This window comes from Lampetra planeri, chromosome 6, assembly GCF_965212315.1.
Source record: "Lampetra planeri chromosome 6, kcLamPlan1.2.h2, whole genome shotgun sequence".
Classification (NCBI taxonomy): Eukaryota; Metazoa; Chordata; class Hyperoartia; order Petromyzontiformes; family Petromyzontidae; genus Lampetra; species Lampetra planeri.
Window position 1 is genome coordinate 17637599 of NC_136112.1, and position 60948 is coordinate 17698546.

Below are 60948 nucleotides of genomic sequence, written 5' to 3' on the forward strand. Positions count from 1 at the left end.
AGCTTGGTTTGGTGCACTGTACTTCTCACGAAAAGTAACTCGGGGAACATTGCGGTGTTGTGCGGTAGATGTCTGATAACGCCGTCGAATGTATTCCCATGCAGCGATGCAGTTTTCACACCGCACGGCACGCACACGTGGATTTGCAATTTGTTTTCTTCAAAACCTTAAACGTTGGAAATCATAAATAAACAAAACCATCACTCGCATTCATACTCGTTGGTTCTTTCGGTAAAGTCACGTAGGTATAAAATAAAATAAATCACGACGTTCCGATCGCAACAACAAGCGGTCGTCCTCACGTGGAAAAAATATAATCCAGCTGTGGAACTGCTGAACTAGCAGTTCATGTTAATAATATTTTCTACTCGCTTTTACAAACGTTTTTTTATTCTTGAGCAAAATATTTACTATTTATTTTTTACCAGGTAAGGCCCACTGAGCTATATTTATAGTTTTCAGAATCAGAATCGGAATATATATTTTTACTGGATGAATCCGATGAGAATATAAAGCTCTTTTTCACAGATGTCCAGAAGCGACCTGGCAAACAAATGATCGCTCAACGAAGTGGCTTATCGTGTGGGAATTTGTTACAGCCAAATATTCTAAACGCGTGATGTTCATTCTAAATGTGGTGAGAAAACCGCAAGACTCGGAGAAAAATCCACCCGAATATGGCGACAACCTAAAAACTCCAAATACAGGCGTCAGGGGCGGGATCGAACCCATGCGATCCTGTATACATACGTAGTAAACTGTGGTAATGAGAGGTGTGGTAAAAGGACACCAAAATAGACACAAATAGCTGTTCTACAGAAATGAGTTTTCACTCTAGATCTAAAGTGCAGTCCCCGTCACGACACGTGCCTGAATAGTCACTGGAACAACAGTGTCCCGGATATAGTTTGAGAACCAATGATTATACTATTTTTTATTGTATTATTTTAAATACTATATATGTTGTTTGTCTCTTAATTGTGATTCTTAAATATCTTATTTTAGTTTTAATGTTATGTTACAAACACTTAGTCTATGTGCTCTCCAGTTGCCAGGGTGAAAAGTGGGCTAAGTTTTTCCCAATCCTGGCCAGCTTGGGAGGATCGGGTGTGGCAGTCGCAGACTCCAGGATTCAGTGTTCTAGTCATCTCAAGAGCCTTTGCACAATACTCGACCAGAAAATGTTGTTAGATCACCACGTGCAAAATATAGTCGGGTCCTGCAATTTATTTTGTATTATCAGGGCCCTTCGACACATTAAACCACTATTGAGTCGTGACATAGCAAACACGGAGGCGTTAAGCATTGTATCGACAAGGTTAAATTGTTGCAACTCACCACCCTACAGGATGTTTGGCAAAACATTAATACGCTGTGGCGTGTAAAAAAATAATTGGCACGTGTCATGATTGGTACTGCAAGATCCGACCATGTCCATTCAGCTGCATTAGCTTCTGTTTGCCGAACAAATACATTATTAGGTCGCACTCATTACCCACAAAGTGCTTGCCACAAATGATGTTCTCGTCAACGAGCATAAACCGCCATCTCCAAATTCCAGTCATCCTCACAGCAGCTTTTGGCTAGCCATTGAACAAAGATCGTCACTCGCGAGCTTTCAGATGCACTTCTGTGGCCGTTTGGAACGCGCCAGGATGCTACTAGAGCTATGCACTTTTAATAATATAGATTGAAAACTAATTTCTTTGGAACAGCTTTTGGTGTTGAGTTTGTTGTCCTTGCCCAACACCTCCGATTAGCACGGTTGATCACGCACAGTGCAGATGAAGTTCAACATACATACATGTGTGTGAGGATGTCTCGAACATCCTCTGCACATGTTATCGATAATTAGCTGAAGATTTGCAATGATTTAATTTCTACAAAATTTGGAAATTCATAGACGATATATGTGATTGGAAATTTGTGTTATATGGCATTCGACTTGTTCATGGTTAAGGGATTGCTGTTGAGTGATGCAAGATAGGCAGCAGGCAGTTGCTTGGTCACGCAACATCATTCGCGTGCATCAACGGTCGCAGGGTATTAACGAGAATGGCATCGCCCCGAGTTGAGATGTGACTTTGGTTTATCACATCGCAGGCCTCTGCTGCATAAATAAATCACCACCACAGTTCAATTCTGGTTCCTGAATTTATCTGTGGGTAACGCGTTGGTCATACGGAGCAGAACACAACGCAGAGTAATACCATCTCAAGCTCCGACGTTTATTTCGTTGACCCTGTATGGTCTCACGAGCACGAGATCACAGCCAGAGACACAGTTGGCCCTGTAATGCAATACAATCGGAATGCAAGTGAATCACCAATCATGTAGATAGATATTAGCCAATGAAAATAAGGGGGCGTTTCACACAATGCCATACTTACCAATATAATTATTAAATCGGTGGAACGCTTGCCAATGAATTGATGGAGTGATTGACCCTTATAACGTGGCTGTCAAATCGACTGTGAGCAACTGATAAAACAGGACCCTGCGGGGTGGGCTGGTAGGAGCGAACAATTGAATGGCTATAATAAAATGAAATTGCAAAAAATGGCCGCCAATAAGTGGATGCCCCGTGGCCCCGCCCTCCACCCGCGTAACCCCGCCCCGGCCACCCGTAGCCCCGCCCCAACTCGGTGTCCCCGCCCCCAGCTCGTTGCCCCGCCCCTTACCGCCGTAACCCTGCCCCAGCCCCGCGTAGCCCCGCCCCCTGCCGCTGTAGCCCCGCCCAATACACCCCAAGCGGGGGAGAGATTCCCAGGCCTGGCTCTCGGCTGACGAGGGGGGGGTAGGGAGTTGTTTTTAATGTAAAAGCTTTAAATGTAAATGTTTCTATTAAAAAACATCAGGGAATGTAACATTGTTAAACATTAACTCCCTTTCACACACGCGGGGGTACGATACGAAGGGAGAGTTTGAGGCCTAGGTCTAGGCTTTAGGCCTAGCTGTAGGCTTTAGGCCGCCGTGAGTTAATTTTTAATTTAACTGTTTTTATTATTTATGTAAAAGCTTTAAATTTAAATGTTTCTATTTAAAAGCATCAGGGAATGTAACATTGTTAAACATTAACTCCCTTGCACACACGCGGGGGAATGATACGAAGGGAGAGTTTGAAGCGTTCGAGGCTTTAGGCCTAGCTGTAGGCTTTAGGCCGCTGTGAGTTACATTTTAATTTACAAGTTTTAATTAAAAGCTATCTCAGGGAATTATAAGGGAATGTTACACTTGTTTAGCCAGGAAAGCCTCATTAATGTAAATGTTTTAATTAAAAGCTATCTGAGGGAATTATAAGGGAATGTTACACTTGTTTAGCCAGGAAAGCGTCACTGAGTCTAAAGGTTTTTGTAGGGTCATGCCAAGTGTTTGCAGTAGGGGGCGATGTTGCTACACGGACGGACGGACAGACAAACGGACAAAAGGAGGGGCGATATAATCTATTGTAGGCTGGTCCACTTCGTTCCTACCAGTAATAGACACCTCGATTCAGGTTCCACAAGACCATATATGGACAGATACATGCCCCGACGGGCAATGCCATGCCTACTTTTCCTTACTCACGCAGGAGGTCATAGGACAGACCCAGGTGCCATGGGTTGACTGACTGAGATGACTGGTTCATGCACTTGTGCCCCCAACTGTGTCAACTTGCTGTGTTTTAGCCATACACCGCTCTGCTCATTGTGAGTGTCGCTCCTCTGCCCTCGTTTGTTGCTGGAGGGCGACTGCTTCCAAATGCCCAGTAGCATCCTTCACGAGCCTCCTCTATACAGGCCGATCTTGACACCGCTGGTACCAGTCATTGGCAGGTCCACTCAGCTACACATCCTATTGTACCACATCATTCCATTTCTTCTCTAGCCCGTGCCACGCCCAGCCAACACAATTTTGTCTGCCGGAGAAGCTCACCGATGGAACTGTGTCCAGATCTTTCGAGGATTTCTGAGCTCCTCACACAATTCAGCCTGGCTAAACCCAGGATAGATCGTAGGCAGGCCAGCCTGAATGTTTCTAACTGGTGAAGATATTCCATTAGGGGAAGAGAAGGCATGACTGGCCGAGAAGACCCGAGATTCGTGTGGCGTGACAGATCAGGTAGCTTGCACACAGGGTTATGTAGACGATGAAAAAAAAATGCCTCTCAACGGATTCAATGAGCTCTGCTGCCAAACTGGAGCTGATCATAAGCACACTACCCAGGTACGCAAACCTATCCACTCTCTCCACAATTCCTCCACCAATGGGGAGTTAAAGGGATGGAGTGTTTGATGACACAAAATACCAAGGCAGGTGCTTATATTTGGAGGGGCTGATGGTAAGGCCCCACCTCCTAGTAAGCATGCTGCGGGTCAAGCAGCAGTGCCTCCAACTCTTTCTCTGAGTGAGCAGCAATCACCAGATCACCAGCACACATATAACATGGTTGACCAAAAGGGAGCCACCCCTCGAATGCATCCAGGTGTCGATCAGCCTCCCATTGTATCTATACTGGATGGAGATTCCTCCAGTCCAGCCATGGAAAGCTTCTCAACCTATGTGGTAAAAAAATATGTAAAGTTATGTAGGTGCCAGAGGACATCCTTATCGCATCCCAAGGTGAGGAGGGAATGGCTCTGACCACCAGCCACATAGCTTTAACCGGGCCTGCCCACCATCATGAAAGTCCTTTACGATTGTGAGCAGAGAGTCAGGGACTGCGAAGAACAACCCAGAGCCCAGGCCTATTGATGGAATCACAGGTATTGACCACGTCAGTAAAGCAGGGATTTAGGTCTTGTTGAAATTTCCTACACTTCTGCTGTAGCAGAAAGACTGAAAATGTGGAGTCTATGCAGGATTGCCTTGGCCTGAAACTACATTGTTGAATAATCCTTGCCAATATTTTTTCAGCACACTGAGGAGGGAGATGTCCCTCTAGTTGTTAGAGTCTGTGCTGTCCCCATTTTTAAAGGGGGGGACCACCTTCCAATCCTACGGAACCCATCCAGTGTCGGTTGAGGTTGACACCCCTAATGAAGCCGGTGGTCCAGAGGTATGTGATGCCGTTATTGGCTTGGATCATGCGGAGTGGGGACACCTCCAGGTTGAGAACGCGTCCCTGTTTAAGTTACGACGCCTTCCAAATGGGGCGAATGGGGGTGGGGATTGATGGCGTGTAGCCTCTGTCATCCTCCGATGTGGGTTGCTTATGCATTGGGATGGAGGGTTGCGCCATTACAACTTTGTCGTGCCCTCTGCCCTGCGTGGTAAAATCATCTGGGCAGTGCACGAGCAACTGCTGCACCTGGGTGTGCATAATACGCGAGCCACACTTTAGCTCGACTTTTTCTGCCCGGTATGGCAGAAATGTCGCTAATGTATTGAAGGGGTGTGTGCAGTGCGCTTGGAGGAAACCGTTGAAATCCATTCGAGTTTCCCACATAAATGAGCTGGTCACTCTTGATGTCCTCGGTCCATTTCCTACCACCCCTCGTGGGAATAAGTATTTACTGGTGGGCGTTGAATATTTTTCACGGTGGCCGATGGCCTGGCTTCTTCCCAACCAGTCGCCAGCGGCCATCACCGAGGCATTCATTTACGGCTATGTGATGGACAGGGGGGCCCATAAGCGCCTTCTGACGGAGCAGGGTAACATTTTTTCTTCTTTCATGCTGTGGGAAGTGTGTGATTTGTTGGGAACAAACAAAGTACGTACGTCGCCCTACCACCCTCAGATGGATGGAATGGTGGAGCGGTTGCATGGGACTCTGACTTCCATGTTGAGCCATCAGGTCAGCGAGTTCCAGCTTGACTGGGACTTGCATGTTCCCAGGGTGCTGGCTGCCTATAAAATGGCCCCTCATGTGTCCACCGGCTACTTGCCATTTTTTTAATGTACAAAAGAGAACACGACCCCCATATTGATATCCATTTACAAGCTGAGCCAAGCAAGGCTAAATCTAAAATTTCGGAGCCCATGCGGCTTACCCTTCGGAGGCTTTCGGAAGTGCGCGAGGCTTCCAGGGAAAATTCTAATTCATGCCAATTGGCAAATGACCGGCTGAGGGGTTTCCGTCCCTCTGGACATAAGTGGGCTCCAGGGGACAGAGCCTGGCTGCACTGTCCCCAGGTACCGGTGGGTACATGACCCAAATTGTTTAAACCTTGATTGGTGCTCGGGGGAGCTTAACAAGCCTCACAAAATTTATGATACTTCCACGACTGCTCCCCTGCCTTTAAAACCCACATATAAAACCACGGTGGTTAAGTACGACCTTCTATGACCCACATATGTGCCCCTACAATGAGCACGGTTGGCTGAGTACAGTGCAAAATAAGTTAAACGTACATACATATTGACAAAAGCAGGAGCATTAACAATAGGCGCAACAATTTACAATGCCTTAATCCCAGCCTACCTCCAGGGCCGTCCATAGGTGGTTGTGTGGCCCAGGGAAAATCCCACTGTGCCTGCCCCCCCCCCCCACCTCGAATTCTTAAAACTAAACCCGAAATATAAAATCTGACAGCAGAGGGGCCGGGGCGATCGCCCGGATTCGCTGTACCATAGTAATGGCTCTGACTACCTCCAACGTGTGTGAACAAGTGTTTGATCCATCACGGAGTGTAGATACAGGAGCTCAACTATGGGCTGGGTGTATATGGCAGCGTCGTGCAACACATAGAGGTTCAGTCGGCCACAAGGGGGTCCCAAATTAACGGATAAACCAGTTACAAAAATAGTAAGAGAAATAATTCAAGGAAACAAATATTAATTTAAAAAAATACTTGCGGTCTACCATGGACCAAGCCCGATTAACGCATCTGGCTATCGTATCAATATAGCAGCATGTTGCACGATCCACCCCCTTTGAGGAACTCCTTGACCGGTGGGCCAGCATGAAATGAAGACGCATGATAACTTAATTGTGAGTATTGTACCCTTAAATCTATGTATTAATACTCTCACTGTGAGACTGTCTTCCTCTAAACCCAATACACGGTGCAACTAAAGTAATTTATATATAGTTATAGCCTACATATTTTTGTATACGGGTTAAAAAAACATCCATAGATATTTCAGTAACAGTAAGTTGGGAGATAGGAGTGGGGCCACAGTCGGATTTTGCATAGCCACCCCGTTGAAATAGTTCTGTGTCCCTGTGTAGACTTGGAAGTGTAGACAGTTACCAGGACATAATTTCCCTACGGCTCTGTGCGGGGCAGTGGTACATGAGTTCCAAAGAAAGGGCGCACATTACACATGAACCGTGGGTGCCTCCACAAACTCTCCAACGAAATGTCTCGAACTGTCAAGGCAAGGTGCCCTCTCCTACTCCCCCCTCCCGCTACTGGCTTGGCTCCATAACCATCGTGCCAATGACTCACCAACTGTCGCTGTTGTCCTTGAACGGTGTTTAGTGTTTTTATTGTCATCATCATCACCACACGTCGTCTTGTCTCGAGAAACATCGCCTTAAAACACTGCAGGTGAGAAGAGACTCGAGTTCGATTCCTGCTCACGGCCACCAACACCGCCAACATCAGTGACGATAATATGAGCAGGTTGCGGGTTCCCCTAGGTCGACTCAGACTAAAATGAGTACGTCGTGTGGTGTATATAATCACCACTGGGGAGACAAAGGCGGCTGGTTGTGGTGTTTGCCACCTACCCCATAAGTGTTCGCTAACACCACTTGCCCCAGCAGTCTGTTACAGGCTCTATGAAGTATTTTTATGTGAGTGAGTGGACGTGTGAATGGTTGTAATTGCGGAATGCATTCAAATCTGCCGTCGAGTCGTTACGATCCTTATTCATTCAGTCAGCGTCAGCAAGACTGCTCAGAGCACTGGTTGCTGCGGGGTGACAAGGCTCCCCTCTGGTGGTTGGTTAAAAAAACAAACTATCGTACAGGTATCACTCTGATAATAGGATTTCCCAATTTTTTCTGGCAACAAAACAGGTGTTAAGATATTCTTGGTTCTTTCGGTAAAGTCACGCAGAAGGGAGATAATAAAATAATAAAAATAAAACGTAATAAAATAATACAATTCTCACGACGTTTCGGCCACAACGCAAGCAGCCGTCCTCAGGTGAAGAACAGGTCTGTCGGAAAGACAGCGTCTGAATGAACACCACCAAGCTTGGCAGCGTATATTTAAGCTGGGTTATTATTCCCCATAAACTTTGCTTTTGTGACCAGGACAGTGATATTTTGAAATTTACCAATTTTCAATGAGAAAACTGGCGAATTTGTTTCTTTTCGTTCACATAAAGTCAGAAAAAAAAACATATGAATCAAAATTAACATGTATTTATACTAAAGCAATACAAAAATGACTACAAAAAATTTAGACACCAAGGCGCACTACCACAGGCGGGACTGGCCACAGCGGACAGAGTTCTCTGTGGGGAGGAACAACGTCAAGTGGGAGCCACTGGTGGACCCCCGTAAGGTGCTGATGTCACCACTCCACATTAAATTGGGCCTTATGAAACAATTTGTCAGAACTGTAGATAAGGAGTCGATAGCCTTTAAGTACCTTCAATACTTCTTCCCTAAGCTGTCTGAGGCAAAGGTCAAAGCCATCGTCTTCGTCGGACCACAGATAAAGAAGATCCTGGAGTGCAATTAATTCACCAATAAGCTCACTAGTAAGTATAAAGCGGCTTGAAACAGCTTTGTCGCAGTGGTTCGTGGCTTCCTGTGCAATTACAAGGTCGAAAACTACGTGGAGCTGGTTGAGACTCTGGTGAAAAATAACTGCACAATGGGCTGTAGGATGTCTCTCAAAGTCCATATCCTTGATGCTCATCTTGATACATTCAAAGAGAACATGACAGCGTGCTCGGAGGAGCAAGACGAGTGCTTCTCCCAGGATATACTGGACTTTGAACGCCGCTACCAAGGACAATAGAACGAGAACATGATGGAAGACTACATTTGGGGACTTATTCGTGAAAGTGATTTACAGAATAATCGTAAATCTCGACAAGCTACTCACTTCTAAATCGTTTGTAGTTAGTTTTGTATTACTTTAGTATAATATCCTGATAGTGGCGTTGTATTTATGCTGTTCGCCTTTTGGCGTCCTCTGGTCTAACACTGTTTGAGACTAGGCTCTAAAGAAATCTGTCACTGGTGTGAACCAATCAGGTTCAAAGACAATGCATATACTGTCAGAGCATGTTTTTTGTTCGTATTTTCACCACAAGTATATGTGGTTAATGCAGACATTATTCCTTGCAAAAGGTTTCAGTTTGATGTTTTAACATCTTAACACCTTATTATTTGGTTCTTTCGGTTAAGTCACGTCTAAAGATAAAATAATAAATTAAATAATAGCATATTACGACGTTTCGATTGCAACACAAGCAATCATCATCAGGTATAATGAAATAGCGACATAAAATCTAACCAGAAAACTATAGACAGACATATAAGCAGACAGGTATCACCAAGATACATAGAGAGAGCAACACACGTACAGAGAGGGGCTGATCGTCTCTGTGGGGTGGCCTTAAATAGACAGAGGGGGGCGGAGGCAGAGAGAGGGAGGGGGTTAAAGAAAAAATTAGCATATCAATGAGTGGACAACAAACGTGATGCTGCAAGTGCGATGACACGGCAAGCAAGCCTGAAAATCGAAACAACGTGTGGCAAATTGTTTTTTATCTAAGTGTTGGGAGTAAGCCGTACTTGGAGTTAAATTTCATAGTGATTGTAGTGTGTGAAGCTATGTGTCCTGACTTTTGGGCCACCCTGTAAAATTGTAAACATGTGTGTCCTGACTTTAGAGCCACCCTATTAAATAATAATCCTATGTGTCCTAACTTTTGAGCCACCCTGTTTGATAATAACCCTGTATCCTTATTTTCGAGCCAGCCTGTAAATAATTGCCCTATGTGTCCTAACTTTTGGGCCACCCTGTACAATAATAACCATGTGACCTGACTTTTGGGCCACCCCGAATAACAATAAGCCGATGTGTCTTGACTTTTTGGCCACCCTATAAAACAATAACCCTATGCGTCCGAAATGTTGGGTCACACTCTACATATTTCTCTCAAGCAATCTTCGCTATGCACAGCAGATGGCAGCACAATCCCTCCTGATTGACTACTCGATCATCTTGGCATGGATAATCCCAAACCGGTTTTTTTCTTTAGACATTCTTAGAGCTGGAATTTAGCCAAAGTACATACATAGCTAATGTTTAACTATGTTATTTCTCGTACATTCGTTGAGTGACCGGGCTGAGATGTTATCTCCCTTGCCTGTTACATATTTGGAGTCCGCGTGTTCTCTTTCTCTCTCCCCGTGTTGGTCGCATTGATTTGTCTCCGGGTCTTCCGGTTTCTGCATTTCACATTTTGAATAAACATGTGTTTAAATTATTTGTCTGCTATGAAAATGCCCTTGTGATAAGCCACTTCTTTGAGCTATCATTCGTGGCCAGGTCGCCTCTGAAAAAAGAGCTGTATAGCTCAGTGGGACTTACCTGGTTAAGTAAATAAGTTATATTTTTTTCTATTAAGATAGTTACAGTATATGTGTCTCTTAAGCCAGCTGGTCGCAGCTTTGAGGATACATACATTTAAGTGCGAAAGACACTCTTTCCAATGCATTATGAATGGGCAACTAAAAACATTGATACATCGGAACGTTGATGTTCTGATGGACACATTGACGTTTTGACATAGATGTTGTTGGTTCATCTGGTGACATCGGAACAAGGACGTTCTGACTGGACACATATGTTGACATCGCTTTATATTATTACACGCTTTTATTTAACTCACTCTGTTGTTTTCGTAGTCGTATCCTCAAATATTGTAACTCAATTTTAACCCACTCCCAATGTGGTATCGACTGCAAACTTGGTATCGACTGCAAACTTGGTATACTTATGTCACACTGATGACAATACTATATTCTATATAAAAAAGCATTTTTAAACATTAATTTTTATGTGTTATGTTTCGGCTTGGGTCTAATTGTCCATGCTCAACGAACGTTGGCTGTAAATCACCAAGGCCCCTTACGTTATGGCAAGCCTCGGGGCCACTTCCTGGAGTCGTGGAGTTCTGGATTACTCGTACGGTACATTTCATTAAAGCGTGTTTAAAAAAAATGTTTTCTAATTCTTACTTATTGTGTTTTTAATTGCGTGGTGGAGACACAGGGCCCGCGGAGCGTGTAAAGTGGCTCGTGCGGAGCCAAGCGTGGCCCGCCGAGGGGCGGGGTTTGTGGACGGAGGGGAGGGGCGATGGGGAAAAGGAGCACGGGGGGGATGGGCAGCTCGGAGTTGGCCGGGGGGAGGTGCGGGGAGACGCGGGGATTCATGGGATGACAGCTCGGCAGTGCTGGGTGTTGTGCTGGGTGGTGCTGTGTTGGGTGCTATACTGGGTGGTGCTGTGCTGGGTGCAGTGCTGGGTGGCGCTGAGTCACTCCTGAAAAGTGCTATTACCTATTGTATCTAACCCCTAATAAAATGATGTATCTGATGACCAATATTGAATGATGACGAGGATAGTGCTTCTGTTTTTTTTAGTTTTGACGACAGTCGTGGTGGTGTTGATGGTGGTCATGCCGTGCAGGCCTTCATAGGTGCTACTCGCTAACAGCACTTGCTCCTACAGTCTGTTAAGGCAATACGGGAGATCTCTGTCTTTGATGGTGATGATGGCGGTGGTGGTGTTGTTGGTTAGCGCGCTGTGCTTCGAACCCGGCGACCCGAGTTCGATTCCTGTTCACGGCCAACACCAATGACGATTATCTGAAGCGGTCCTGGGCTTCCCCTAGGTCGACTCAACTTCAAATGAGTACCTGGTGCTGTGTGTAAACATCGCCACTGGGGAGACAAAGGTCGTGGTGCTGGCTTACCCACACCCTCGTGTGCATTGTCAGCTTTCATAGATGCTCGCTCACCGCACTTATTCCATGAAAAAAGCCGTGCAACACTGCTGCCCTTGAAGAAATGGGACAAATGATAAAGTACGACCCCGATCAAGAGAACAATTAGCCTTCATCAAAATGCTTTAATACTTTTAAACGTTTTAACTTTTATCCATAATTCATTAAATATAATTTGGTAACAATATTTGACGCCACTGAAAAGTACTAAATAAAAGATATTTTAAAAAGTTTTTTTTTAAACACGCTTTTATGAAATGTAATAAAAGTTTTAAATAAATGTTTTCTGTTCAAGTACTTTGCATTATATATGTTTCATGTACTCTTGTTGTAACTGACTAAATAAAAGCGTGGGGCGCGCATACTATTTTAGAGCAAATATGGCAGTTATAACAAGAGTATATGAGACATATATAATGCAAAGTACTTGAACAGAAAAAAAAATATTTTAAACTTTTTTGTACATTTCATAAAAGCGTGTTTAAAAAAAAAAAATTAAACATCTTAAATTGTTTGGGTTCCTTTGATGGCATCGGTACATTGATCTTCTGATTGAACACCTCAGCATTCGATGGTGTTGATTCCTCTGATGGGACCTCCGATGAGCACCTTCGATTATCACGGTTGGCTACGTACGGTGCGAAATAAGTTCAACATACATACATCAGAACATCGATGTTTTTTGTCAAAGTTTTGTTCTGTATGGCATTTTTTACGCCAAAAAGCTGAAATGTGTGACATATCCTACCAACTGATGGCGTGGAGGAGGCCGTGATGGCGGGGAGGAGGCCGTGATGGCGTGGAGGAGGCCGTGATGGCGTGGAGGAGGCCGTGATGGCGTGGAGGAGGCCGTTATGGCGGGGAGGAGGCCGTGATGGCGTTGAGGATGCCGTGATGGGGTGGAGGAGGCCGTGATGGCGGGGAGGAGGCCGTGATGGCGTGGAGGAGGCCGTGATGGCGTGGAGGAGGCCGTGATGGCGTGAAGGAGGCCGTTATGGTTATGTATAGCGTCTATTGTTAAATTTGAATTTCCTATGATTACTGTTGTTACATTGTTTTAATAGCTTTATTTTGGTGATTTCAAAAACATATGGTTAAGCCATGTTTTTTGCGGAAGTGCGGAGTTGATCTGATAACTTGAATCGAAATTGTCTAATGGTTATTGTTTGACTTGCATCACACTGGGATTTTTGCACACAGCGTTGTAATACGGTGGGTTTTTTTGTTTTTCTGAAAGATTTGCTGGTTTATCCAGGATGTATCTGTTGTGCGTCATCGCTTTAAGATGTTCTCTGTTCATATTTTGTGTGTTGCGGTTACACCCGACTCAGGAGCCGCATGGCTCGCAGGGCTGTACCTAATAAATTAAACTTGAACTATTGGCCACCTTTAGATAATTAATTTTATTTTTGAAAATGTCGCTCTGCAAACGTTGGTGACAGGTGCATGTACTGTGGATGGATGTAAAGTTAATATTCTGGAAAGAAGATGTATGCTTTTTGTTGGTTCAGTTGTGACCATGCAGTGACAGCTTTAAAAACATATTCATGCGATTCTTTATGTGTATGTATCATTACTTATTCTTGCTTTGTTATTCAACATTTATTTAAAATACATAGCTCGCTCTTTCTTGCTTTGTGTTTAAAAAAAAACATAACATAAAACGCTTTGAACATTGAACAACAACAAAAACAATAATTAAACTTTTATTTTCAATCTCCTAGTTGAGATCGATGTATTCGTTCAATAATATGCAATATAATCTTATATAGATGTATATGTAGTGGATTCAACTGAGTCGCAGACGTACTTCTTGGAGGCAACACATTTATTTATACCAACACATAACAAAAAGGGGTTACTGCCCCTTTACCAGATAACCTAGGGCGTTGGACCACCAGGCTAACTACACTGGTTACTGGGAGTAGCTACAACGGACAGGACCCTAGCTGGGGTCCTCGTCCACGTGTTGGTGACTTCTTCTTGGACATAAAACGTAGATCATAGATCTTCAGATGACGGCAGCAATGCTGAACCCCGGTCCCCTGTGCGGAACCCTGCTGGGTCGTGCCTGGCCCCGCCCTTGGCCACGACTACCTTCGAGAACCCTCTTGCAGGTTTCTCAACCCTTGCCGTAGGATCTCACCCTGACACGTGACCACTTCCAAGCCCCCACCTGGGGTCCTTGTGTAGATCTTACTGGTCACGTGCCTTCCAGGGTCAACCAGAGTGCCATGGCCGAGGGTAACCTCATCCCATGGCTGACACTCTCACACTCCCTCCTATAGGAGTCAGCACTGCACGCCACTGCGCTATGCCAGTGCTCACCGAGCCCCACCTAGGACTGGTACTACAACCACCTATGGGGTGTCTGCAATGACAATGCATCACACGCCGTGTCTCGCTAGAGCCGGCATTACACAGTGACATACACGATGTCACTACATACAGTGAGGGAAAAAAGTTTTTGATCCCCTGCTGATTTTGTACGTTTGCCCACGGACAAATAAATTATCAGTCTATAATTTTAATGGTAGCTTTATTTGAACAGTGAGAGACAGAATAACAACAACAAAATCCAGAAAAACGCATGTCAAAAATGTTACCACGACATAAAAATGACCACCAAATTAGTGGTCTGCAATGTTATTGTGATTCATACACACCTGTATGGTGCAGAGAGGTAGCTTGTCATAAGTTGCCTCTGTGGTAGCAGTTACATTGGAGAAACCAAACGACATGTCTCGGACCGCATCTGTGAACATAAAGCAGACCTGAAACACGGTAGGATGAACACCTCAGCCGTGGCAGATCACTGTTATAATTCAGTGGGCTCACATGACATTGACTTCTCCAAGACAGAGGTTCTCTGCAAGCCATCTGGCTACCATGAGAGATTCGTTCATGAGGCGATCCACATATACAAACACAGAGACAATTTCAACCGAGAAGATGGATTCTGGCTCAGCAATCATTGGAAGGACGTGATAAACCATTTCGGGTCTTAAATGATTGTGTTCACGTTTACGGTGACTTTCAGACCGCAATCCACTCGCTGGCATTGACTATATATCTTTTGTATTCTCCTCAGGGAATGGAGTCATTGCTCTGCTGCAAGTCTTCTATCACCACTCTCCCATTGACATATTTCGTTGCTTCCTCTTAGTACCTTTCACGCGACGGTCAATGGTATAGTGTATAGCAGATTGTATAATAATAAATAGTATAAAAGTGTAATGTTTAATATAATGTATAAGGTAATATATAGTATTGTAATTGTATAGTGAATATACAGCAGTGTGGTATACAGTAGGGTGTGTAGAATAATACATAGTGTAATATTACAATGTATAGTCTAAGGTATAGGGTGGTTCATCTTCTTGGTTCTTTCGGTAAAGTCACGTAGAAGGGAAGTAATAAAATAATAAAAAATAAAATAATTCTCACGACGTTTCGGCCACAATGCAAGCAGCCGTCCTCAGGTGAAAACCAGGTCTGTCGAGGCGACAGCGTCTGAATGAAACAGCACACGTGCTTGGAGCATATATATAAGCTGGGTTGGAAGGGGGGAAAGGGCGCCTTGACAAAAGAATTTGCATATCAAGAGGAATTTAGCATATTTATGGGAAATGCAGGTATGTGATTAGTACTACTTTTGCCCGTGCATTATGCACCACCGAAGCAGGTATGTGATTAGTACTACACATTCCACAAGTAGTGACTAATCCCATATCTGCATTTTCCATAAATATGCTAAATTTCTCTGTTGATATGTAAATTCCTTTGTCAAGGCGCTCTCCTCCTCTAACCCAGCTTAAATATACGCTGCCAAGCTTGGTGGTGTTCATTCGGACACTGTCTTTCCGACAGCCCTGTTATTCACCTGAGGACGGCTGCTTGCGTTGTGGCCGAAACGTCGTGAAAATTTTATTTTATTATGTTTTTTTTTTATTATTTCCCTTCTACGTGACTTTACCGAAAGAACCAAGAAGATGAATCCCTGCAGTCACGAAAGCTTTAAATCGAAAAGGAACGAACAGTTAAACTTCTCCACAAATCTGGCTGTCGCCCGATTAAGTTAGTTATAATTACTGGCGAAACGTCGTACTCAGATTGTAAATGTTGTGGATTGGCTCTCCAACACACTGGTGTGCTGTACTAGTGACGAATTTGCATCTTCTGTTTACGTGACAACCCTTACTAGTTGGCTGTGTCGGGTGGTGGCGGGTTTTCACGACACTTTTATATATTTACGCGATGTAACCCAAAACACCTATATTATGGGAAGTGATAAGGGTTGGGATTGGCTTGGGCGTAGCTGGGGGTTAGCAGTATCAGGATGATAATGGGCTAGTGGAGGAGATATGTTAATGGCGGAACGGAAGCTGCAGGTTGTTGTTGCTGTTAGAGTGAGGAAGATTGTCGCTCTGTGTGCTGCAGTGGAGGAGTTGGTTGCAGTGACGTGGAGTGAGAAGGAAGCATAAGAGAGCGAGACTGTGCAGAGCATGGTGGCGAGGGTGGCACGGAGAGGGATGTTAGGGATACATATTCCCTACGCACCACCTCGTATGGGTCGCGCTAAGAGAATATATATTTAACTAAGCTATACAGCGTGCTTCAAAAACATATTAACACTTACATGGGACTATCGTTTTTAATGAAAAAAAGAACGGATAATACACTGTAACATAACAAATATGTATCTGGTTTAAGTTTGGTGTGTAAACATTTAACACCTGTTTTGTTGCCATAAAAAAGAGGAAAATCCTATTATAACAAATAAATGGTAATAGCTTCAAAACATCTCCACTTGTTCGCCATCATTGTCAACACATGCCTGAAATCTTCTCCAGGTGGTCTCCAGAGCCTGCAGGCACATTTCTTGTGGTATTGTTGCAAATTCTCAGAAGTGTTCACATTTTTTCGAAGCACCCTGTATAACTCTATTTGATAAGCGACCTGGCCACAAATGATAGTTCAACGATGTGGTTAATCTTGTGGAAATATGTAGTAGCAGCCAAATAATCACAGCACATGTTGATTGCAGTTTGGTTGTTGTTTTATAGTGCGAAAGAAATTCAACATATATTTATACAAATGTGGAGGTAAAAAATTAACCCGTAAAAACAAAGTTTTTCACTATAAATCCTTTATATGTGTGGCGGCTAGAGTCCTCTCGTCCTCTGGCTTGAGATGGCTGCCACCTATGGGTCAGATGATTGCATGCCACCATTAAGCAATTGGTAAATAAATATAATATTTTTGTCCTTAATAGTGTAAAATTTTGGGAAATTTTTTTTACGAAAATTAATTGTCACGCACAACGAGTCTGTGTGGAAAATGTCAGCTCGATTGGATCACGGGAAGTGGGTTAAAAAATGACCGAAAGATTTGCACGGTCGTAAGCAAGCAAGAAAGCGCGCAAGTGAACTTAATATAAAGGATTTAAAAAAGAACGGATAATACACTGTAACATAACAAATATGTATCTGGTTTCAGTTTGGTGTTTAAACATCTTAACACCTGTTTTGTTGCCATAAAAAAGAGGAAAATCCTATTATAACAAATAAATGGTAATAGCTTCAAAACATCTCCACTTGTTCGCCATCATTGTCAACACATGCCTGAAATCTTCTCCAGGTGGTCTCCAGAGCCTGCAGGCACATTTCTTGTGGTATTGTTGCAAATTCTCAGAAGTGTTCACATTTTTTCGAAGCACCCCGTATAATTCTATTTGATAAGCGACCTGGCCACAAATGATAGTTCAACGATGTGGTTAATCTTGTGGAAATATGTAGTAGCAGCCAAATAATCACAGCACATGTTGATTGCAGTTTGGTTGTTGTTTTATAGTGCGAAAGAAATTCAACATATATTTATACAAATGTGGAGGTAAAAAATTAACCCGTAAAAACAAAGTTTTTCACTATAAATCCTTTATATGCGTGGCGGCTAGAGTCCTCTCGTCCTCTGGCTTGAGATGGCTCCCACCTATGGGTCAGATGATTGCATGCCAGCATTAAGCAATTGGTAATTAAATATAATATTTTTGTCCTAAAAGGTGCAAAATTTTGGGAAAACATTTTCACGAAAACAAATTGTCACGCACAACGAGTCTGTGTGCAAAATGTCAGCTCGATTGGATCACGGGAAGTGGGTTAAAAAACGACCGAAAGATTTGCACGGTCGTAAGCAAGCAAGCAAGCGCGCAAGTGAACTTAATATAAAGGATTTAAAAAAGAACGGATAATACACTGTAACACAACAAATATGTATCTGGTTTCAGTTTGGTGTTTTAACATCTTAACACCTGTGAAGTATTCGGAATGACGGCGGGAAACCACTTGACGGGTAGCACACTTTATTTTCACTTGTCTTCCACAATAACACGTGTCGTCACTATTTCTCACACTACACACTCCACCTGACACTGGTGGTTACTACAGCTCACGCTACACACTCCACCTGACACTGGTGGTTACTACAGCTCACGCTACACACTCCACCTGACACTGGTGGTTACTACAGCTCACGCTACACACTCCACCTGACACTGGTGGTTACTACAGCTCACGCTACACGCTCACTTGACACGCGTGGTTACTACAGCTCACGGTACACACTCCCGGGCACTCCAGCCCCGTAGCGTCCGTGGCGCTACAGACCCACCCCAGCTTGGGCGTGGGTCTCGACCTCTGGGTCCCGCGGGCCGGCCCTGACACGGACGTTCGGCCCCGGGTCCCAAGGTCCCGCCTCTGGGCCACACAGGGCCCCGGTCCTCACAAGGACAGCGGGACTAGGTGCCTCAGGGCCCTATCTCTTCCTCCTCCGTCCTCTGTCTTCACTGGTCACCAACTCCCCGTGCGCCTGCGCGCACCGCCTTATATAGCCTCTCCTCCCGGGAGACGGAGCGTATGCGGACCGTGACGTGAGCACCCCCTTAGTTGACCAATCCCCACGCGCTTCCACACGATCCCTTCGCTGTCAGCGTGCGTCACCGATACCCAGCCAATCACTGCCTCACAACCCATGACCCCGCGCTGACCCATGATCCTTCACCGTTAGCGCGCGTCACCAACACACACAGCCAATCACTACGCGCTGGCACACGATCCTTACCCCAGCTTGTATCACCACTACACCTGTTTTGTTGCCATAAAAAAAGAGGAAAATCCTATTATAACAAATAAATGGTAATAGCTTCAAAACATCTCCACTTGTTCGCCATCATTGTCAACACATGCCTGAAATCTTCTCCAGGTGGTCTCCAGAGCCTGCAGGCACATTTCTTGTGGTATTGTTGCAAATTCTCAGAAGTGTTCACATTTTTTCGAAGCACCCCGTATAACTCTATATGATAAGCGACCTGGCCACAAATGATAGTTCAACGATGTGGTTAATCTTGTGGAAATATGTAGTAGCAGCCAAATAATCACAGCACATGTTGATTGCAGTTTGGTTGTTGTTTTATAGTGCGAAAGAAATTCAACATATATTTATACAAATGTGGAGGTAAAAAATTAACCCGTAAAAACTATAAATCCTTTATATGCGTGGCGGCTAGAGTCCTCTCGTCCTCTGGCTTGAGATGGCTGCCACCTATGGGTCAGATGATTGCATGCCAGCATTAAGCAATTGGTAATTAAATATAATATTTTTGTCCTAAAAAGTGTAAAATTTTGGAAAGAAAATTTCACGAAAATAAATTGTTACGCACAACGAGTCTGTGTGCAAAATGTCAGCTCGATTGGATCACGGGAAGTGGGTTAAAAAACGACCGAAAGATTTGCACGATCGTAAGCAAGCAAGCAAGCAGGCAAGCACACAAGCAAGCAAGCAAGTGAACTTAATATAAAGGATTAAAAAAATCCACCCGATCACCAGGGAGAGAGAGATAGAATATGCAAACTCAAAATATGCAGCAGACGCAAGGGTCCAGGATCGAACCAACAACATCCTCCATACCAGGCAAGGGAGGTAACATCTCACCACTGCTGCGGCGCCCCAGGAGGAACGCACAGCGTTAGCTGTGACGTGAGCAGAGGAACACCATGCGTGGAAGGAATCAATTTATCCAGAAGCAACCACTGCAGAAGAACATCAAAAGCAGAGGAGGAATTTGAAGAGAATGAGGGGGGGGGTCCATCAGCGGGAGCTCCTGACCGTCAACAACAGCAACAACAAGACCAACATAGGCTGCAAACATGTTCTTAGCTTTAGGCTTTACTCTTTCCAACAAGAATAATACAGAAGATCTTGAAACACCAAATAGACACCGATTATATGACAAAGGCATGATTAAGTCTGGATTAACCACACATCATGCTTGTGGCAAAACATGCAAACAAATGTTCTTTCAAAGTAATGTATGCATTGCGACAAGGCCGTGAAGGAGGCTGTAGCTCTGGTGCAGGCCACTCAGTTTCAATGACAATGCATACATGTTTAGTAAAGCACGTATGTTTGCATTGTTCTTGTACTGTTCGCCTTTTGGCATTGTTTTCCAGTCAAACACTGGTGCAGAGACAATGCCATTAAGGAGGCTATAGCTCTGTCTTGATTTGAAGCTTTCGTGACTGCAGGAATCCACACTCTTTGGTTCTTTCGGTAAAGTCACGTAGGTATAAAATAAAATAAATCACGACGTTTCAGGCGCAACACGAGCATCCGTCATCAGGTGGGAAAGCATGGTCTGCTGCTGAGGCAGACCGTTTTAAAATGTTTGAAATAGGTGTAGCCCAAGTGTCATAAAGAAATGGCCGGGGCTAGTGATGTCAATGTGAGAAATTAGCATGTAAGATAGGAGAGTGGCCTCCTCGACGAGGGCACGGAAGTGGCTATGTTAATGTGAGGGATTAGCATGATGTTAATGTGATAAATTAGCATGTAAAAGTAAGCTAGGAGAGCTGCCTCCTCGACGAGGGCACGGAAGTGGCTATGTTAATGTGAGAGATTAGCATGATGTTAATGTGAGAAATTAGCATGTAACTGGAGAAAAGAAGGAGAAGAGCGGTCTCTTCGACGAGGGGGGCCTGTGAGTATGAGAGTGCAATCCAAAAGACATATGAGCATGAGAGTGCACTCCAAAGGCATGCGAGTGCAATGCAACGGACAGGTGAGCATGAGAGATCTAAGAGAGTGGCATAGAGAGAGAGGCACAGAGAGTCGAAATAACAGCTGACATAGGCAGGTTGGATGGAAACATCACAGTCAGTTAAGACTTTACCTGGTTAATAACGTCCTTCCAATGATTGCTCAGTTTGTACCTATCCTCTCGGTTGAAGGTGTGTCTGTGTTTATATATCTGGATGGCTTCATGAACAAATCTCTGAAGGTAGCCGGTCGGTTTTCAGGGTACCTCCGTCTTGGAAAAATCTATTTCGTGTGAGCCCACAGCGTTAAAACAATGTAACTGCTGCCACAGCAGTTACATTGGGAAACGAAACGACATGTCTCGGACCGCGTCCGTGAGCACAAGGCAGATCTGAAACACGGTAGGACCAATATCTCTGCCGTTGCCGATAACTGTTTTAGCTCTGGTACAGGCTCATCAGTTTCAAGGACAATGCGTATATTATTATCAAACCATGTTTGTTTGCATGTATTACCACGACATATTATGTTTGGTTAATGCAGACTTGATGAGGACAACAGGTGTCTAGTTGGTGTTTGAGCACCTTAACACCTGCAATATATTGTTCTTTTTTTCATCATCTTGGCATTTAAAAAATGTTCCGTAGACGTTATTAGTTTCATTCCAGAGCCACAGGCAAAGACTGCTTTGTTAAGAAAAACTCCTCTAAAACAGGGCTAACTCGTTTGCAAGCAATTTCCCTGTTGCTTTCACGTCCAGGGGTCAACGTCACTGCACGGCTCGTACCACAAAAGACAAATATCCCACGTGTAGCCTAACAGGCTTTTTGAGCAAGTGCTGTTATTAACGAGTAGCAGCAGCAGCGCCCGCCCTAGGAAGATCAAATCCAGGGATGCACTTCTTTGGATATTTCACAAGGTGTTTGTTTGTGAGTAATTTTAACTCGATTCAGCTCTCCAAGCTTCATCAGCGTTGAATTCGCATTGTTTAAGATTAAACGAATGGGTCTAAACGGGCTTGTTGTGAACTCGGGTCGCCGGGTTCGTAGTACAGCACACAAGTTGGCACGGAGGGTAGTGGCAGTCAGAGCTGGGACATCGGTGGTGGCAGGCTCGGTGGGGGGAACTGAGGTTTGTATACTGGTCGATATGGAAGCATCAGCGACTATTATATCCCTGCACGTTTTTGATAGCTTCCCCACATGGCCCAGTGGGTTGCGCCCTATGTAGTGGCAAATGGGGGAAACATGGGGATTTTGGGACAGTTAGAGACCCAAATTCGGATGGGAGAACTGGTCATATCAGGCCCCGTGCTCGTCTCCAGGACGTTGACGGTTCCCTGTTTGCTGAGGACAGACTATTTGAATTAACTCCCTATCATAATTGTAAGGGACCAGGGGTGCATTGAAATGCTGTCAGGGGAACGTCTATATTTTTCGCCCGGACAACAGTAACCGGACATCAGCTCAGGTTCAGGCAGTCGTGAAAGAGACACTCACAGTACTCACAGCAGCACAAATCTTAATTCCCCCTCCATATCGCACACCGCTGTTGATGGCTTGACCAGACACACCTGTATTGGTATCACCGGCAATGGCGATCATGGATCGACACGCCTTAGCAGGAGCAGACACCATCCTGTGTAGCCACAAAAAATTGTACATTCAAGTTTGAAACACGGCAAACACACCTGTCACAATACATAGGGGAACGGTTTTGGCACATGTGCAGCCCATGCCAGCATGGACTGAACATGTGCCAGAAATAATGATGAATGAAACTGATCTTGCAAGCAAGGAGGCTTGCCCTGGCTGGAAGCAATGACAGCCCAGAATGCTAACTTGTCTGAGCCGCAGCGTCAGGCCCTTCAGACATTGTTACAGGATTTTGAGGACATATTTAGTAAGGGACTGTATGATTTAGGGCATACTAATTTAATGCCACACCACATAGAGAGGAAAAACGCGCCGCCCATCCGCCAAAATTCATATCGCATGGGGCCGATCGAGAAAGCTCACGTACAAAACGCGATCGGCGAGATGTTAACGGCCGATATTATCTTGCCATTTATGAGCCCATGGGGGGCCCCTATTGTCCTGGTGAAAAAGACAAACAGTTCATTGCGGTTTTGCGTCGACTTCCATCGCTGATTAAGGTTACAATAGTGGACGCTTGTCCGCTTCCACGGATTAACGATTCCTTGGATGTCTAAGTGTGAGCCAAATACTTTTCTACATTGGACCTACAACAGGGATTTTGGCAGCTACCACTCGATGAGGATTTAAAGCACAAAACCGCCTTTAGAACACTGCAGGTGCTATTTATTTTTTTACTATATTCTTAGGTTTTTTCGGTAAAGTCACGTAGGTAAAAACTTTAAAAAGTAAAATAAAATAAAAATAAAAATCACGACGTTTCGGAGGCAACACAAGCTTCCGTCTTCAGGTGGTACCGTCACAGCCACGATACAGCTGTCGTGGCTGTGACGGTACCACCTGAAGACGGAAGCTTGTGTTGCCTCCGAAACGTCGTGATTTTTATTTTTATTTTATTTTACTTTTTAATGTTTTTACCTACGTGACTTTACCGAAAAAACCTAAGAATATGAATCATTGCAGTCACGAAAGCTTCAAATCTAGAATTATTTTTTTACTGTCTCCCCATGAGATTAAAAATGGCCCATAGAACTGGTACTGACGGGTCTCCAATGGTACGTTTGCCTGATATATTTGAACGACATAATTGTGTTTGGGCGATCCTTCCAGGAACACACCAGTTGAGGCTTGTTTTTTCACATATCAGGGAAGCGCATTTAAAACTCAAGCCTTCTAAATGCCACCTTGCACAGCCCTCGGTCAGATATTTAGGGTACATAGCGCAACAGGGGTAGTTACTGAGTCTGAAAATATGTGTGTTAGGGAATGGCTCACCTCCGTATCCATACCGGATGTTAGAAGATTTATAGGCTTTGTTTCCTATTGCTGCAGATTCGTACAGGATTTCGCAGACATTGTGAACCCCTAAACGTACTTACAGCGAAGGGGCAGAAATTCCAATGGAGTATGGAAGAGGACAGGGCTTTTAAAAATCTGCGTACACTACTTACAGAGGCGCCACCGTTGGCCTACCCAGATTTTTCATTGCCCTTCACGGTGGATATGGATGCGAGCGATGTAGGGATTGGGGCCATCCTATTTCAGGTGGTGATAGCATATGGCCATTGTGCATTTGTACAGCAATTTCACCCATACCTATAGTGACGAAAATTATCAGTGCAGACTGAGCACGCAGCCCTGCAATACTCGTTACGTATCGACCAACCATCTGGTCAAATGGCCAGGTGGATAGATAGGCTGCAAGAATTATCCTATGAGGTGGTCCATAGGAAGGGGTTGCGCCACACCAATGTGGATGCTTCATCGCATCTGCCCGAGGTAGGTACCTGTTCCTGTGCTAAGGGCTCGCCCAGGTGTAAACCACTCTCATCTGATACGACGTGCCTCATAGCCCCTATGCACATGTGGGAATGCAAACAAGAGCCTCCTCTGGACGATCGTGACTTAGGACTAGGTCAAGAGGAATGTTGTCGATTACAAGGGCAAAATGAGATGCTTGACCCCATTCGTGTCAAAGGACCAGCCTCCAACAGCTTCGAATTCGTAGATTACGAAGGGCAGTTGATACGTTGGGAAATCGACACACAGTCCTACTGTGCCATCGTGCCGACCTCCATACGCAAAAAAGTTGGTAGCGGAGGTGAATTGCTGCCGCCTGCTGCGTTTGGGTGAGCTAAAAACACTTTCCACCATTAAAAAACATTATTTATGGCCGGGCATGATGGCAGATATTCGGGCATGGATGGGCTTATGTGTAGAATATGCATGGCAGAAACCGCCAGCACACCCTGTCAAAGTTCCCCTCCAGTCAATCGAGGTTTCTCGGCTCAATGAGTTGGTGGCCCTGGACATATTGGGACCCCTATCTCGTGCCGACAGATGTCACGAATATCTGCTAGTAGGGGTCGAGTATTTCATGCAATGGCTGGTAGCGTGGCCCCTGAATGAGCAAACCACTCAGTCAGTCGCAAAAGCTTTTGTTCAAGGACTTCTATCGGACCAGGGTAGATTTTTTTTTCTTCGAAATTGAAACAGGAAGTGTGCGACATCAAAGGCAAGAAGAAAGTGCGCACTTCTCCATACCACCCACAAATAACTAAATCGCACCATCATTTCCATGCTATGACAGGTGGTCAATGAGATTCAAACAGACTGGGATTTACACATAGGCGAGGTCCTGGCGGCATACCGGTTAGCCCCGCATGTGTCGACGGGATACTCTCCGTTTTTTATGTATGGTAGCGAGCCAGACCCTCCCATCGAGCGCCAGCTTAGTGATCTCCCATCTGGGGCTGCGAAATGGCGAATAACGGTACGACGGTTAATGCAGCAGTGGGAGACGGTGAGGGAGGCAGCACAAGCTGCAGCGGCTTCCACTCGTTCCGCGAATGAATGAGCTAGGCAAAAGAGAGTGACGCCCCTCCCTTTCAAAGTGGGAAATAGTGCATCCCCACAGGTGCCCTTAAGGACCTCGCCCAAACTGTACCATCCATGGCAGGGCGCTGTAAAGATGGTGTAAATTATCAGGCCCCAATGTGTATGGGTCCAATTGGGATGCCGGCAATGGTACATACACCCCGCTCGCCTAAAGCTGGAATGGTGGATGCCTACCATGGACGCGCCACTACACATGGCAGAGCACCCACTACACTCACTAAAAACCGGGTTACAGCGAACATCTACACCTTTACCCCTTCACTCACCTTCATCATCACTGCCGAGGTCAGGAAAGTCACTTGCGACGAACTGACCTCTAGAAGGTTGCCTTCCTTCCCCAGGACTGCCCATAACCAAGGAGGTGCAGCAGCATCCGACCGAGCCGCAGCTACATGTCCCAGTTAGGGGCCATCAATTTAGTACGTACGCATGGAGGGGGAGGGTTAACCCAAATGCGTACGCTTGTGTATGGGGGGTCTACTGGCAATGTACGTACGCATAGGAAACGGGAGGGGGAGGGGTGAAGACTCGATAATAACACTGTGTAACAAAAAAAATTGAGACCAGGACACAAAAGCAAAGTAAAAAATCCACTCCATTAATAACACTGTGTAACATTTTTTTTGTTACTGGGTAGTGTTATTTTCTAATTGCTTATGCCTCAAAAGTACAGAAAATGGCCATTATCTATTATTCCCCACAAACTTTCTTTTTCTGACCAGGACAATGATATTTACCTATTTTCAATGAACAAAACGTGTGCATTTGTGCCATTACTTCACGTAAAGTCCTGGTCACAAAAGCAAAGTTTGTGGGAAATAATAGCCATTTTCTATACTTTTTAGGCATAAGCAATAAAAAAAACTTACCACCCAGGGACAAAAATCGTGTTACATAGTGTAATTTGTCAACATTGGACTTCAAATGAGCCACAGTTCAGTTTCTTCAGCTGTCAGACAAGTACTACCGGGAGAGGTGGGACTGAGGGGGAGGTGTCACTTGTATGCCACCGTACCCCTGACTGCAGCCATCACGCAGCTCAGCAAAATAAGTGGCCAAGGTACGCAACTTAATTATAATGCAGCCGGTGGTGTTTGCTTAAACAAGTTAATATTATGAATCTTTGATCGATTCTGCCTGGATTAAATATCGGCCGTTATATAGGATTCGTGGGGGGGGGGGAGCATACAGGTGGAGGGGGGTGTAAAAAGTACGCGTGCGAACAGGGAGGGGGAGGGATCCGTTTTGATAGATTTTTGCGTACCTACTAAATGGATTTGCATTGAATTGCCCATATAGGACTCACCACTGTGATCTCTACATTGGGTCAAACTTAACATCTCTTAATGTTCGACGGCTTGTGCACCAGATCTTATTTATTCACAAAAAAATCCGCAGACTATGTGTCTGCACGCACGCACGTGTGTGTGCGTGTGAAAGTGATTTTTCCAAGACGGAGGTACTCTGCAAACCTACCGGCTGCCTTCAGAGATTTGTTCATGAAGCCATCCAGATATATAAACACAGACACAACTTCAACCGAGAGGGGGGGTAAAAACTGAGCAATCATTGGAAGGACGTTATTAACCAGGTAAAGTCTTAACTGACTGTGATGTTTCCATCCAACCTGCCTGTCAGCTGTAACTTCGACTCTCTGTGTGTCTCTCTCTCTGCCTCTTTCTTAGATCTATCATGCTCACATGTCCGTTGCATTGCACTCTCACGCCTTTGGATTGCACTCTCATGCTCACATGTCTTTTGGATTGCACTCTCATACTCACAGGCACTTTGGATTACACCCGTTTGGGTTGCACTCCCTCGTCGAGGAGGCCGCTCTTCTTCTTCTTCCTATCTACAGTTACGTGATAATTTCTCACATTAACATCATGCTAATCTCTCACATTAACATAGCCACTTCCGTACCCTCATCGAGGAGGCCACTCTCCTATCTTACAGTTACATGCTAATTTCTCACATTAACATCACTAACCCGGGCCACTTCTTTATCACCCTTGAGCTACACCCATTTCAAACCTTTTAAAACAGTCTGCCTCAGCAGCAGACCATGCTTTCCCACCTGATGATGGATGCTTGTGTTGCGCCCGAAACGTCGTGATTTATTTTATTTTATACCTACGTGATTTTACTGAAAGAACCAAAGAGTATGGATTCCTGCAGTCACGAAAGGTTCAAATCAAGATTGAGTGTGTGAAAGCTTGAGTGTGTGGGGAACGGTCGCGTAGTGGTTAGCACGCTGTGCTACCAAAACGGCGACCCGAGTTCGATATCCCGCTCACGGCCAACACCAGTGACGATTATCTGAACCGGTTCTGGGCCTCCCCTAAGTAGACTCAGCCTCAAATGAGTACCTGGTGCTATGTGTAAACATCACTGGGGAGACAAAGCTCGCCGGGCATGGTGTTGGCCACTTACCCCATCTTGTGCCGTGTCGGCCTTCATCGGCACTGTTCGCAAATGGCACTTGCCTCAACAGCCTCTTAAGGCCATACGAGTGATATTTGACCCTTGTGGTGGTACCCCGGGGTATCAAACAATACAAAATAGCCGAGGCGATTAAATGTTTTATTTTTGGGACACTATTTTTCCAGAGGTGTACGTAACTCCGCGACTGGGGTACCAATTAATCCGAAATCAGTGCCACACTCCCCGATGTCGAAACGCAGAGAGGACGATTGCGCCGAAACCCTGAACCCTCGCACGCACCGTAGTGGTGATGCATCGTGTACAGCTCGTCGAGATGAGTCGATAGTCGGTCGCATCGCCGACCATCAACACAGACTAAAAATTACTGCATCACGGACATTATCCGAGAACCGGGGCACGATGGTCTCCCGGGGTACCGCCATAAGGTTAACTTGTCATTGGTGTCTGTGCGTGTGTGCGTGCGTCCGTGTGTGTCTGCGTGTGTGCGCGTGCGTGTGTGCAATTGTGGTAAGTCATTGTCCCTATGCCAACAAGCAAGCCAGCATCAGTACTCAAGTGAAAAAAAAATTCTATTCATGTAACTTTATTTTGTTTTATTTCCTATACAGTATTTTTTTTAGTGGTACTTACGCATGCACAATATTTATTTCTACTCATGAAATTAACGTTTTCCTATTGCATCGTTAACACATTCAATAACACTGATTGTATGAGCATTTAAATACGGTATATTATTGTGTTCCCACTGACGAACTGTTGGACTTACAAACGGGTCCCAGGAACGAATTATGTTCGAAGCCGAGGACTGCCAGTATATTATTCAGAATTAGAAGTCTATTTGCCACTGAATAAAGCCCACTGAGCTAAACTATTTTCAAAAGGGTGAGTCGGCTGGCTGACATCAAAGCATTCCACAATTACAGATATAAAAAAAACAATTACGTTGTAAAATCACATTCACGCTTCAACCTCATATAATTCCTTGGATGAAATAATACGTGAAATTATTTTGATTTCCAAACAGTAACATTAATCGTGATGCGGGTAATTAGTTCATGAATTTTGCTGCAAATTGCACAGCAGCCTATCCTTAGTTATTTGTGTGTGCGTAGTACATCGTATCTCACCAAAATTTGTCGTTACATTGTTTATGGGGAAATAATTTTGGCCCAACACGTAATTTTTCAGGGAGACATCTACTCCTCCTGCGTTAAGCTGGGACTCACTGTACTTAAATTAATTTCACTCATCGATTACAACGAGGCCGTACATTCTTTGCAAATCGCGTTCCACTTGTTCCTTGGTAATATATTTCCATCCTCTCGGTATGTCTGCCGGCTGGGCGACTGCACGCTCAGCAAACTGTTCATTGAACTTGCAGAACACGAATCTCCAGAAGAGTGGGGCCTCCAGTGTGGAACTTTCCGGAATATTCCAAGAGCCGTAGTATTTATTCACAGTGCGGTAGTCTGCATAACGAACGATTTTCCTGTTTGTGTCACCGTTGGAAAACTTATGTACTTTGAAAAAGAACAAGAATCTCTTTGCAACAGAGGTGGTGCACACTTCGACGGACAGCTTGTTGCACGAGTCCCATTTTTGGCCGCAGAGTCCTTGAGGGTAGTGCAACGTTGCCCGATGCTCCCTGTGCTCTCCACCACTCTGGTCGCATGGCGCCTTGCACAGGGGACAGGCGTTCCCACATCCGGCCAACAGCTTAAAGAGCTCTCCATGCGGCCGCACGGTCAGTCTGTCCAATTTTCCCTCAATGTCGTAGGACTTCTCAAAGTCGATGGCGACCTCGCGGCTAACTCGATCGACGCCTCCGTCTAGCGACTCACAAAACCGTTTGGCGCTGTTGGAGTCTTGGAGCATGAACGGGCCGATGATGTCGAGGGCGTACGTTGCCATGACAATGTCGCCCGCTAGGGATAGCTTTAGCTTTTGCAAAAGGTCGGAAACCTTCACCGGAGTGGATTCCCTCAGGAGAGACGACACGACTCTCTTTGCTCGTTCCGATTTTTCGAACAAGATACTTTTTGTCAGATAGAAAATGTCTTCTCTGTTTTGTTCGCAGTACTTCACAACATGCTCCCTTATCCACGTTGTCGTAAACTTTTTGTAATCGTTTAAGAATCTGTGATATAAGTCAAAATTATCTCTCTCCAGTAAATCGGATAAGAGAGAATGTTGGAGGTTTTTACGATTGGATAACGTGATACATTTTATTTTGATATATTCCACAATCTTTGGACCTAGTTCTTGGTCTATGACTTCCTTCAAAGCAGGTTTGAGGCATTGATCGCAAAAGACCATTGCAATGTTTCGCATTTCATCGCCAGTATTATACATTTCCGCAAATACACTGTGGTATTTCTCCTTCATTGATGGAAGTTGATTCCATGGGTTGTTTTGCTCAACAAACTCTTCATGTTGATCTATGAATGGACCAATGGCAATTGCACAAATATGAATCTTGATGTCCACGACAAAGTGTTTGCCAAAAGGAATGTTCTGTTCAGATCCTCTCTGCAGTTGATAATCTACGATTGTGAAAAGCTCATCCCAATAAGTAGGGAGGTAATCGTTGTTGGACTTTTTCTTGGTTTCTATCAAATCTTTGCATTCCTTAATTATGTTATAGGACAAATCATACAGCTCTGATGGTATGTGGCTAATTTGCAGAGAAGACCCCATTTTCATAATCCAGCCTGCTATGTGCTCATTTTTCACCTGGAAATTATGCTTCTCCATGCACAAGATGGACGGATCGCGTAGCTTTTCATTCACCAATGCTTTATGGCGCTGTGTATTATGACAGAGTTGTTGCTCCATGTCTTTCTGTACGTTGCGCCTCCTTATCGATTCTTTGGGAAGCTTTGAAACCGTTCTTGACCACACATCTTCGAATTCCTTCTCAATTTCTTCGTCGGTCAAATTAGCTTTGCCGAATTTGCATTTCTCCAGAAGATCGTTCACACTTTGCGAGATGGTATTCCTGTACTGGCCTTGCAAAGTTTCCAAAGCGAGGAGACATTTCCTCTTACAGACGGTCTCCTCGCACTTGTCAAGAGCTTCGGTCAGTATTTGCTTGGCCAGATGCTTGGTGCTGATGTTGAAATCCTCTTTGTATTTCACAATGAGGTGAGCATCTTCAGAAGGTTTTGAAAAGAAATTCTCTATGTGCTGTAAAAGCAGTGTTTTGTGATTGTCGACTTCTTCCCTTCCTTTCTGTTGTAACCTCTCATGCACATCGTGGAGCTTGTCCGGTACCGCGTTCATTATGGTGTTCTGTGCAAGTTGTGTCCAGGAAAGGAGCTTGCTACGAAATTTCCACTCCCAATCTGCATATGTCGTACACAGATTGCTATATGCCTCAATGACCAAGATGTTTCTGAAGCTAAAGATGAACGTTTCCTTTTTCACTGAGTCCCATACCGTCGACACCCACTGTCCGAACTCGGTTAAGCTACAGGGTTTCTTCAACTTTAGTTTCTCTTCGAAGATGTGTGCCTTAAGTTGAAACACTTGTTCAGTATATCCATAACTAACAGGAGACATGGCAGAACAGCCAAACCAAAGTCCAGGAATGAACCAGTTGTCTTTGTTCAAATCGTGTGCTATGACGTCGGTAAATTTGTTGTAGTACATATCTTTGTGCTCCATTTTCGCTGCTGCATTCGTCATCCTGTCCAGTTGATCCAGCAGATGTTTCTGATCATTGAGAGTCTTGCCCATTGCAGATACGCTATTAAAATTCTGATGAACGAATAGGCAGTGTGGCTTTTTGCCGGCCTCTCTCATCCGTAAAAATGAATGGACGACAACCTGCAGTACGTCTTTCATCTCTTCTGCATTTTCCGTGGCCAAGTTAACGATGGCGACGTCACTCAGGGCAATTACCACTGTGGCCAGCTCGTTATCGCGCTCACAGCTGTCATCGAGATTTGCGAGCTGCGGCGCCTTCAGCCCTTCTGTGTCGATCACCAGCAGGAAGTCGAAGCAGAGCTCTCGCTGGAAATTGTCGTCAACGTGGAGCAGCTGCATGAAAGCGCCGCGAGTGCATCGACCGCTGCCCACGGCGAACTGCAGGCCGAACATGACGTTGAGGAGCGTTGACTTCCCCGAGCTCTGCAACCCCAGCACAGACACGATGAAGACTCGGGGGTCACGGCCCAGCTGGGTGCGCACTTCGGCAAGTACGTCCGTCACCCAGTCGATGGGAATGCAGCCAGCATCTCCGTCGAGGAGCTCCATGGGGAAGCCATTTATGAGCAACTGCGCCATGACCGACGGAAGCCTCAGGAATTGAGGATTGCTTCTGCTCGCTTTGGAAGCCTCGTATATCTGCCCAAGCTCGCGCATGAAGTGCTCTAGACCCACCGGGGAGTTAGCAATCTTTGCATTGGTTTGTTTAAGCGCTTCTTTGTGATGGTTCGGGTCAATGCAGAGCTCCTTGAATTTTTCTTCCAAAGGAACGATAATGTTGCTTGACAATACATCGAGCTTCATTTTCATTCGCTGCAGGAACAACACTTTTTTGTCCACAGAAAATTCGAAGCATGCTGAGATGAATGAGTCCACCACGTCGGGAAGTTCCACTTTCGCCTGCTCGTTGCGGATTTGAATTTTATGTTCACTTAGTTGTGCAATGTACTCATTGATGTCCACATCTCCTCTATGTCTCAAGCGATTTATCTCCTTGTCCTTTCTTGACCATTCCTGCCAGAAAAACCCCTGAGCAGTGAGCAACGTCGCTTTAACAGATTCCTTATCCTTCATTTCAATCTCACTGACAATCCAGTCGGCGACAGTCGCGGACGCCTGGCAGTCGCTGCAAACTTCGTCGGTCATGATGCATAACTTTGGGTCAGTTTGAGACATGTTTTCCAAATTTTTCGATACCTTGTTGTATCTCAGCACGCCGTCGATGCTGCCGTTTATATTTTTCAAAAACACGGTCTGATTTTGATTGCCCCAGATGTGCACATTTTGGTTTTTCAATTTCAGTTCAGTCAAAATCCTCCTGACACTCCCCTCGGTTTGGCTTCGGTGCTCCACATCAGGATTAATCACGAGAAAAACGTTTGAATTTGGATCGAAGCTCGAGGTTAAAAAGTCACAATCTCTTTCGCCAATGTTGTCCACAACAATGAACACCGCGGCCGAGTTCAATTTCAGAAACTGGAACTGAGCCGGGCTGTTGCGCACGTCGCCGCGGAGATTCGCCACCGTGAATATCTCCGGGAAGACGTCGATGGTCGATTTCCCACATGGCAGGTGAAAGCAAACTTCGACAAGGCCATTGGAAATCCTTCGTGGAAATTTTCCGCATTCCATGTCCCGGTGCACGAAGAAATTGTGCGGCTCCTTGCATACAATGGAGTTGATGATCGATGACTTAGAGACCCCGCACTCTCCAATTCGCACAAAAGAGATCATTGGCATCGCTGTAGTGACCATCGCATGCTCAATGTAGCCTTTACTCTCCTCTTTAGAATGCGGTCTCCATTTGTGAATCACTGCCCTCATGGCCCAGAGCAGGAAGGTGATGCTGCCCTGACTCACGTCGGGCAGCAATAGAGGCAACGCGAACTGACACAAAGACATCTTGACCATGAGTGTCTGCTGCAAGAGGCTGTCTGAGCAGAGGAATACTGCGGTTATCAAGTCCAGGATGGTGACGGAGTACACTTCTGGATCAATAACGCTACCCAGAGAGAACTCTTCTTCATCGTTTGCATAAGAACGATATATAGGCGTGGTTCCTTCACTTAAACTGTATTCAGTGTTTCTAGATTTCACGTTTGCCCTCATTACATTGTACAGGAAATGCATGGGGATTTCGTTCAAAGACGTGGGTTTTTTTCTGAAAATAGAAGCTCTGGTTATCTTTAAAACAGAGCTGAGTGTCAATTTTTGAGGGTAGAACTCCGTCAAACCCAAATCACTTAACATGGCATCGAAATCATTTTTTATTTTAACGTCAACTTCTTTTGGTGCTTGCGAATCGGCGTTAGCACGGCGGTGACAGGATGAGCCATCTCCTCCTTCGTCTTCACAGCTGTAACAAACAATGAACACAAAAGTCAGGACATATTGGGTGATTGCAGGTGGCCCAAAGATCTGGACAAATTGGGTTAGTGTCATACAGTGTGGCCCAAAAGTCAGGCCACAGGGTTATTATTTTACAGGGTGGCCAAAAAGTCAGGACAAATAGGGTAGTTATTATACAGGGTGGCAAAAAAGTCAGGACACAAAGGGTTATTGTTATACAGGGTGGCCCACAAGTCCAGACACATAGGGTGTTAGAATACAGGGTGGCCCAAATGCCAGGACACATAGGGTTATTATACAGGGTAGCCCAAAAGTCACGACACATACGGTTGTTATTATACAGGGTGACCCAAAAGTCAGGACAAATAGGGTTATTATACAGGGTAGCCTAAAAGTCAGTACACAGATGGTTATTCTTATACAGGGTAGCCCAAATGTCAGAACACATAGGGTTATTGTTATACAGGGTGGCCCAAAAGTGAGGAAACACTTATTATATAGGGTAGCACAAAAGTCAGCACACAGGTTTATTATACAGGTAGGCTCAAAAGGGAGGGCATATAAGGTGGTTATTTTACAGGGTGGCCCATAAGTCAGGACACATAGGTTTATCATACAAAAACACATCGGGTGGGAATTATACAGGCTGACCAAAAAGTCAGGATACAGAGTTAGTATTATACAGGTCAGGACACGTAGTTTTATTGTTGTGTAGTGACATCAGGGATGTCACTGTATGGTGCCGGCCCAGAAGGGCTACACTGTTCGATGTTCCTACATCGTGGACAGCACCGTGTGGGTGGCTGTGTATAATACCAGCCCTAGTGGGGCTTGGTGAGCAATGGGATAGTGCGGGCACCATGCACAGCGTGTGATGGGGGCTCCCACGAGGGGGAGTGGTGAGTGTCAGCCCAGGGGCAGGGTTTCCCCTGGCCATGGCACTCTGGTTGACCCTGTAGACACGTGATCCGGAGAATCCACACAGGGGGCCCCAGGTGGGGGGGCTAGTGGGTGATCACGTGTCCGGGGAGAGCTCTTGAGAGGGATTGAGAGGGAACGAGTATGCTCGAGAAGGCGGGCGGGGCCGAGGGCGGAGCGGCCCTGACCATAGGGGGATATATGGCGGGTCCCTAGGAGGGACCGAGGGTTTCTTCGTTCTACAAGCTGGAAGCTCGGCGTCTCAAGCTGGAAGCTCTTCACCCTACGAGGAACCACGTAATCAGAGACCCGAGTTAAGGTCCAACCCTTCGTAGCAGTTACTCCTCTGTATAGTGTAGTTAGCTGGGTGGTCACCACCCTAGGTTGTATCTGGTAAAGGGGCAGTTACCCCTTTGTGTTACGGTGTTACAAATGAAGTACCGTTGATGACTCTTGGACACCGTTGGTGAGGCACACGTATTTATTCCGTACAAGTAGTCACAACTGTGGACATACAATACTAGAGGGGGTATCGGCCCCCTCACCCGGCTAGCTGGGAATACACTGCTAGCTATCTCTGACCTACCTCCTAGTCCTCCACTAACAGGCTAGGGGAGGCTGTCTGGCCCGACACTGGTAAGTCGGGCTACGGTACCCGGAGTCCCAGAGCACTAGCTTTGGTTCTCGGGACCACGCCGCTGGCTCGGTCCTGCGCGGCCCTGACAAGGGCGGCGTCCCAGGGGAGTCCAGGGCTCTAGCTAGACGATCTTCGGTCTTCACTGGTTTAGCTTTAACATTCTGCCCCGAGCCCTCTGACACATCCCCCTTTATACTCCACCCCCGCTGAGGGGTGGGGCCCCGGGCTGCCTGGTGCGGACGTCGTTGAGAGCACCCCCCCCCGTGCACTCACGTAGCCCTGCCCACTGTGTTTGTTTCCCATAAGCTGCCATGCATAACGGCTCTCTCTCTAACACCCCTACATCACCCCCCGCCCCCCCCCCCCCGCATAGCTTGCAGCCGTCCCGGCTGCCAACATACAAAAAAAAACGACAATAAAAGCGCATTTACCCCCTGACCACGCGTGTGCCTCACTATTTTTCAACATAACGCGAAGAGAACAACAAGAACCAGAAAACCCCGAAGGGAAAACAACCCGACGCACCCCCCCCCCCCCCGAATAAATACGAATTCCGTAAAAGCAACGTATATACAAATCGCAAGGAACCCCCAACACACACACGACACAACACAATGTGCCAGGAGCACACCACCGACGCAGCGCACAGTAACCATACACGTGAAAATAAAAAAATACAAAAAATTTCTTCTTTTTGTGCATCACAAGAGTCTGCGCATTCTTGCGCGCGTCCTTGCCGCAGGCCCGTCACACGGGGCAACCCCGGATGGCGGACCATCCGGTGGCAGCTGTCCATTTCGAAGTGAGTCTGCGCTTGATGTCGCGAGACCCTCGGCATCCCCCGTAGGGGTTGTTGGGCGGGAACCCGTCATTCCTGGTGCACCTGGGGGCGGGACAGCCGGCAACACGTCAGGCGAGAGCAGCAGAGACGGACCCTTTTAGTCGGCCGACCCCCCACATGTTTGGCCACGCGTGTGTGGATTGGGGCCTCGCACCGCAACGAAGGGTTTCAGCCTAGAGGGGTGCACAAACCACCGGCGCTTCCCCCATTTCATGCGAACGCACTGAGGCCGCAAAACCTCGACCACCTCGACGGGGCCCCGCCACGGCCGCACCAGTTTTGAGGAGGTCGCGAGTGGTACCTGGGGACAGTGCAGCCATGCCCTGTCCCCCGGCTTCCACTGTAGCACGTGCGCGCGACCCAGTCTGAGGAGCTCATTCACTTTCTGACGCCTGTCTGAATTTAGCATGGCAGCATCCCGTGCCTCAGTCAATTTCACAAGGTTAAATTTAACATGGTCGGCCAATTTAGTTTTTCCCAGGGGCGCGGGGATCTGCAGCTGTGCCCGAACAGGTGGGTCAGGTTCACGGCCATACATGAGGAAGAAGGGTGAAAATCCCGTCGCAGCATGGGGGGCCAATCTGTATGCTGCCAGGACCCCTTGAATTTGCAAGTCCCAATCGGTCTGTGAGTCCGAAACCTGCTGCGACAACATAGACGTGATGGTTCCATGCAGACGCTCGACCATCCCGTCAGTTTGTGGGTGATAGGGAGAGGTACGAATTTTTTTCGTTCCCAGGAGCTCACAGACCTGTTGGAGGAGTTTGCCGGAAAAAAATTTTCCCTGGTCGGTCAGCAGCCGCTCCGGAGCACCTTTGTCCATGACGTAACCTTGGACAAAGGCCTCCACGATGGCTGCTGCCGACTGGTTGGCCAGGGGCCAGGCCATAGGCCAGCGCGTAAAGTATTCCACCCCGGTCAACAAATATCTATTGCCCCTAGGGGTGGCGGGAAATGGCCCCAGAATATCCAGCGCGACAAGTTCGTTCACTCTGGAGACTCTGATAGACTGCAAAGGCGGGTTTGACTCCCGTGCTGGTGGTTTTCGCTGCGCACACCGAGGGCATGATGCCAACAGATCTGCGACATCCCTCGTCATGCCTGGCCAAAAAAAATCATGCTGGAGCAAGGCGAGGGTCTTTTGGGTACCCAGGTGGAGGAGGCGCTCATGAGCAGCCCACACCACCCTACCCCGTAACCCAGAAGGGACCACCAGCCGGTGTCGATGGGATTTCCCGTCCCAATGCATAAGCAACCCCGCGTGCATTTCCCATGCGTCGGCATCACCCGTCCCCCGCCCCGCCTCCCCGGCGCGACGACGCGACGCGAGGAGGGAGGTATCCTCCATCTGGAGGCGCCCCCATTCATTAACAGGCAAACCCAGCAGGGAATCTTTTCCCTGTTGTGCGATAGAATTTGGAAGCAATGTTTCGTCGTCGGCGGCGGCCGCCAGGACCGGAACCGGCATGTCCCCTGCTGACTTGCAACGTCCCGACCCCAGGAGGCATGCACATTCGGAGGTGGTTGGCATGCGCGACAGAGCGTCCGCGTTGGTGTGGCGAACGCCCTTACGGTAGGTGGTTTCGAAATCAAAATCCTGGAGGATCTCCAACCATCGGGACAATTGTCCCGATGGCTGTTGAACTCGCAGGGCGTACTGCAGTGCCGCATGATCTGTGCGGACGGTGAAATGCCGACCGTACAGATATGGGCGATACTGTTGGATGAAATAGACAATTGCCAACAGTTCCCTATGGGTGACACAATATCTTTGCTCCGCTGGAGACAACACCCGACTGCCGTACGCAACCACCCGTTCCACGCCGTCAACCACCTGGGAAAGCACGCCCCCAATACCCGTGTTGCTCGCATCGGTGTCGAGCAAAAATGGTTCCGAAAAATCGGGGTAAATCAAGGGAGGAGCTTTTACCAGAGCGTCCCGAAGGGAGCAGAAAGCAGCCTCCTCCTCCTGACCCCAGTGGAACCGAACCCCTTTTGATGTTAAAGCGTGTAGGGGTTTGGCAATCGTCGCAAAATCAGCGACGAACCGTCGGTAATACGACGCGAAGCCAATGAAACTCCTGACCTCTCCCACCGAGGTTGGAGTCGGCCAGGAGCTGACACACTGCGTTTTGGCGGGATCGGTAGCAATACCTGAGCGCCCCACAATGTGCCCCAAATAACGCACCGAATCGCGTAACAAATGACATTTTTGGGGTTTGAATTTCAAATTAGCAGCCCGCATCTTTAGGAAAACCGCCCGCAACCTCTGGAGATGTTCGTCAAAAGTTTTACTAAAGACGATAACGTCATCCAAATAAATCAGGCACGACTCCCATTGCAATCCAGCCAAAACCAATTCCATCAAACGCTGGAAAGTTGCCGGCGCTGAGTGTAAGCCCATCGGCAACCGGTTGAATTGGAACAGGCTGTGCGGTGTACGGAAAGCAGTTTTAGGCTTTGAATCATCGTCCAGAGGAAGCTGCCAGAATCCCGAAAGTAAATCCAGTGTGGAGAAGAATCGCGCTCCCGCCAAGGCGTCCAGCGATTCGTCCATCCGTGGGAGCGGGTATGCGTCGGCAACCGAAATTTTGTTAAGGCGCCGAAAATCAACGCAAAACCGCAACGAGCCATCCTGCTTTTTAACCAGGACGATCGGCGCTCCCCAAGGGCTGGTGGAAGGAGAAATTTTGTCGGCGGCTAACATGTCATCAATAGCCGATTTGACATGGTCCTTTTCGGCGGGACTTAACCTGGCGTATTGGCGCGCTGTCACCCGTGTCAATATGGTGACGCAGCAGATGAGTGCAACCCAAATCGTATTTGTCCCGACTGAAAACGTCGGAAAATTCCCGCAGTAGCATTCTAAGCTGTTGGCGCTCTGAATTTGACAGGTCCGTCGATCCCGCACAAAGCGCATCGAGCCACCCTCCATCGCTGTCCAAATGTGGGTGCGGCCGGGGAGCAGTGCCAACGTGATTCGCAACAGGTTCCTCGCAGGGCACTGGCGTCGCGTGAGCAAGCACCGTCCCTTGAGGAACTACCACTGTCTGCGACCCCACATTGAGGACCGCGATGAAAGGGTCCCCGTCCCCTCTTACGACGGTCTGGGCCGGAATCAAATGAGGTCCACTAACCCCGGCCCTAGATGGTCCCAGCAGAATTCCCTGGTCCCCAATGCCCTCAGCGAAGGGCCGACGAAGTTTTAGAGGCACCAACATTTGAGCTCCCGGCGGCACACGAACTGTTTTAACGACGAACGCTGGTACTGTTACGAACGCCGTCCGAGCCGCAGTAGGGGAAGGCAGGAACGCCATGCGTCGTCCCGACGAGAGCTCAATGCATCCCTGGTCTATTAAAATACGAATCGGCATTTTGCTCAAGAAGTCCGTCCCCAGCAGGCACGGACCGCCAGCGAGGAGGAAACAAAAATCGGGCCCGACAATTTGATATCCCCGATACAAATTTGCGCTCGAATCTGTCCAATGATGCCAAGAGAGCCCCCGTTAGCAGCATAGAATGGGACGTTAACCGGCAGTAAAGGACGGCTCTGGACAGGTAGAATATTGTAAATGAGTTCGGAAATGATGGTCGCCGATGCCCCCGTATCGACCAGGATGCGTACCTCCACCCCGTCAATGTGTCCCACCACGGCCGACGACCCCGACGACGCGGCCACAACGCGATGGGCCAACATGGACCACTGCCTGGGTTCGATTTGAGTCCCCATAGTGGTGCGTGTTGGCCCGTCGCAGCGCAATGTCGGCCCCCCGTTCGTTGCGGTGTGCGAGTGTGTGACGAGTGTGTGCTTGGGCCAAACATGAGGGGTGCCGCGACTCGCCGGATTATGTTGATGGAGCTTGGGAGGAGGAGGGCCTGCGTCCTGTCGAGGCATCGTCCCACGCTGCCGAGGAGAGCGGCACCCCGAGGCGACATGGCCCCGAACGCCGCAGTTGAAGCAACACGGGAGCGCCGGCGGCGATGACGGACGGTCGAGGCGGCTCGACCCATCCCGGCCCGACCGTGCTCCCTTCCCCTGCTGCCGTCGACGGTCGACGGCGTAAACCTCCTCCGCCGGGAGGGTGGCTGCAGCCACCGCACGCCCGGCCGCTGCCCTGCTGGCTTTCCGACGCTGTGACAGCAGGTTGGCGTGGAGGAGCCGCGCAGCCTGGAGGGAACTCATCTCCGTGTCCTCCTGTGCAACGACGGCGATGTCCAGGTCGTCTGCCAGCAGGAGGATTTTTTCTGTGACCATGGCGTCCACGCCGTCGTCGTCCATTCGAGGGAAGGCCATCTTCGCCAGTGCCAGGAGACTCGTCCTGTACGCCAGGAGCGACTCCTTTGCACCCCGCTGGCGATCGTAAAACTGCTGCCTGCATTCCGCTGAAGGTCCGTAGACCCCGGCCAGCAACTGCAGCGCCATCTGTAGCGTGGAGCGCTTCTCCCTCGGCGCCGATGTAAGGGCGGCGAGTGCGTCGCTGTCGAGGAGCGCCGGCAGCGCGCAGAGAGCCTCAGCATCCGACCACCGTGCCATTTCTTGGTGGGCGAGGAAGCGTCGCTGGAAGCCACCCCAGTCGCCCTCCGTGCCAACAAACTCTTTGAGCGGAGGCAGCCGTTGGTGCAGCGCAGCGGTCGCCATGGAAGCTCGCAGGCTGCTGTCCCCGTAACTCGGCTGCGCTTCGGCGCGAACGGCAGATGGTATCGCCTGTCGCAGCCGTGATGACGCTCCCTCTGCTGGCGGTGACGCGGCAGCCCCAGCGAGAGCGATGTTGGACCCGAGGTCCAGGCCGGCCATGCCCTCAGCAGCTGCTGCGGCGATGGCGGGAGATTCAAAGTTTGAATCCGTTGAGATGGCGGGAAGGCGCATCGGACGTCGGTTCTCCTCGCCCCGTGGTGGTCCACCAGCCCCCAGCCGCGTGATGTGTTCGAGTATGGCAGCAGCGGCGTAAAGCAGCTCCGCCAGCCTCGCGTGAGCCAGCCTCAGCCCTTCTGATGGCGGCTCCTCTTCATCCTGATGCCCCGGTAAGAATGCGTCCGGCCCCGGCTGCACAATGTCTTGTTGAGCCGTCTCGGGCTCGACAATTTCAGCAGTGTCCTCCACCTGCGGTACTCCGGCTCGAGCTGTCCGGCGCGTGTCCATGTTCGTAGTTGTTCTGACACCAGATGAAGTACCGTTGATGACTCTTGGACACCGTTGGTGAGGCACACGTATTCATTCCGTACAAGTAGTCACAACTGTGGACATACAATACTAGAGGGGGCATCGGCCCCCTCACCCGGCTAGCTGGGAATACACTGCTAGCTATCTCTGACCTACCTCCTAGTCCTCCACTAACGGGCTAGGGGAGGCTGTGTGGCCCGACACTGGTAAGTCGGGCTACGGTACCCGGAGTCCCAGAGCACTAGCTCTGGTTCTCGGGACCACGCCGCTGGCTCGGTCCTGCGCGGCCCTGACAAGGGCGGCGTCCCAGGGGAGTCCAGGGCTCTAGCTGGACGATCTTCGGTCTTCACTGGTTTAGCTTTAACATTCTGGCCTGAGCCCTCTGACACATCCCCCTTTATTCTCCACCCCCGCTGAGGGGTGGGGCCCCGGGCTGCCTGGTGCGGACGTCGTTGAGAGCACCCCCCCCCCCGTGCACTCACGTAGCCCCGCCCACTGTGTTTGTTTCCCATAAGCTGCCATGCATAACGGCTCTCTCTCTAACACCCCTACACAAATAAAGATGTTGCCTCTAAAAGGAACAACGTCCGCGACTCAGTTGGACTCACTACAGTTGTACAATGTAGCCCAAAAAGTCAGCACACATAGGGTTATTATTATACAGGGTGGCCCAAAAGGAAGGATAGATAGGGTTATTATACAGGGTGGCCTAAAAGTTAGGGAACAGGCTTATTACATAGGGTGGCCTAAAATTAAGGACACATAGGATAATTGTTATACAGGGTGGCCCAAAAGTGAGGAAACAGACTTATTATATTGCGTGGCCCAAATGTCAGGGTGACCAAAAAGCCAGGACAACAGAGTTATTATTATACATGGTGGCCCAAAAGTGGGGACACATGGTTATTATTATAAAGGGTGGCCCAAAAGTCAGGATAAATATGGTTATTGTTGGACAGGGAACCCCAAAAATCAGGACAGGGTTATTATTATACAGGATGGCTCAAATGTCTGGACATATATTATTGTCATACAGGATGGCTAAAAAGTTAAGACACATATAGTGGCTATTATATAGGGTGGCCAAAAAGTAAGGACAGATAGGGTTATTATTATGCAGGGTTACCTAAAATGCAGGACACAGAGGGTTATTGTTATACAAGGTGGCCCAAAAGTGAGGAAACAGACTTATTATACAGGGTGGCCCAAAAGTCAGGAGACATAGGGTGGGAATTATACAGGGTGACCAAAGAGTAAGGACACAGACTTATTATTATACAGGGTGACCAAAAGTTAGGTCACATAGGATTATTGTTATACAGGTTGGCCCAAAAGTGAGGAAACAGACTTATTATACCGGGTGGCCCGACTGTCAGGACACATAGGGTGGGAAATATACAGGGTGACCAAAAAGCCAGGACACAAAGTTATTATTATACATGGTGGCCCAAAAGTAACTATACATAGTTATTATTATACAAGGTGGCCCAAAGGGTGGCCCAAACCTCAGGGTACATAAGTGTAGTGACATCGCGGGATGTCAATGTGCAGTGCCGGCCCTAGAGAAGCACGGCGTGTGGTGTAACGACATCGCGAATACCACAATGGTGTTGGTGTAGTACCGGCCCTAGAGGCGCCCGGTGAGTGCTGATTGATAGCGCTAGATGGCACCACGCTTTGCGTGCAGTTCCAAACCTACAAGACAGGGTGTGTGAGTGCCGGCCGAAGGATGAGGTTACTCGAGGCCATGGCACTTTGGTTGACCAGGCCGAATAACAGAACTGTGTCACACGCCGGGAACTTTTTTCTATAGTTTTTTTTGTACAACAGTATCTCCCCTATCTTTATGGCAGACGCTTTGAGGTGCGCTCTGACCATGCAGCACTACAGTACGCGCTGCATATTGAACAGCCGTCTGGCCAACTTTCATGTTGGTTGGAAGTCCTGCAGGATTATTCCTTTACTGTTTCCTACCGCAAAGGTACCCGACACACAAACGTGGATGCCATGTCGCGATTACCAATGAGCGATGGGTGCACATGTTTCTTGGGCTCGGGGCGCTGTAAGGCGCCTGCCAAGGACTCGCCCCCTCCCTTTGCGGCATCGGCACCTCTGACACCTCTGATGAAGCCGACGGTACTATGGCACGTGACGCCGTTATTGGCTTGGACCATGCGGAGTGGGGGCGCCTCCAGGTTGAGGACACTTTCCTGTTTAAGTTACGACGCCGTATCATGGAGGTGGACGGGGGTGGGGATCGACAGGGTGTAGCCTCTGTCATCCTCTGCTCATGCATTGGGATGGAGGGTTTTGTCGTTACAACATTGCGAGGTAAAATCATCTGGGCGGTACACGAGCGACTGTTGCACCTGGGTGTGCATAAGACACTAGACACACTCAAGCTCGACTTCTTCTGGCCCGGCATGGTGGAAGATGTCGCTAATATATTGAAGGGGTATGTGCAATGCGCGCGGCGGAAACACCCGTCTAAACCCTGTTGTCCACCGTTGCAATCCATCCCACTTTCCCGCATAAATGAGCTGGTCGCTATTGATATCCTTGGTCCATTTCCAACCACCCCTCGCGGAAATAAGTATTTACTGGTGGGCATCAAATATTTTTCGTTGTGGCCGATGGCCTGGCCGCTTCCCAACCAGTCGGCGGCCGCCATCACCGAGGCATTCCTCGATGGCTATGTGATGGACAAGGGTGCCCCTGAGGGCCTTCTGACTGATCAGGGTAAATAATTTTCTTCGAAATTGCTGTGGGAGGTGTGTGATTTGTTGGGAGCAAAGAAAGTACGTTTGTCACCCTACTACCCCCAGGCAGATGAAATGGTGGAGCAGTTGCACAGGACTCTGACTTACATGTTGGGCCATCAGGTCAGCGAGTCCCAGCTTGACTGGGACTTGCATGTTCCCGGGGGCCTGGCTGCCTATAAAACGGCCCCTCACGCGTCCACTGGCTACTCGCCATTGTTTTATGTTGGGAGAGATCACGACCACCACCATTGATGTCCAATTACGAGCCGTGCCAAGCAAGGCTAAATCTAAAATTTCGGAGTCCATGCGCCTCGCCCTTCAGAGGCTTTCGGAAGCGCGCGAGGCTTCCAGGGAAAATTCCAATTCGTGCCAATTGGCACGAATTGGACAGAGCCTGGCTGCACTATCCACTGGTACCACTGGGTACATCATCCAAATTGATTAAACCCTAGAGGGGGCCGGTTGATGTGATTTGGGTCGTTCGGCCCCAGTGTGTTCAAATTCGCTGGGGTCGACGAAGTTGGTTTGTACATCCCTCTCACCACAGGCCTTTCATCGTGCCGCATTAATTCATCTCATCTCCACTACACAGGGGCCGAGTGTCAGGTGTGTCAAGCGAACTGAAGTGTGTACCCACTGAGGTTGGTCCTCAGGGGAGTTATGTGATCCCGTCCTCAGGTTCCGCGCGTTTAACTTCCCCCAAGCCGCAACCTGCGACGTCTCCACACGCTTCGAGAGCGGAGGGTCCATCTGCCCGGCCGACTGCTCTTTGTGAGGAGCTGGGTTCGATGGGAAATTTTCAAATTCCCCCCGGGACACCCAGGAAGAGTACATTCACCTAACCTGGGGCCCGGCCACAAGGACTCGATCAAAAACTCTTCGGTTTTTGTGATCATTATACACACACACTCCCACACAGTCAGTTGGTTGTCGCACTCGGTATGTTGTATCGGTCATTGGCTGAACCTGGCCTTTATTGTGCTTGTGGATGTTGTTACACGGTGAGGGTGGGAGATGATGGTGCTGGAGGGGGTCCCGAGTTTTTGCGTGTTACTGCGTGTTGTTTATTTCTCTCTCTCTCTACTAATGTCCCCTTCCCCCATTTGTCTCTGTATATATTGAATATATGGGATGGGGTATTTATTTGTTGAGGCACACTAAAGGGTTTTATTTGTTGTGTTGAGGGGGAGTTGACAGGCGGGATGGCTGAGTTCTACGAAAGGGGGAGTGATGTAGTGACATCGCGGGATGTCAATGTGCAGTGCCAGCCCGAGAAAGGCACGGCGTGTGGTGTAACGACATCGCGGATACCACAATGGTGTGGGTGTAGTACCGGGCCTAGAGGGGCATGGTAAGCGCTGATTGATAGTGCTAGATGGCACCACGCTTTGTGTGCAGTGCCAGCCCTACAGGACAGGGTGTGTGAGTGCCGGCCGAAGGATGAGGTTACTCGAGGCCATGGCGGGGGCCGCTTCTCCCCAGAGCGGCCCGACGGAAGGATGGCAGGAGCTGGTGGCGGAGGTGGATCGGCTCCGCTCGACAGTCGCTCATTTGGTGGCGTCGGTGGGCGCGGCGACATCGAGGACGGAGGTGGCCGTGGACGAGTTGCTTACTCGAGCGGGGAGGACAGAGCAGCCGCCTGCAGTGGGGGTTCCCGTGCTGGAGACCACGTGGTCGGTGGCCGCCATTTTGCGGGATGCAGCGCGACCGACGGCCGCCATTTTGGAACCGGTGTGGGAGGCTGCGGAGATAGTGCCAACTCCCGCGGTGAGGCAGGGTGCCGCCGATCGACCACGAAGGCTACCCCCTGTGAAGTTCACAGCAGCAGGGGGAGATTGGAGTGCCTTCACCCACTGGTTTGAGGCGGCGTACCGATCTGTCGACTGGACGGAGGAGGCATTGCGGGCCTTGCCTATGGCTCTGGATGATGATGGCCTGGCAGCACTTTGGACCATCCCTGCAGAGAAAAGAGCTACGCTACAGGAGGCGTACAGAGAAATGGCCGCTGTATACGACCCACCATTGGCCACGCGAGGAAAGTTTCTCCAGCGGTGTCGAGGGGACGCCGAGACACCCCTCGCCTACTGCGGCGTGCTGATGGCATTGGGGCTGTCGGCCTACCCGCGGTGGGATCAAGCGGTGCTCAACTCCCTCGTTATAGAGAAGATGTTGGAGTTGGCTTCAGAGATGAGTGTCGTGCTGCCGGTGATAGACTTAGAGGCTCAGACATCCTTGTGGGCCGCCCTTGTGTCTGCAAGCGTATGAAACGCTGCAGAAGCAGACCAGAGTGGCCGCGTGGACGGGGAAGCTGTTGCCGAGAGACGGGTCGCTCGGCCGACCATCACAGGGCATGGAGGAGCCGACGGAGGATGGCGCTGCATCTACGGTGGAAGTGTCAGCGGCGGTTCGGGAATGGGAATGGCCGCGAGGAGACATGCCGCGACGGGACCGAGAGTGGTGATCCAGGTCGGGGCGACGCCATCATCGTGAGCGGCCAGGGCCGCCAGTTTCCATTGTGGCCACCTTGGCCACTTCGCGCGAGGAAGCCAAAACGCCTGTCGGACATTGACGGGGTCCCGCAAGTCCACCACCTCGTCAACCACTGCATCCCAGCCCCCCCCAGGCAAGTCATGACGCACTGAACACTCGGCCGCTAGAAACATATCACGCATCAGAAAACCGGGTTCTTTAGAAGACCAAATCTACCCCCCTCCCTCTAATCGGGGGCGATAGTCGGCTGGTACCGGTGGTGGGCTCGTCGGTGATCATCAGGCGGGTACAAGGAGTGGAGGTCCATGTTTTGGTTGACACGGGTGCCTCGGCTATTATCATGTCAGAGGTAATTTGCCGGTGCCACCTGTTGCAAACCTCTGTGCGGTATTTGGGCCACATCGTGAGCGATTCTGGGATAGCGACGGACCCCAACAAAACGGCATATTTGCGCGACTGGCCGACTCCTCAGTCGGTGGGGGAGGTGCGGAGTTTTGTCGGTTTCGCGTCCTATTACCGAAGGTTCGTTCCGCAGTTCGCGACGATCGCTAAGCCTCTCCATGCTTTGACGGCTAAAGACCAGAAATTTAGGTGGGAAGAGGGGGAGGAGGCCGCTTTTGTCACACTGCATGAGATCCTTGCCAATGCGCCTCCGCTTGTGTATCCGGATTTTTCCTTACCGTTCATCTTGGATATTGATGCCAGTGACACGGGCATAGGGGCTGTCCTGTCACAGGTTAAGAATGGCGTCGAAAGGGTGGTCGTGTACGGGAGCCGCGTCCTGTCATCCGCAGAACAGCATTACTGTGTAACGAGAAGGGAACTCTTGGCCATGGTGCACTTTGTGCAACAATACAGACCCTACCTGTATGGGACGGACCACGCGGCCCTCCATATAGATAGAGTGTGGCTGCACTGCCCACAGGTGCCGTTGCACACGTCCCCCAAATTGCACCGACCATGGCAAGGACCAGTGGAAATCGTTGAGGCTAGATGGCCACAATGTGTTCGTGTACAGGTAGGGCGCCGGCGCTGGTTTGTTCACCCATCGCGCTTAAAGCCGTATGTGTGTCCCCGATTTGAGAATTTATTCCCAGAGTCTATGTGGTCAGGGTCTGGTGTGTCGGATGGGCCGGGGCGGTTTGCCAAAATAATCGGACGCCGGGGAAATGGTGTTGTTCTGTCCGCAGTTTTCAAGCCCCTGACGTTGGGGAAATCTCGAGGGCCCTCCACACGCAAGGGACCACCGGGCAGAGGACCTGCCAAAGTCTTCAGTGGCCAGCCACTGAAGACTTTGACCCCTCCGTTCTGATGGCTGAGCCATTGTTGGCCGATGGCAGCCATATTCCCACCTGTGGTGACGGGCCGGCATCGAGGACTCGGTCAAGGGGGTTGACATTCAGTTAATGGGTCGCCCTAATTTGTGTGTTACGTTGTGTGCTGTGGGCGTCCATATGTTCAAAATGTCAGTGGCTGGGGGTGATCGCGGGGGTTGTGTGCGTGTGTTGTTCAGGGTTGGCGATATTGTTGTGTTACGGATTTTGTTGCGGCGGTTCGCATCGGGTTTCTGAAGTGTAGGTCGTTCCTTCAACCCCTAAACAATTATTACGTGTTGTGTTACATGGTTGATTCGGCCTAAAAATAAATTGTTGAAATTGTGTTAGCTGAGAACGGCTATTTTTTTAAGAGAGGGGGGGTGATGTAATGACAGTGTGGAGCGATAGTAGGACAGTATGGTTCCCCGGGACCATGGTTATTAATGGATGGGCTAATGATGATTAATGAAACAAGCATTGACAGGGTCACGTGAGGGGGAGCATGGGATCCAATGGCGGTGATCGGCAGGGTGGTGATCGGCAGGGCCAGGTGTGGTGAGGAGAATTCGGGAATAAGGGTGTGGCCGGACCGGGCGAGGATAAGTAGCAGCGTGAGCGGAAGCTTGGGGCTGCTTGGTGTGGGGAACTGCCGCCGTCGTCGCCTTGGATCCATCGTCAGCGAGTTGTCTTGAGACTGGAAGCTATGTTGTCTCAGAATATAGTTGTGTCAATACCCAAGTGTACGGAGCCACTCTCGTGTTGAGTTGTCATTGGACTTTACTCTTAATAAATATACAGAAGACAAGACGGCGTCTCTGAGAGCTGCATTACACATGCAACATAGCAGTATTAACCGCTGTACCACCACTCCCAGCTCACACAGACACAGTGCGCTAACCACTGCATCACCGCTCCACACGTACAAATTGCGCTAATCGTTGCACCACCGCTCACACAGTGCGTTCACTCACTGTTGCACCACCGCTCCCCACACACGGCACCAATCACTTTGCGCTATCGCTCCCCACTCCCACACACACAGTGCACTAACCGCTGTACCACCATTCCCTACACACACACACATCGTGGCGTAACCACTGCGCCACCGCTCCCCACAGACACACACACAAAGTGCGCTAACCGCTACGCCATTACTCGCTGCCTTTTTTGTCGGCAGAAGCAATGATTTGGCAACAGAAGCAACTTCAGCAACAGTGTTACCTCTGCGATGGCAATGGACCAAGGCTCCTGGCTGAGTGTCCGCCACCTCCAGGTATCGGACGGTCGGGCGTTGGCTCATCCGCGTCGTCGTCTTCTGTGATGAAGAAACGTCGTTCATGTGACGAACCGTTCAAGTACAAAAAAACGTTTATGTGAATAACCGTTCATCTTCTTGGTTCTTTCGGTAAAGTCACGTAGAAGGGAAATAATAAAATAATAAAAATAAAACATAGTAAAATTATTCTCACGACGTTTCGGCCACAACGCAAACAGTCGTCCTCAGGTGAAGACCAGGTCTGTCGGGGAGACTGCGTCTGAATGAAACACCACCACGCTTGGAGCGTATATTTAAGCTGGGTTGGAGGGGAAGACTGCCTTGACAAAAGAATTTGCATATCAATAGGAATTTAGCATATTTATGGGAAATGCAGATATGTGATTAGTACTACTTGTGAAATGTGTAGGAGGTGGGCGGGAGGTTTCAAAGTCATTATGCCCGTGCATTATGCAGGATTAGCAGCATCAAAGGGAGGGGATAGGGGTAGCATTAATAAAGGGAAGGAATGTTGATAGTATGTACCTGCAGTAACTAAACAACCACGTAAAAAACTAAAGTATAAACTACATAGTATCATCAGTATACTAAATATACTCTCCAATAAGCTGAGCTACTAACAGTAAGTAATACATTACAATTCTATATCGCAAAAAGATGGATTCTGGCTCAGCAATCATTGGAAGGACGTAATAAACCATTTCTGATCTTAACTGATTGTGTTTACGTTTACGGTGACTTTCGGACCGCAGTCCACTCACTGGCATTGACTATATATCTTGTATTCTCCGCAGGGAATGGATTCTTTGCTCCGCTGCAAGTCTCCTACTACCACTCTCCCATCGACATATTTTGTTGCTTCCTCTTAGTATCTTTCATGCGACGGTCAATGGTATAGTGTATAGCAGATTGTATAATAATACATAGTATAAAATTGTAATGTTTAATACAATGTATATAGTATCGTAATTGTATAGTGAATATACAGCAGTGTGATATACAGTAGGGTGGATATAATAATACATAGTGTAATATTACACTATGTATTATTCTAAGGTATAGGGTGGTGAATAGTAATACAGTATATAATTTAATGTTGAGTTTGTCTATGGCAGTATATAGTACAGGGTAGACCCGTGTGATGTAAGGGAAAAAAGTTTAGCTGGAAGCATATTATATTTTTTGCGACATAGAATTGTAATGTATTACTTACTGTTAGTAGCTCAGCTTATTGGAGAGTATATTTAGTATACTGATGATACTATGTAGTTGTTTAGTTACTGCAGCTACATACTATCAACATTCCTTTACCTTTATTAATGCTACTCCTATCCCCTCCCTTTGATGCTGCTAATCCTGCATAATGCACGGGCATAATATGACTTTGAAACCCCCCGCCCACCTCCTACGCATTTCACAAGTAGTACTAATCACATATCTGTATTTCCCATAAATATGCTAAATTCCTCTTGATATGCAAATTCTTTTGTCAAGGCGCTCTTCCCCGCCAATCCAGCTTAAATATACGCTCCAAGCGTGGTGGTGTTTCATTCAGATGCTGTCTCCCCGACAGACCTGGTCTTCACCTGAGGACGGCTGCTTGCGTTGTGGCCGAAACGTCGTGAGAATAATTTTATTATGTTTTATTATTATTATTTTTTATTTCCCTTCTACGTGACTTTACCGCAAGAACCAAGAAGATGAATCCCTGCAGTCACGAAAGCTTTACATCGAAATTGAATAACCGTTGTTTGCGGGAAGAGCGGTTCGAGTTAAAAAAAACGTTCAAGGTAAGAACCATTTTTGTGAAGATCCGTTCACGCAGTAAAAACACCGAAGAAATCAATCCACGGGTTGCAATGCTAATGCTGGTGTGTGAAGAACGCTACTGGGCAGTGCCAGGATAGGTGCACCTTGATGCCAATGGGCAGTTGGAGGCAGTCACCTTCCAGCAACAGCGGAGGGCAGAGGAGGGACACTCACAACAAGCGAAGCACCGGGCAGAAAAAGTCCAGAGTTGGGACAATGGGCAGCACAAGTGGTACACATCTGCCCGTCATCTCTGTCAACCTATTGCACCTCACTCTGTCCCGGGACCTCCTGCTGCACCTAGCCTGGCACAGCAGTCAACCCATGGCACCTGCTGGGTCTGTCCCGTGACTTCCTCCTCCTACACCTAGCCTGGCACAGCAGTCAACCCATGGCACCTGCTGGGTCTGTCCCATCACTTCCTCCTCCTGCACCTAGCCTGGCACAGCAGTCAACCCATGGCAGCTGGGTCTGTCCCGTGACTTCCTCCTCCTACACCATGCCTGGCATAGCAGTCAACCCATGGTACCTGGGTCTGTCCCGTGACTTCGTCCTCCTACACTGTCTTGCCTCACGGCAGATGTGGAGCGTACGGTCACAGGAAGTTCCTGTTTTTTTATGCTAATTTTGGTCACGTGACCAGGAAGTTACGATTTTAGATTTCCACTGTACCACGCGGGCGTCGGCCATTACACAGATAAGTCAAGATGGCGGCACGCATCGCATCTCAGTGAGACCACAGCCGCACTTGTCCATTGTGGGAGCTTAAGAAGCATTGTCTGTAAGTTGTTTATATTCCTATAATATTGGCAATGCTGTTGTAATGTTGGAATGACCGTTATAGTGATGTAAATGCCTTTATGGTGCCGTTAAGTTGCTGTAGTAAATACGAGGCCTAGTTAGTAACGAAGCCTGCGTCTTTCCTTATTGTGGATGTTACTTGTGATTTAGTAGGTCGAGTCAGACTTGTGCCTATGTTGCGATCCTGAGAGTAAAGATGACGAAGTATCTCATCCACAGTTTAGTGTTATGTGTAATGCTGTACATTTGGGGTGCAGTGGGATGAATACACGATGTGCTTGTATGCAACGCACCGGCTTGTGCTTTTGTCTAGTTGTTCAGTGGTAATGTAGGGGCCTGGTCCATCCAGGATCTATTGTTATCTAAGACAATGTTCTGATGCTGTGGTGTTCATTGTGTTGGTGTTTCCGGATTATAACAGATGCTGTATCTGTGTTTTCTCACCAGTTTTACCTTGTTACAATCAATAAATGACGATTGGAGTCAGACGTTCATCCTGGCTCCGAGGGTTTATTGAACGCAAGGTTATCTACTCGACTAGCGGTGCAACGCAGCGCACAGCGAGGCCGAGATAGTAAAAAGACACTCTTCTTGGAGCTCTCAAGCAGTCAGCCTGCATCAAGCAACCAGCTCTCAAGCAGTCAGCCTGCAGCAAGCAACCAGCTATCAAGCAGTCAGCCTGCAGCAAGCAAAGGAGCTCTCAAGCAGTCAGCCTGCAGCAAGCAACCAGCTCTCAAGCAGTCAGCCTGCAGCAAGAAAAGAGCTCTCAAGCAGTCAGCCTGCAGAAAGCAAGGAACTCTGCAACGAGTCTACATTAAAATCGTGCTGCAAGCATCGCAGCGTGGAAAGCCACAGTTCAGCAGGGAGAGATACTGAAGAAGGTTATTTAAGCAATCCAGGACCTCCCATCCTGCCTCAAGAGGACCAAGGGAGTTCAAGGCCCCAAAGAGAGGTCAGGTTGACACAATGGGCCTTGGAAAGCGATGAGGCTGAGAAATAGGACCTTGATGCCAGGATACAACGGGCATGGAACCGGGTTGAAGCAGATTTATCTGAAGCTTCAAATGCCTCAGACACAGTGGCCTCAATTCAGTGGGTCATCCAGCAAGTGAATGTGAGCAGCTCAAGCTACAAGCTCCTGGCAAATAGATACATCTCCCTCCTGATGAAGGTGAAAACAGATGAGGGCATTGAGGGAGTGCGCAGACAAGAGCACTTCCTCGAACTTCTCGATGATAATGTGCAGGCAGTGATACAAGATGCAATGGACCGTGTGGAGGGCTTAAGAGAGACACAATCTCAGCACTCTGTCTCATCCAGGTCCACCACAAGATCTAAAGCCTCAGCACACTCAAAGACATCATCTACTAGTATGGCAGCAGCTCAGGCACGCGCAGCAGCAGAAGCAGCAAACGCCCGTATTGCCTACATGGCCGAAGAGGAAGCCATGCTAATTGAAAGGGCTCGTATACAAGAAGAAGCAAGCATAGCAACTGCTGCCGCACGGAGGAAAGCAGAGCTCGCAGAGCAAGAAAGTATATTAGCAACTGCTGCCGCACGAGAGCAAGAGAGTATATTAGAGGGAACTGCCACACGGAAGAAAATTGAGCTGGATGCTAAGTTAAGCACCCTACAACTCAAAAGGGAAGCAGCTGCTGCAATGGCCCAGGCAGAGGTGCTCGAGGCAGCAGCCAACCTGGATAAGGAAGAGAATTGGAGTGAGTTTGGCACTCAGATACCTGTCAAGGACCGTGATCAACTCACCAGAAAAAATATTTTGGACTGGTCTTAACAATGCATCAATGCTCCTCCACCAAACCATACTGAACAAAGGGTGGACGTTCAGGCTTCGCCATCTCCACACCGAATGAACATGAATGCTGACTACGGGAATGGTGGAAATGCATATCCTGCCCTGAGAGTTAGTCGCCGACTCAGCGTCGTGCACGTGGGGTCAGACGTGGATGCACCAAGTCAGACCCACATTCCAGACAGTCACATAAGGGGATCCAACCAACGTGATCGAAACCCTTTGGGCTCACAGTCCAACGCCATCGCAAATGACGGCATGCAAGGCAAAACAGCCAATAATGCCACCTCACAAGCGCCAGTATGGACACACCCTGGATCAGCAGGACTAGGGGACTTTGCTAGGTACCTGGCTCACCGCGAACTAATCAACACAGGACTCGTTAAGTTTGATGACCACTCTGAGAACTATCGAGCCTGGAGATCTACCTTCAGGAATGCAATCCGAAATGCAGACATCTCTGCAAGTGAAGAACTCGACCTGTTGGTGAAATGGTTAGGAAATGAGTCTGCAGAGTACGCAAAGAGGATCCGGTCAGCAAACATTAACGACCCCACCTCAAGCCTGCAAGCGGTGTGGGAGAGGCTCGAGGAGTGCTATGGTAGTCCAGAAACCATTGAGAAGGCTCTCTTCAAGAAGTTGCAGAACTTTCCAAAAATCTCTGGTCGAGACAATAAAAGGTTATGGGAGCTTGGAGATCTTTTGATGGAGCTTGAATCAGCCCAGGATGATCCCTACTTACCAGGTCTCATTTTCTTGAATACCTACCATGGCGTGAACCCCATCGTAGAGAAATTGCCATTTGACGTGCAGGAAAAATGGAGGACAGCGGGTTCAAGATACAAGTCAGAGCATCAGGTTGCATTTCCCCCATTCTCTTTTTTCTCAAAGTTTATCCGCAACCTGGCTAAGACTAGAAATGACTCGAGTTTCACGTTTGGCACCACGGGGATTTCCAGTCCAGATCTCCCAAAAATGGAAAGAACGATGGCGAAACGAGGAACAGCGAGAGTGCCAATTTCCGTACACAAGACTGAGGTCTCTCCTACGACATTCGCAAACTCCGTCCAAGCAACCACCACAAAGAAAAAGATAGAGGATCCAGAGAAGCAATGCCCATTGCATGATAAACCTCACTCCCTCCAGAAATGCCGTGAGTTCAGGAGGAAGCCATTGGAAGAGCGGAAGAACATGCTGAAAGAATTTGGAGTGTGCTTCAAATGCTGTGCTTCTACAAACCACCTTGCAAGGAATTGCAAGGCAGATATCAAGTGCGAGGAATGTGGCAGCGACAAACACGCAACTGCTCTGCACACATTTTACTCGAAACCCAGTGGCACTAAGGCTTCCGATCCCGAAGCAGAGCACGGCGGGGAGCAAGGCGAGACCGCCGCACTCACTTCGTCAATCACAACCAAATGCACAGAAGTCTGTGGAGAAGGCTTCAAAGGAAAATCTTGCTCAAAGATATTCCTCATCCGAGTCTATCCCAAAGGACATCCTGAAAGGGCAGTAAGGATGTATGCCATAATGGACGACCAGAGCAACAGGTCTTTGGCAAGATCAGAGTTCTTTAATCAGCTAAGTGTAGGTGGGAATTCCTTTCCATACACGCTCAGAACATGCTCAGGACTGATGGAGACAGCGGGAAGAAGAGCGAGCGGCCTCATGGCGGAAACCACGGATAGCACCATGAAGCTAGCCCTTCCTACGGTGACAGAGTGCAATGAGATACCGGACGACAGGAGTGAGATTCCCACGCCCGAAGTCGCACGTCAACACCCACACCTGAAACCCATAGCAGAGTTCATCCCGCCATTGGATCACACGGCACAGATGTTACTTCTGCTCGGCAGGGCCATGCTGAGAGTCCACAAGGTTCGCAATCAACGCAATGGACCTCACGACGCTCCCTATGCCCAGAGACTCGACCTAGGATGGGTCATCGTAGTGACGTTTGTCTCGATGGAACACACAAACCAGACCACATTAGCACATTCAGAACAAGTGTGCTCACAAATGGATGCACGTCACACTTCAAACCATGCCCCAACCACTTCAAGCTGAAAGAGAAACTCGGCTAGAGAAGTCAAGGCTGTACCGTGCAGACTTACGAAGAAACCACCACGACTTCGCTTGTACATCCACCGTCTTCACTGGAGTTTGTTCCTCCACGTTTCTCCAAGCCAGTCCTGACTGACGGGAAGAATACTAAGACGAAACCGCTGCTCGTCACTCTGCTGGTGGTCGTGGCGGTGGTCGCTGCGGCCGTGGCCTCTCCGTTCCTCGACTCGGAGCTGTCGTCCAATTGGGAATCCTGGAAGGAGTTCCATGGCAAGGCCCCACAACCGGAACATACCATCCCAAGGCTTGAGCTGTGTGGAGCGGTTCTTGCTGCAGAGGTGGCGGAACTGATCTTAGACGAATTTGACATCAAACTGGACGCGGTAAAGTTCTACACGGACAGTAAGGTCGTACTAGGCTACATAAACAACCAAACCAGAAGGTTCTACACCTACATCAGCAACCAGGTGGAGCGCATCAGGAGATCGACGCAGCCGGAGCAATGGAATTACGTTCCAACTGACCAGAATCCAGCAGATCTCGCAACTAGGTCCGTCCCTGCATCTCTGCTGAATCAAACCATCTGGCTGACGGGTCCAGCGTTCCTGTTACAACGTGACGGTGGCCCATGTACTACCAAGGAGACCTTTGGACTCGTAGAGCCCGAGTCCGACAAGGAGATTCATCCTCAAGTGACAACTTTCGTAACAAATGTGCGACCAAGAAGTCCACTGAGTCCACACCATTTTGAACATTTCTCGAAATGGACGACGCTCGTGCGAGCGATAGCACATTTAACACATATCGCAGACTGCTTCCATCGCCCAATGAGAGACACCACTGGTAGCTGCAATGGATGGCATCACTGCACAGTGCCACGCACTGAAGACGAGCTTTCCAGAGCAAGGAAATCAATCTTCCGCTGTGTGCAACAGGCAGCTTATGCAAGTGAGATCAAGGCCATCAACAAGGGAGAAGACCTTCCTAGGGTCAGCACCCTCAGGAAGCTAAACCCCAGGATGGACAAAGACGACTTGCTCAGGATCGGTGGTCGGCTAGGGAATGCAAAATTAGATGAGAATGAACGAAACCCCCTCATAATCCCAAGCCAGAGCCACATCACAATTTTACTTGTGCACCACTACCACGAGGTCAAGCACCAAGGTAGGCACTTCACAGAAGGAGCAATCCGATCCGTAGGGCTGTGGATTGTTGGAGCAAAGAGGTGCATCGCCAGCACAATCCACAAGTGTATCAGGTGTCGCAAGCTACGTGGAAAACAGGAAGAACAGAAAATGGCAGACCTCCCAGCCGATCGACTCAGTGTGGAACCTCCCTTCACCTCTGTAGGGATCGACGTGTTCGGACCATGGACAGTCATCTCCCGCCGCACCAGAGGAGGGCTCGCGAACAGCAAACGTTGGGCAGTGCTGTTCACCTGTATGAGTACACGAGCAGTGCACATCGAAGTCATAGAGTCCATGGACTCTTCGAGCTTTATAAATGCACTCCTGAGATTCTTCGCCATCAGAGGGCCAGCCAAGCAACTCCGTTCTGATTGTGGAACCAATTTCACTGGAGCATGTAAAGAGCTTAAGATCAATACGGAGAATATCGAAGATGATTCTGTCAGGAAATACCTTAGTGACCAAGGCTGCACATGGATCTTCAATCCTCCCCACTCTTCGCATATGGGTGGAGCTTGGGAACGCATGATCGGGATTGCTCGACGCATTCTCGACTCCATGCTATGTGATGTCGGGTCCACACGGCTCTCTCACGAGGTCTTGACCACTCTCATGGCCGAGGTCTCAGCCATAATTAACTCAAGACCCCTGATCCCCGTCTCAACCGACCCGGAGTCACCATTCATCTTGACTCCTGCTACACTTCTTACGCAGAAGACAGATGTGCTCACAGCACCTACCGAGGAGGCCAGCACTGCAGACCTCTACAGACGTCAATGGAGACAAGTGCAGAGCTTCGCGAACACGTTCTGGCGTCGCTGGAAAAACGAGTACCTTACGACACTCCAAGTGCGCAACAAGTGGCAGTCTAACAGACCAGACATCCAAGAAGGCGACCTCGTCCTACTGAAGGACAACCAAGCCAAACGGAATGAGTGGCCAATGGGCCGCATCCTCAAGTCGATTCCAAGTGCCGATGGAAAAGTTCGAAAGGTCGAGGTTATGATTGCGAAGCAAGGTGTCGCAAGAACTTTAATCAGGCCCATAGTCGAGATAGTACTACTTCTCTCTCGCAAAGATATGGACAAATAAGTCGACCCGTTGAAGTTGTTATACACTTGTTTATGAGATAGGAAATAAATGGTGGTATCTCCATGATACCAGACGGGGAGTGTCTTGCCTCACGGCAGATGTGGAGCGTACGGTCACAGGAAGTTCCTGTTTTTTTATGCTAATTTTGGTCACGTGACCAGGAAGTTACGATTTTAGATTTCCACTATACCACGCGGCGTCGGCCATTACACAGATAAGTCAAGATGGTGGCACGCATCGCATCTCAGTGAGACCACAGCCGCACTTGTCCATTGTGGGAGCTTAAGAAGCATTGTCTGTAAGTTGTTTATATTCCTATAATATTGACAATGCTGTTGTAATGTTGGAATGACCGTTATAGTGATGTAAATGCCTTTATGGTGCCGTTAAGTTGTTGTAGTAAATATGAGGCCTAGTTAGTAACGAAGCCTGCGACTTTCCTTATTGTGGATGTTACTTGTGATTTAGTAGGTCGAGTCAGACTTGTGCCTATGTTGCGATCCTGAGAGTAAAGATGACGAAGTATCTCATCCACAGTTTAGTGTTATGTGTAATGCTGTACATTTGGGGTGCAGTGGGATGAATACACGATGTGCCTGTATGCAACGCACCGGCTTGTGCTTTTGTCTAGTTGTTCAGTGGTAATGTAGGGGCCTGGTCCGTCCAGAATCTATTGTTATCTAAGACAATGTTCTGATGCTGTGGTGTTCATTGTGTTGGTGTTTCCGGATTATAACATATGCTGTATCTGTGTTTTCTCACCAGTTTTACCTTGTTACAATCAATAAATGACGATTGGAGTCGGACGTTCATCCTGGCTCCGAGGGTTTATTGAACGCAAGGTTATCTACTCGACTAGCGGTGCAACGCAGCACACAGCGAGGCCGAGATATACACCAAGCCTGGCACAGCAGTCAACCCATGGTACCTGGGTCTGTCCCGTGACTTCGTCCTCCTACACCAAGCCTGGCACAGCAGTCAACCCATGGCACCTGTTGGGTCTGTCCCGTGACTTCCTCCTCCTACACCTAGCCTGGCACAGCAGTCAACCCATGGCACCTGCTGGGTCTGTCCCGTGACTTCCTCCTCCTACATCTAGCCTGGCACAGCAGTCAACCCATGGTACCTGGGTCTGTCCCGTGACCGCCTGTCCCTGGACAGGAAGTCAGGATACATAGGGTTGTTTAATTTATTTTTTAATTGGCAATTAAATATTAAAATGTTTTATTCTTTAAGTTAATATTTTAGCTATATTATTATCAACATCTATGTTTCAGTCTTCCTTTTCAAGTGACATTTAAAATATAAATAAAATTGACTCGAGACGAACCAGTTCAACTAGTTTTTATAACGTATGCTAAATAAGGCAACTGTAAAAATGAATCCTTAATTAATTTCCAATTCATGCGTTTATTAAAATAGTTATAATAATTTTTTGTTAAACTAAATATAATCACCTAATGTGATTTGTTGCAAGAAATATAATCACCCTATATGTCTCCTGACTTTTACGCGATGCAGGCGCTCTTTGTACATGAACAAGATCCCCCGTGTATCCTGACAGAAGTGTCTGGGCAAGTACTCTGAGCGAGCAGCAGCACCTATGACGCCTGGAACGGCACACGACAGGGTGGTGGCCAGCACCACGCCGGGCCGCCTTTGTCTTCCCTGTGGTGATGTTTACACACACCACATACTAATTTGAGGCTGAGTCAACCTAGGGGAGGGCCAAGACCGGTTCGGATAATTGTCCGTGATCGGGAATCGAACTCGGGTCGCCGGGTTCGTTGTGCAGCGCACTAACCGATCTCCTACACACAAAAAAACAAAGATCCCCCATAGAGATTTAATAGACTGGTAGGGCAAGTGGTTTTAGCGAGCACCTATGAAGTCCGACACGGCGCACGAGAGGGTGGGTGGCCAGTACCACGCCGGGCCGCCTCTGTCTTCCCAGTGGCGATGTTTACACACCAGGTACTAATTTGAGGCTGAGTCGACCTAGGGGAGGTCCAGGACCGGTTCAGATAACCGTCACCGGTGTTGGCCGTGAGCGGGAATCGAACTCGGATGGCCAGGTTCGTAGCGCAGCGTAGCGCTAACCGCAACACCACCGCTCTGCTACAAACACACTCCTCGACACACACACCTCGACACACACACACCTTCGCGTCTAAATACACACTCAAACGCACACTTAACAAGTGCTTACCTTTCGCTTTTACATGCTCACTGCCTTCCATCTTCAAAACAACAACGGATCTCTCTGTCTCTCTCTGGTAAAATAAACTAAATATGAAAGTAAAATAGTAAATTAGTAAAACAGTACATATATTGTATCTCGCCTTGCAAGGTAATCACCGACTGAGGATAATAGCTGTGGGCAGAGTATATAGCGGACTGTTCCTACAATCTGGTAAGGCGGCTATAGGGGTGATCTTTATAGGGGCGCTGTGTGTGTGTGTGGGACCGCCCAACATTTCTCTCAAATCACGGGGCACGCGCGTGCGTCAAGAGACAAAAGTAACCCGCGTAGCCTCTAACAGACTGTTGGGGCAAGTGCTGATATTAGAGGGTGGGTGGCCAACACCAAACCACGCCTAACCGCCTTTGTCTCTCCAGTGGCGATGTTTACTACACACCACTGCACCAGGATACCCATTTGAGGCTAAGTCAGCCGAGGGGAAGCCCAGGCCCGTTTCAGATAATCGCTATCACAGGCGTTGATGATATTCG

General features: G+C 48.2%; 1 protein-coding gene across 1 annotated transcript; it reads right to left on the reverse strand.

Annotated features, from left to right (window-relative positions):
- Positions 1 to 28561: 28561 nt before the first annotated feature.
- On the reverse strand, positions 28562 to 60622 carry LOC144719633 (interferon-induced very large GTPase 1-like). The gene is made up of 3 exons (XM_078595753.1): positions 60425 to 60622; positions 49398 to 49491; positions 28562 to 34058 (listed from the first exon to the last, which is right to left on the reverse strand). The coding sequence occupies exons 1-3, from the start codon at positions 60453 to 60455 to the stop codon at positions 29237 to 29239; spliced, it is 4947 nt and encodes a 1648-aa protein (XP_078451879.1). The 5' UTR covers positions 60456 to 60622; the 3' UTR covers positions 28562 to 29236.
- Between the last annotated feature and the right edge of the window lie 326 nt (positions 60623 to 60948).

What these genes read in the sequence shown, in the direction of transcription:
- LOC144719633 (XM_078595753.1), bottom strand. Translation starts at nt 60,455, where the DNA reads ATGGAAGGCAGTGAGCATGTAAAAGCGAAAG. An exon ending in TGAGCATGTAAAAGCGAAAG is followed by an intron (nt 49,492 to 60,424) that starts GTAAGCACTTGT and finishes TCTTCATCACAG; the next exon opens with AAGACGACGACGCGGATGAG. An exon ending in GGTCCATTGCCATCGCAGAG is followed by an intron (nt 34,059 to 49,397) that starts GTAACACTGTTG and finishes TGTTTGTTACAG; the next exon opens with CTGTGAAGACGAAGGAGGAG.